This window comes from Daphnia pulicaria, chromosome 1 (genome assembly GCF_021234035.1).
Source record: "Daphnia pulicaria isolate SC F1-1A chromosome 1, SC_F0-13Bv2, whole genome shotgun sequence".
Classification (NCBI taxonomy): domain Eukaryota; kingdom Metazoa; phylum Arthropoda; class Branchiopoda; order Diplostraca; family Daphniidae; genus Daphnia; species Daphnia pulicaria.
In genome coordinates this window covers 1213545-1267614 of record NC_060913.1, presented here as the reverse complement: position 1 = coordinate 1267614, position 54070 = coordinate 1213545, and the positions used below count along the sequence as shown (strand labels likewise).

The window sequence follows — 54070 nt, the reverse complement described above, 5'->3', positions numbered from 1 at the left end:
GTCAAGGAAAATATAATAATAATAAGATGTACACAGTAGAGAGAGAGGGGGGAAGCTAGCTAAAAAACAGGGCTCAATTGGATAGCTGGAGAGAGAGTAGAGAGTAGTTCCAGTCGATTAAATCAAAGACATTCTTTCTTCTGTTTGAAGAGCAGGTGTGGTTTTCTGGTAGTTGTTGCTGTAGTTCTCCCCTCAAACATAGCCAAGTCCATCAAACGTTGGAGGCTGGGATTGTTTCCAGTCGAAAATATTTTCCCCTCTACTTCAATAGCCATCAAAAGGTAATTCATCTCTTAGAGAGAGTAGCCAAAAAAGGGAGAGAACAAGATAGAGAGGAAGAATAGAATAAGAAAAAGAAAAAACGGAAGAAGAAAAGATTTTTTCATTCTTTTTTTGGCTGATGGAATTCACAAGGGAAAGAAGAAGAAGAAGAAGAAAAAAGTTACTGTGACTGATGACGCGTTGAAAATCCCCTAGATCAGCTCTCATCTACTGTACACACTCATTCTCTCACCGGAAGAATATATACCTTTAGATCTATTTTTTCTTTTCTATAGTACCGGGGCCGGCCTCCCCCACCTTTCTATTTGTACGAAGAATAAAATCAAAAAAAGGAGCTCCCGGCAGGCCATCCAAACGTACATATACACAAGACATTTTTTGAAAAATAAAATAAAAAAAGAGCCTCTAGAGCATTGACACTTTGGCGGATTTCAATGGGGGGATTCAATCACAATGGCTATATAGAATGAACACAACAGAAAAAAAAAACGCGTAAAGATATATATTTTTCCCTCCGTTTTCAAGTTCTTGAACTCATTGTGACTATTTTTACGATATACTTTCTTCTTCCGTCCATTCAAAAAAGTAAAAAAAGAGTCTCCGTCAATTGTGTTTTTGGGACTCTCTACTATAAAGAATATACGCATACACACACAAGACAATATACACACACGTACACAAGGGGCAATGGGTGCACCTGGTCCCTGCGGAGGTGTTCAACATGGACATTGATCCAAATTCGACAATGGCCTCCGGTTTTTCCTTTTTCTACCTTTCAACCTTAAAGAAAAAAAATCTTCTTTTTCTCATAGAAATTTGAAATAAACAGAAAAATTGAAATATTGATTTCTGAATTGATTGTATTCTCAGTTACGTGATAGATATATATATGTGTGTATATATAGAGATGTAAAAAGACACTACGAAAACCAAAAAAAAAGAAAAAAAACATTGGCAGGGAGGAAAGGATAAACGAAAAAAGAAAAACAAAAACAAAAATTTAGTTGAAAAATGGGAAAAAGAGAAAGAAAGGTGAGAAGGAGCTAGTGCGAGCGGGAGCGTGAATCTCTCTTGGTGCCAATGGGGGTGAGATCGAATCGAGCACAAATGGACATCACAGACATTGGACACGAACGTACGCGAAAACGTCGGGCTCGACACTTTTATGGGGTTGACACACGTTTTCCCGCCACAAAAAAAAATTCAAATTTTTTGGTTAAAGAATTGTTCCTTATTTCCATCATCATATTTACACAAAAAGGTCTAATTTCAAAAGGGAAAAATAATCGGGGAAAACAACATGATCAAATAAAAAAGAAAAATGAAGAGACAACTTGGTGGTGGGGATATTTTTTTGAAAAAAACAATTTTTTCCCGCTTCGTTTTGAGCGCGCGCGATGGAGAGATCACATGACCTGGACGAAACGAATTTGAGATCAGGCCGAAAATTCTTCTTCTTGATTGTAAAGTTTCTTTCTTTTTTTGTTTTTCCTCATGGATCGTTGGCTTTTTTTCTCCCCCTCCTTCATCACACACACATATATAAATTTGCTATTTATATATACAGATAATTAGTTAATCCTCTTGATTTTTCGGATGTACACGGCATATGTACAAACAGCTCTCGTCGGGTCCAGGAGGTTTTCAAAACAACAAAACAGAAAAACAGCCGGTGGAAATTCACGTTCTTCGAGCCTGCGGCGATGATGTCGTCTGCATCCGCAGGCGTTTGTTGTTGATGGACGACAAGGCACCGGAAGACGTTCGTTTACGAGGCTGCAGAAATTCTGTTGAAATCAAAGAAAATAAAACAAACATTAATAAACGTGTGGCGATTGGCGCGTTTCGAAAAATGGCGCGAAAAATTCCCCAACCAATAGCAAGCGACTTAAACTCCGCCCCCTTTATCTAAAGCTTGTCCAGACACGCCAACTCTCTTCCTCCCCCCTTTTCGTGTACACATATTTTCCAAGACAAGATTTTTTGAAATTCTCATAAAATCAAAATGGAGAAGACGTGAATCATAATTCACCCCCTTCTTTATTATTGACGATAATATTTTATTTTTCGGGGCCTTAGATTTTTCGTGATCGTCCAAAGAAGATTAGGATAACATGTGTTTGGGGTGGGGAAACGGAAAAGAAAAAGAGAGAGAGAAGATAAAGATTTGAAAAAAGAAAAACCTCGTGTGTCTGTTGGAAAAAGAAAATGGAGGGGAGAAAAAAGAAAAAAAGGAAGGGGGGAAAGAAGTTAAGGGTTTGAGGGTGAACACCTGCAGCTCTCCCCCTCTCTCCTTGGAAGGGGTCCGAGTAGTCTTCCTCCTTTTTTTCCCATAAAAAGAAAAACGACGGGGTTTGTTGGAAAATATAAAAATATCCTAGAAAGTCTGTGAAATTTCCAGACAGTCTGAGTCACCCCACCACCTCCTTTTTTTCTTAACCATATTTTTAAATTTGAAAAAATAAAACCCGAATTGATTTTTAGCAGACAACAATTTTTTTTACCTGTGATTTGCGATTGACGTAAACTAGAAGATGGTGAAACGGGATCGGCGGTGGTGATGGTTTCCATGCGGTTGCTGTGCGGTTCGGCGGGTTGCCAGTCCAACGGGCCGTTGAGCGGTTCGTCCCGTACAAAGTCAAAGTTCCAACGCTTCGAGTCGGATTCGGTTTGGCGTTGGAGTTCATCGGCGGCCTGTTGCAGAGCTTCCTCCGGCGACGACGGCAAACCAAATAGGCAGCGCTTGACCCGCGACAAACAGCCCGTGCTGGGCACAATCCGCGGTCGTCCACCGCCGCCACCCAAACGGGAATAAGAAGGCAACATCATCCTCACGTCGAGCGAAACGGGAGCGGCGAGAACTCGGGTACTCATGATGATTACAAAAGTTGAGAACTAAATCCAAATCGTTGACGATACAATGGCGTTCGACACACAACAAAACCACTCAAAACTTGATTGTCGAATATCACACGATTTTTTGGGGTGACGAGAGTTTGTGTGCGTGAAAATTAACGGAGGAAAAATTGACACCGAGAGGCGAGAACGGAGTTTTGGGAGTTGCACTCTCGACGGTGGTCTGGCGTCTTCTGAAAACTTTTGGACCCTTACACACGCCGTTACTACGACAGTGCGACGCATTTTTACTACGAGACCTCCCGCCCGTGGCGTTCGATGCCAACGACCAATCAGAGCCCTCCTCTTTTGCCGCCTAGGCTTGAATTCCCTTGCATATCGATAGTCGAGTTGTAACTATCGATAAACTTTTGATAAAATAATGCATTTTGATGGTTGAAATGAGCTGAAATATGTATAAGAGTTAAAATAAGAATATTTGGTTGAAATTGAAATTATTTTTAACATTAAATATGTATTTTAAGATAAAAATAGAAATTGCTTTCGGTTTTCTGTCAACTCAAAGTTTTTCACCAACTCGGGATGTTTTTTTTTTTTTTAGAAAAAGTGTGGGGCCCCGAGGCTAAAATGCGGACGACTTTTTCGACCTTGGTCTTGGCTGTTGGGCACGCCACGCTCCCCTCTCCTTACCCAATTTCCCTCCCATAATAAATTTCCACAACGCCATCTAGTCGAGCTGTCTCGTACTAGGCGGTTGGTTCCGGGTTCAAAGTTTCCTTCGAACTTCCTCGAATTCGAAATCGGAAAAGTTCGTTAGAAAATACGTACAGAGTATTCTATCAATAATTTTTTACTATATACTACACACAATGTTTGTCAATTGATATTCCCGTATTTATCTTGTGATTCATTTTTCTGGTGAATCGACTACTTGCCCGAATAAACCCGATTGATTTATTTAAAATCCCGCACCGTGTACGTATACGAGGCAAAGTTCGAAGTTGATGATAATAAAAAAAAGAAAATCAAGTGGGGAAAAAAGTAAAAAGAAAAACCAACCAGTGAACAAGGATAACTGATGAGGTAAAAGATAACAAAACAATAAGGCTGTTCAAATATAAGCGAGTGGGAGTCTGTCTGTCTTTGTGTATGTTACTACTTTCTGATCGGTCAGTCTGCTGCTTGGGCGAGTGTCAAGTTTGGGGGGAAACAAATGGTTTCTTTTATGTTTTTTAAGGGGATAATGGAAGGGGGGCCGGGGCCCATACACAAAACATTAAGACAGAAGAGGTTACCCCAGGAAAAAAAAGGGTAGATATATACAATAGAGTATATTTTCACCCAAAAAACCCCCTTTTCTTTTTGACTTTTTTGTTTTAAAAATAAAGGTTGTATAGCTGGAAAAAAGAAAAAGAAAAGAAACGGCTGGGCGATGATTTGGAAACCTCCCTCCATCCAGCAGTCCATCTCGAGAACCCTCTCTTCCATCCCGTCTAGACGGAATCGAAATGAGTTAAGAGACTCCAAAACAAAAAGGTCCTATGCGCACGCACACACACACATGCGTAGATATACACTCTCGACATCCATCTCTCTCTCCACTACACACAAAAAAATAACCAATATAACCTTACGACCTTGTGTGTTGTAAAATTCAAATTTCTAATGAACGTTGTCTGTTTAGACACGGTGGCCTTTTTGAAAGAAAATAAAAAAACCTTTTTTTTTTCCAAATCAAAAGAGAATGTTTCTTATATTGCGTGTTTTTCTCTATTCATAGTTTTTATTTATTTATTTTTTCTATGTATGGAAGAAACAGGAGAGATTGCTGAGGCTGTGTAGAAAAGATGGTCGGATAGGAGAAGACAAAAGGGAAATGATTATCTGTACAGTATAGCGACGAGTGTTGGAGATGATAAAGAAACGATAGGCTGGAAAGAATCTACGGACAAGATTGGAACGAGCAGATATAGACTTATTTAACAGATGCACAGAGATGCTGGTAGTATAGGAACACAGTTGATAGATATTTTATCCTCCATCCATCAAAAACGTCCGTTTCCGTCCACTCGTCTTATATTCTCATCCGGCGAACAAACCAAATGTGTCAACTCTCGACAAGCTGAAGGGCGCGAGGAGGGCCACCAAAAACATCCGGAAGGTGTCCTCCGCCAGCTCTCGCGGATCAACTTACCCTCGCTCGCGCGTGTTCACTCCGCAAATAGAAACTCAACACAATCGTTTTTTGTTTTTTGTTTTCGACAGAAGGAGAAACAGACACAAAAAAACATGGACATAAAAATTGCCTGCCAAAAAATCCGCACCCGCTGTTTTATGAGCCGGAATTAGCGGCAGCAGCGCGAGCCTATAGCCACTACTTCCGCATGACCAGCTGACCGACGTTAGCGACGATGATTATCGTTTCGGTTCCAGTTACTTTTTTATATATATACATTCGTGTGAATTGTATCAGATTTTACCTATCTCCGCTCTCTCTGTAAAGGTTAAATGATCTAATCTTTTCTCCCCCCTCATTTTTTGTTTGTGAGGAAATGGCGCCTACTTAGTAGGGGGTCGGAGCTTTTAAATCGACCCCCTGACACGAAGGGGGTACACAAGGGGGTAAAAAAAATATAAAAAATCTCTGGTTGATGCCAACCCCGAAAATAATCAATAAATAATGTGTTATTTATTCAAGTATTTTTTTTTTAGGCTGAGGTACCCTTTCGAGTTCTTTTTTCTTTCGATGATGATGAAACTCGGATTGCATTCTAATGGCGTTATAGGATGGATCGTTTGCAGGCTAGACAACATTTGCATGGGTATCTCTGCGCTGGTAATAGACGAAATGGTAATGAACATCTGCACTAATGACGATCTCATGAATAAATCGGAGCACGCCCAACACATTACATAAGTGACGGTAGTGTTCCAGTTTGCGTAATCCACAAAAAACGGTTGCGCTGAATATTCATCAGCTGGAAGAAAAGAAAAAGAAACAAATTTAATGACATGAATGTCAATGAAGCGTTATTAGACAAACTGTTATCGCATTCCTGTCATGCTCTACATTACCAAATCATTTTCTTTCTTAAATAGAATTTATCCGTGTCCATCTTTTTAGGTCTAGATGTCACCGCGGTGATAGATATAATAATTCCACAGACAGCAGCACTCTGGAGAGAATTGAACTGAATAGAGTTGATAATCTTTTCTCGTATTGTCGGAGAGCCCATTTGGAATATTTAAGGCGATTCTCTCCGCCGCATTGGTTTTTCCTAGGATGTGGATGCAGATAAGTTTAACGAATACCCTCCATTAGACTCTCGCCCAGCAGAGAGAGAGTGAGTCTATATCGACTTTGAAAAGCGCCAAAGAACCGAGGACTCAACAGTCAGTCATCAGTCTCTCCTCTCTCTCTTCTTCTTGTATTGTTTTTCCTTTTTTTCTTATTTCCAAAGAAACGCCGATTTAAAGAAGAAGAAGAAAAACCGAACAGATTATAATCACGATGTGCGCGGACTCGCGGTGAACAATGAAACTTTGATTTTACGACGAGACAAGAGCCGAGCGCTCTCTCTTTCTTCTTTCTTCTCCTTTGATGGCTTTTCTAAGTTGTACACACAAAAAAAACCCACAAAAGCCTTATTAACCCGAGGACAAAAGGGTCGCCTTTTTGGACTGAAATTTTTTCCAGGGACGGACTTTTTTTTTTAGTTTTTTGCCTGGACATTTAACAGAAAAGCCTAAAAATCTCACCAAGGCTTGTCAAAACATCAGGCTTGAACAAACCTATACTCTGAGATTCCTCGGAGATATTCAAGCAGGGAATTCCCTATTCTATACGCGTATAATCGCGTAGCCTATAATATTCAAACGTTTTATTTTGAGCTCTTTGCGCGCGAAATTTGTACGTGTTAGTTTTCGTTACGTCATTTCGACTGACAGCGAAGCTTTATCTCCAGGAAGGAATATAAGACAACGCCCTACTAGCACTCTCCCAGAAGTGAGAGACTTTTCGGATGGATTGCGCATACACGTTTTTGGGGCTTTTTTTTCAATTGAGATGGATTTGATTGATCCGGCTTTTTCATCATCCGGATGAAGTGGAAGAAAAAGATTCTTGGTGGGGGCCTGGCTGCTGCTGGCGGCAGGTCACCTGCTGACATGCCAAGTCGTGCGCCATTCTAGTCTTTTTTTTTCAATCTGATCCTGGTTTGGTTGTTGGTGCCTGGAATTTTTTGTTTGAGAAGTGATGGATCGCTTATCCACGCTGGTGGGGTTTTTTGGCCGCTCAGCATCTCCGGCTAAAACGTTTTTGGGGGCCGCGCGAAAAGGTCCAGTGTGTTATTTACTCCTTCTTCCCTGTATCTCTTTAACCATTTTGGCAATAACATAATATGCTGCTTTGGAATGCTGTGTGCATCTCTCGACCCTTTTGTTGTTATTGTACAACAACATTTATCCTTGCAAGGGTTTTTACTCCGCACTGTGTGGTGTTTTTGTCGAGAGAGTTCAATAACCTGAATTATATTAATATTACCTGGATAATAACAACCTTTTGGCTTTTTCTTGGAAATTCTATGTGATTTTTGTTTTGTGTTTTTGCAACGTTTCATTTGAGGTCGTTTTTACATGATGCGAAAATCACCATAATCCTATATAGCGGACCGAGTTTGGAGGCGAAACTAATAAACATATAAAAGAATGGGTGGGCTGTAAAATAAAAAGAAGAAGAAAAAAAATTATAGTTATATGTCTACGGCCAGTTTCGACTTTACGATCATAGCTGCACCATAGCCGCGACTATCATGAAATTTGCATTTTTATTCATTTTCATCGTCTTGCGTAATAAATTCGAGACGTCACAAAAAAATAACTGAAGATGCTGCCAAGCTCTTTCTCTCGTTTACGGATGTGTGCGCCAGCAGACAGTTTATGGATATTAACATTCCGCAATTTCCTTAAAAAGATTTTTAACCAAATTAAATTGCTTAACGAGATTAGACACAAGGGCGTTATATTTTTTCCCAAAAATTCCCAGACAGATGGTGTGGAGTTAAAAAGAGTCATTTTAACACTTGAAGAAAAACTCTTTTTTCTAGTGGATGATAATGTTGTTGGGGTCCCCAAAATGCTGGCGAAAAATGTACATATCCTCAAGATAGTTTAGATGAAGTGATTTGGAGAACCCCCCCACTTCTATTCAAAAAAATGTTGTATGGATCTCGTTGAAATATTTGGGGGCATAGGGGGCCCATCAGAATAAAGGATACTATCTAACTCTAAGCGATTTTGTTGTTGTGTGTATTGTTCACATGGACCCAGAGCTCATAGACATGGGCGGTATATAGCTATAGGTATTTTAATCAACTGTTGTTACAGAGTTAACGCCATCCAAACAAAGCCTATAGTTGCTTTTTGTTTGCTAAAAGGCAATCGAATAATTATTGAGTTTGCCAACCCCGCCCACCAGTAAGAAAAAACATCAATAACAAAAGAGTGCACACACACAGCACAGACACACAGAGAAAAAAAAGAGCCTGGACGTGTATTGGTTTCGACGTTTTATCCAGAAATGTCAATACATTAAGCCAACCCCAGTCTGATGGATGGGGGCCAAAAGAAAAAAAAGGGCCCACAACTGCATGGGCTCCAAGCAAGCACACAGTGAGTGATCTCACCTCTCAGGTGCGATTATAACCCACAAGTCTCTCTCTCTCTCTCAGGCTCTCCACGGGTATAGGTCAGAGTTCAAAACTCGCCCAAAATCCATACTACTCTGATCCTCTCTTTTCACCTGGGAATTTGCTTTTCCCACACAGCCCGAACAACTTGTATACAAGAGCTGCTCACCACCACCACCACCTCTATTGGATATAATATAATATCCAATCCATAAACACGCCGCGCACGTCTGCGATATATCCTCTCTGCTGTAACAAAAAGGTCGAATCAATTAGCCCAGCGAAAGAATAGTACTATGGGGCTGTTCTTTATCAACTGAATATAACACGGGTAATACACAGGTTATTAATCGATGTTTTTTTCTTGGAACGTTTGAGACGAGAAAAATGGTGTGGGCCTGTTATACTTGACGTCGATTTCATGTCGGACGGATGTTCAAGCGGAACAATTGGAAAACATGTTTTATGACTTCTTTAACGGCTTTTCCTCAGGCGAGAGAGGCCCGCATCCGTTGCCAATAGGCTTATGTATTTATCTTTAATGACTGTTACAAACGTAATGGAGATACTCTTAGCCTTTAGCTGTTGTACAACCCTCGCGTGAAGAACAGAGTTTTGACTTTTTCCCACCGTCGAGTCGAGTCGAGTCGAATTGGCGGCCGCGTTCGTCTATGGTCCCCAGCACGGCATCAGCTGATTTGCATGTGAATGGCGTGACGGGTGACTTGGTCGACCTCCAATTAAATGAAGAGGACGACCGACATGATTTTTCGATGGGGGTTATTCTCACATCTCTTATCAGAATAAAAGAAATGTGTCGCATTCAATAAGCGAAAATCAGAGAGAGACCACCTACCGTGAAGAATTTGAATAGACGCGGGAACATTTCGTTTCGTGTGAGAGTTGTCACCCCATTGGGAACCATTTGAAAAGAGAAAAACGAAACTGTATAACTTTATAACGTTGCGGAGAGTATTAAAAAAAAGATATTCAAGCGATTTCTCTGCGCAGTCTATAATAATATAATAGCGCCGGCGGTTGACATATCCAAGCCAAGTGACACACACACCTGTGTGCGACATTTCGCGCCGGTGATCGATCAGACGCCATCGATATCTATCTCGTCGTGCCAATCGATCATTCCGTGAAAGCCTCAAAAGAAGAAAAAAAAAGTCACCGTGGGAATGATTTCCATATCTACTACACCCCCACACACAGCACATAATATCAGAGAGAAAACACTTGGCTCTCTCACTCAATCGCCAACGTTGTGCGCATTGAAAACATCAGCGAAAAAATGTGCCGCCGCGTATAACAGATTCCCGAGCCAAACTATTTCTCTTCTTCTTCTTTCTTCTTCCAATTTTGGCTGTTTCGCTATCACGGAATTTCATCATCCGCATCCCTGCTGATCTATCCTCCGCTTCTTGGCCGGTCTCTGATCTGATCCGCGCGGCTCCGAAACAAAATTTTTCTTTTCCCGAGACAATGCCAAAAAAGTCACAGCGGCCAATGGCGCACAAGAGAAAAAAGGACAATACAGCCAAACCGCTGACTGTGCGCGATCGCAAGACAACTGATATACCCAGCGTGAGGAATCGATTTTTATCGCATCAACAATCACGATTTATGGTCCGCATTCAAAGAGATGTTCTTCTATCCAATCGTTTTTTTCACGATTCTCTACTATCCATGTTCGTCGGTCGCAAAAGATATTCGACATTTTTTTACCTACAAGTCGGGAGAACGAAAAAATCTGGTCGCAACGTCTAACGCAAGATTATAAATGGATAACAAATCTAAAAGATTTCCCCAATGGTCTTACACATTGTGTGCGGTAGCTCGCAAAAAATATGTCGGGATTTTTTTATTTTATCTTTTATACCGAGAATGAAGAAAAAGAAGATTTGGAAAGTTTGTATACATAATTGTGCCCGCTTTTGTTGACCTTATTTGATTATCTTATGGGAAATAGTCAAACAAGTGAATCGATAAAATCTCTATATCTATCCTTGGAAATGATTTTATTTTGCTTTGATTTTAGTTGATGTGAAAAATTGGGACAACGTCACTATGGAGAAACCGGAATTGTGTCACGAAATTCAGTTAAGGGTAACCTTCGTCGCCACGCGTCTTACCTAATTCAGCCATGTAGCGTTTGCTGTGTTATGCAAACTTTAATTTATACTAGTACTACACACAATTATTATGCATGACCAACATCATATAACCTGTGGTGAGAGCCACAAGACGATAGTCGACTTGTTTTTCTACTCTCATCTGACAGCGTCTCATTTATCTATTTCGGGATATATAAGAAAACTTTGGCAACTTTTGTTCAGAACTCGGAAAAAACAGGTGTTTGGAATTCAGCAAAACATGCTCACACGTTTTGATTGCGAATAAATCAACTTTTTATTCACCCCCTCTTGAGATTTGGTTGTTATTTTATTTTCGATGTAAGCGGCCTTGGCTGATGGCCGCCGGAAGTGGCAACTGCCAATCACCGCAACGATTGAAAACGGCAATCGGCCCAAAAAGAAAAGTTGTGTCTTTGTTGGGCGCACGTCAGATTTGCCCTGCGAAAGAAGAAGAAGTGATCTCATCAGCGAAACTTCATAAACAGCAAAGATCAGAGATGCAAAGTGGCTGTGCTGCTGCTGCATGTGAATAATAATAATAATAATACAAAAAGGAATATATACAAGATAACCTTCGCGGCCGCTGGATGGACACTGCAAGCGAGGCCTTGGCGGAAAAACGACCATACCCGGTCAAAGAATGTTGAATATCTGCCAAAGGTGCAGCGGGGGGCGTTTGGTTGCTGAGCAGAGAGGTACTAGACGCTGAATTTGCAAATCAAATGGCGAAAAAGGGATGGACGACTCTGGAGCCCAACAAATCCTATGGGAACTGGGCTGCTGGCCAAACAATAAGAAACGAACTTTCAGGTGTGTGTGTGAGAGTCTCAGGTAAGTACCTAACACACACACACCCAATCCGTGTAAGAAGAAGAAAAAGTCCATTGACACAATAACAAAGAGCCAGGCACTCTCTGTGCCGTTTAGTCTGTCCATCTCCGCGTTTGAGCATTTGCAATTGTAATGCCGACAGATATCTCAACGGGACGGACGGACGGACGGACGGAACAAAAAAAATTGGCAAATTCCTCGGTGCATCAGCAATCGATCCATCTTTTTTTCCCACCATCTTCTTCGCGTCTCTATTCGGTCTCGCTGTTCAATACGCCGGCCGGGCGACCCAGCACAGCTGAGAGTGATGCATCGGCGCTATTACTTATTTTTATTATGATTATTTGCAGGTGTCTACTTTGGCTAAGGCTGGAAATCGGGACATGTTATTTCATATTTCTGCTGCTGGGTCTCTCTCTCTCTTTGGCGCGGTCAATAACATTTCAAAATGCGACTGGGATTAACATAAAATAACATAAAACGAAACGTAATATCTTTTTTGCTATGCAACTTATTAGAAGAAAAATAAAATAACTACATGGCGGAATGTTATTACACAATAGAAGGCGTCACAAACAGATGGTATTCAGGCTCAATTGGATTATGAGATGAATGGGATAGATATAAATATTTGTGTCTAAATCGATAAAGGATTTTCAAAGAAATCTATCGGAAGCGTGCCCGGTATAATTTTCGAAAATCTCCGGGTTTATATACTTATATATTAAAAAAAAGGGAATAGAATAATAATAAAAAAAAGAAGCGCCGAATATAAACCAGCCTTTGTCATCTGTCGCCAAGTTTCGAATTTCCAAACTGCGCGGGTCTCCAACAGCCAAACAGGAAGTCGATCAGCATTATAATAAAGGCCCTTGTTGCTGATGCTCGGCCGTGTCCTGTGTCCTGTTCCAGAGGAAATGAGTCGGTAACACAAGACGCTAGCGCTGCTGAGAGCAGTTTCGACACACAACAACAGACGTTTAGCATATGTACAGCCATACGTGACAGCCCATCCAAACAACACACTTTTACACCGGCCACAGCAGTTTGGTGGATGGCCGGTGCATCTGATAAAAGCCCATCCATTAAGCTGCTGCTGCTATACTATAGTTTAGCTTCCTTCCATATTTTTTTGAATGAGAAGCCAACCAAGATCTTGATAGTTGCGTACGACGGTTAGAAAAAACCCAAGGAAATCTTAGACACATTTCGAACCGTTGGAAATTTTATTTTTTGGTGGGGGAAGAAGAATTAAAGGGCTGATGATGATAAATATATATCTGCTGGTTTATTGTGTTGTATAAGCGACGATTATAATATCGTCGATGCAATCAAATTGTGTCTCTTCGTCACTCGGCATGACTTCTCCATTGTGTTTCTATAATGCGGGAGGAATGCGGCGACTTTCCCCCACTAAAGAAAAAGTGATTGATTCTTCATAAAGACTTTGGCTGGGTATTTCATCGACGCACACACGGAGAATAGAATACAGGGAGGAGTTGCGTGTGTGCGTTAGTGGCTTAAAAGGTGTCAACTCGATATTCCGGACCAGACAAAAATGTTTGTGATCCATCCGGAGGACCACAGGCCACACACTTGACATTACCATTTGAATGGAACTATGGGGTTGCTGTGGGGAAAAGAAAAGGGAAAAAATAACACCACCAGCAACAAACTATGTTTCAGGTATTCGATGTGACCTCTGACACGTTACACAGACTGACACACCCAGGTAACAAAAAAAAATAAAAATAAAAATATTTTTTTAACAATTTTAAGAAATGCATTTTTTTGAATCAATGTGTGCGCGTGTTGCTAGAGGTTAAGAATCTCACCCCTACTAAAGGTGGGGGAGCTGGGGGGGATTTATGGGACGGTGAGGATTTTCCATGAGCACCACCACCGGGGTGGCCATTTGCATAATCAAGGTCAAGGTTCTCCAACGGCTCGTCATCCTCCTCCCCCCTCTCTCTCTCTTCCGATTCGATGCGACAGTCACACAATATAAAAAAAACGGTCGTAGAGACTCTCTCGATCATCTTCTTGGGAAAATAAATATAATAACCATGAAAAAGGGAAAAACTCTCTCTTTCTCATGCGTCACGTGAGCAGCAACAGTTTAATGAACTGCTGGCGTTTTATATGTATGTATAATGTATCCTCCACGTACGTTCAATATATAATAAGATCGGGTGTAATAAACCGTATCGGATGTCGCCAGACACAAAATACATATATGAAAAGTCAAACGAATTTGAGAGTCGGCGGCCGGATAATTTTTCGCATTGTCATGATGCTGTACATTTCCGAGTGAAAGTGAACAATTTTTCTTTTTTCCATTGCGGTTTAATGTTATCTCTCTCTAATACGAATATAGCTAGCAGATGGAATGTACAGTTATCTTTACGGTTTAATTGACTCAAAAGAAAGAAGAGGCTGACGATGATCAACGAACCAGTGATTCGTCTATAGCGAAAAGCTATTGTACTATGCACATTGTTTCTCTTTTAAAATTTGACAAAAGGGAATATAAGAACTATAGGGACTGGGATACACATTACAGTCCATCATTCCTTTATTTATAGCCTCTTTTTTCTGACAGGAGTTTTGAAAATAATGGTCGACAATGAAGTGGGGCCAGCCATCAGACCACTGCTGCTGCTGCGCTGGACACCCAGAGCAGCTCAACGCACAAAAAGGTCGAAACTTTGGCGACCGTGACGATACCGTTGGGAACTGAACCCAAATTATTCACGGATGCTGCTTCCGTGTTTCGGATGGGGTACCTATATAGAGTGTTTGGGAGGGTGGGAAGGTGATAATGAGCAAATTAACCCGATTCAATAGAACTGTTCAACACCTGTGAGACAAACGCAACTGCTGCTGCTCATCTGGAAAAAAGAAAAATAAAAAGAATAAGGAAAGACCATCCATCACAACAGATGCCCTCATTGTCTATGTTGGGTTGTTTTAAAAAATTGTTCGTCTAGATTAATCATAACTTATTCCTTAAAAGGGCACCTCCGTTGCATACTCTAGCCTGGAGTTGATTGCACACGAATAATAATTTAAAAGAAAAAACCCGAAATTAATTTTTCAAAATGTGATGAACACACATATGTAATACTACTCTTTGTGTGCAGAAAAGACGCCAGCCGATGGCCTCAAAAGGGCATAGTCATGTCTCATGTGTTGCCACTGGAGAGAGGGGCGTGTGCTGGCCAAATTCCAGCCATCCAAAACTTCATACATGCGCGCCGACACCCAACCGATTTGGAAAAAAAAAAAAAAAAAAATGAAAAAATAAGAGACGTCGCACCCACAGAGGAATGAAATTACAATCTTTTTTAAGAGTAGAATTCGTTGTTTTAATTTTATTTGCATCATAAATACAGATACGAACGAGAGAGACGAGACAAATAGGCGATCTGCGCGTGCTTTCTTAAATACATTTTCCATATATATTATGTATATAAGAAGATAGAGTGTCTCTATATAAAGGAATACTATATAGAGAACTATGCGGGATTGGGCTGGTGTGTAGATGGGTGGGGGGGAATCATGAGGAGGGGAATTAAATCGAAATTGTTTTACACACACACACTGGGGGCACACACACACAAACACACTATTGCATTGGCCGACGGATGACATTTTTGATTGCAATGACGGCCAAATTAATTTAGATTCATTCCATGTTGAGATCATTCACACACAGAGGCACACACGCGTCGAGACGGGGGATGGGAAATTTTGTTATTTAAAAAAAAAAGGAATTTTTTTGTTTTAGTTTATAAAAAAGATGGGGAGAAAAAACGAAAAATCTTGCCCGACAATAAGGCAAAGACTAGAGTGCAATCCGCACACGGCGATGCGGATAATTTTGATGGGAGAGGTGCGAGAGAGAGAGAGTGAGGGTGGTGGGGTAGGGATAGAAAAGTGTCGATTTTAATAAAGCTACTTTTCAGCCAACATTTTCTTGTTACTGGGGGAAGTCTGTTCTCGGTTCCAGTAGCAGTGGATATTCTTTTTTCTTGATTCGACGAAATAAGCATCCTCTCGTCCTTTGGTTTCGACTGCCATCTCGACGAAGTTGAGAATTGCTTGTTTGTTGTTTTTTTAGTGGCCCACTCCGTTGTTGTTGTTGTTGGATGTTGACGGACGCGATCCACCGTCGTGACGTTTGGTCTCGTTCAGCTTCGTGTTTTTCATAAAATCTGTAAATAAAGAAAAAGAAAACATGAGTCAACATATTCACATGTAAAAACAAAGCTCACGTCTTAAACAATATTCAGATTTTTAAAGGTTTTTTAAAAAATCCCTCTAGCAACTGATAAGCGTTCAATGTCGTCTTATCAGACGTGTGTTCCTCACTCCCAATATTTTTTGTTTCCTTAAAAAGATGATACACCTTCTCACGAGAGATAAGAGATAATGACATCATGCAGTCAATAGCCGAAATCAACAAAACACAACAAAAAAATGACGTCACGAGGAGTGACTACACTTTGGCCATTGTAGGAAAGAAAAAAGAAAAAAAAAACAGACAAGCATTAAATCACCAGACACACCAATGGCGGGGGCTCGTGATTCATCTACTTGGGGGGAAGAAAAAAAAAGAGGCGAGCCGGAGAGTCAAGCCATTTAAGGCTTTCTATTTCTCAAGTGGTTGTTTGCGAGACAAGATGAAGTAAGAAGGAAAAAAAGGAAGTTTTTAAGTTGATTGACTTTCTGTTTAAAAGCGTGCTGAATGCGGATCGTAGATCATGTTACAAACACACTCAAGTCTAGCTGCCAGAAACACGAAATATTTTTCTTTAATAGTTTCAAGTGAGTGAAAAACGAGGGTGGAAAAATTCGTATTCTTTTAAAAAATAGGGAAATTATTTTTATATATTTTCCACCCTCTTTTTAGAGAAAGAAAAAAAAAGGACTAGACGCGACCTCGGTGACCTGCTGGCTTTTTCCCTCTACAGACGCCAGCCATCTTATATTGCTTTTAACTCCACCCCCTTCACACAGACGCTAACACACACACGCGAGTTTCTAAATTTAGCCCTTGGGAGAAACGACAAACACAAATGGGAAATTTACTATTTTCAAAACTCAAATATTTACCTGTGATTTTAGTCTGGTTAGCGGAGCGATGATTGTTGTTGATGGAATCGTGCTTCATTTGTTTGAAGAGTGGTGCAGCCATGGCCGAGTCTTGATTATCGATCGGGCGTTTGATTCCAGTCAGCGGCGGCAGGGGGTGAGACGGGCGTCCATCGAATGGAAGCGTCGCCGACTGCCAGACGTAACGTCCACCCAGCGGCACTTCGTTCTTGAAATCAAAATTCCATTTGCGGCTGTTCTCTTGCTGGAGCTGATCCATCTGACGCTGGACCGATCGCCGGTGTTCCAACTCTTGGGCGTCTCCTTCAGGATCGGCGGCGAACAACTGGCGTCGTACAGGTGAGACGCGCCCACGCACGGTAACGGCCATCTGCGAGGACGGCGAGGAATGGCCACCACCACCGACAACTGGCAGGAATCCGTAAGACTGCACTTGAACGAGCTGCATTTTGTTTTTTTTAAATGACGAATGGCTTGGAAATAATAAACGACAAACAGCAGCAGCACACGAGAAAATTTCGGTGTGGTTGAAGAAAGTGGCGAGAGAGAATGCACGCGACGTTTGTTGGCAACCAAAAAAGAGTCTGGAGGAGGAACACGAACGTCTGAACCAGTCCAACGTTCGCTAGCAACTGACGGTTAGAAATCAAACCTCTTGGGGAAGAGGAAAGAAAAAAGCCGCGACCGTTGGAAAATTGCACCCCATCCCCCTTTTTTTCAAATTTTCGGCTATGGGCGGGACTTGGAAGAAATGGGCCAATGGGAGAAGAGTCACGTGATGTCTGCTGCGGGGCATTCCGAGCACTTCACAAACTTATCAAAGATGGCGCTGCCCACGCCACTACAGACTACACACACGAGCGCGACTCTCGGCGCGGTCCCATTCGAACATCAACCGAGCCACAACAAAACATAAAAATATCGTAAAAAATAAAATAAAAATAAAGAAAAAAAAAAGCACAATGACATTCAAATTACTCGACCCTTATTTTTTTCTAATTGCTTTTTAAACAGCCCCGAGAGTAGATGTAAATCGCCCCTTTGGGCTTGGGGTTTTTAAAAAATATTACGTCAATCTTGGCTTCTTCTCTTTCCCTATACATATCAAAGTAGCAGCAGCAGCGGCAATTAAAAGGCTTCTTTAAAAAATAAAGTAGTCGGGAGAGATGAAAAAAGCTTTTTTCCCAACGAATAACAGAAAATACCATCAAATGTAAATGTGAGGCTGCACAGCTACTGGTTGCATGTTGGGCAGTAGCTGCTACCGACTCATTTGTCACTGCCCCCCTTGAGATGAGAACGAGATGGACATGATGGCGCATCCATCACGTGGAATTCTCACCATTTTCCTCTTCATCTGCCACACTTTGTTTCGCTTATTTCTTCTATGTACCCCCGAAAGAAGAAAAAAAAAGTTTGACGGACACGTGGATATCTCACCTGACCATCGATGAGCTGCACATTTACAATCGTTAACGACTCTGTGGAGAAGAGCGCGCGCGAGAAAAATATATAAGAATCATCTCTCCCCAAAAAATAAAAGATGGCGAACCCCAACCCGTGAAATCTTTTTAGATTTTTTGGAAATTATATTTTATACTTTGCTGGCTGCTACTGCTGTCGTTTTGAGAGAGTTCACCATCTGTGGTTTTCTTCTGGGTTCACGAAACTCACCTCGAGGCCACGTAAAAATAAAATAAGAAAAATAGACACACACACACACACACAACCTGCTGTTGTGTGTGTGGAAAGCAGCTTATTATTATGTTTTTATAAATCATAGGGACGCGCGAATGGACGAACCAGGTTCGTACACACACTACACACAGTGTGCAGAGAAGAGAGGGGGGATGGGAAGTGCTACTGGTTGCGCGCATCAAAGATGGCGGCGGCTCCTGGGTGGAAAGTGGGTCGTGTCGAGGGGGAGTCAGCATAATCAAGGAGACTCCCCGAGGCTTCCTTCTTCTTCTTTCTTGGTTGCCAACAAGTTTCTTGTGCTGAGGATGAAGAAAAGAAATTAAAAACCCCCCCTACCAAACAACAAAAGCTACCGGATAATCGTCGTACGCGTGTGGACTGTCGAGAGTTTTTATATTATTATTTTTTTGTGTTTTGATCGTTTTCTTTTTTCCTTTTTTTTAGAGGAGCTCGGCTCAATTTGCCAAGCCACCTAGCGTGGCCAGTCGACATTCGCCGTTAATACAGTACAGCCTTGTGCCTTTTCTGACTGACTGACTTTGTGTTTTAAAAACTTACCGGTCGAAGGGTTTTTTCTGAAAATGACTTCCGTTGCGTCTACAGTCTGTGCTCTCCTTTTTCCCCCCATTTTTTCTTTCCTTCAACTGAAATCGAAGAGAAAAAAAGGATGAGCGTCTCCTTTTCGGTTTTTCACCCTTTTTTTTGTTTTAAGCTTCAACGAGGTTTCTATGGAAACCACATGTTCAAGACGTCATCGAGCTTCCGGTTTGGTTTACATTTTCTTTTTATTCCCATGGAAATACGTCATTTTCTGTATTTCCCCTCAAGTCGTGTTTTTTAAAAAGAATTGCCTAATAAGCAAAAGGGGGAAGTAAAAACTAAAAAATAATTCACGTTTTTTCTTTTCTTTCCCCATCGATTGGTGGTAAACAGCCATAAGAACCCCGGAGCATATGGGTGACATATGGCCGAAAAAAAAAGACCATACTGTCCTGGTGTATAAGCTGTTTGTGTGTGTCGGATATCGCGATCGATCGTCCATCCACCCTCGTCGTGTTCTTCCGCTTTTCCGGATGCTGATGTTCCCCCCTCTCATTTGCTTTCCCCCCTTAGTCATTTTTTGGTTAATTTTTTTTTTGTTTTCTGAAAACAGATCGGACGCCGTCTGTTTGGGTTTCCACCAAAGACACACTTGTAACTTTCTTCGAAAACGGACTGCTGCTGTTCTATATATAAGAGTCGTCTGCTGCTGGTCGCGCGTCTAGACTTCCCAGGAGAAGCCCAGTCAAGTTTTGGAAGACCACCCAGGTGAAAAAAAAACCACTTGATGAGAGACCATCACAGCAAAGGGGCCCCTTTTAAAACCTATACAGTTTGGCAAAATCCTTGCTGGAACATGATCATTAAAAAGCGGAGCAGAGCACATGAACACACAGCTCGTCGGCCTGAACACTATTTTAGTAAATAAGTAGTAGTGTATAAGGGACTTATGGAGACCGCTCCGTTGTTGTGCGGATATCTAATGCAGGTCCATCTTTGGTCATTACGCAGTCACCATATGGGGACCATCGTCGTGGCTGGTGTTGAGCCCCCCCAACAAACAAGATGCCGACAAAAAAGAAGAACCCAATTTGTCTCTCATCCAATTTTACCCACGGCTTGGCTGGCTGCTTTTTTACTTTTATTTTTTTTTTTCGTAGACTTGTACAGTGATGAGTGTATTATTTGCAGTGCAAACAAAGGCCATTGATTGTCTTGTCTATACGTTTAGCGGACAAGTTTCGGCAAGTTTTGTCGGTGACCACGTCACCGCAAACAGCCCACGTGATTGATAACAAACATGTGTGTTATACATTTTTTAGTTTATAAGGAGATAGTTGAGTTACCCTGGGAAAATAGTTTGGGAGATTCAATTGGAAATAAATAATCTCGTCTTGAGCTCCTCATCAATGTAGGATTTATATACTGTGCGAAATAAATCCAGCTATAGCTCTGTTTATAAAAATAAATCGAGAGAAAAAAAAATTACATTCCGGCCGGATTAGATAGTACACCCACCATCTGCCGCGTGTGTGGACGACATTCAAAAATGTTTTTTTTTAAATTTTATTCTTCGTCTTCTTCCCTTCTATTTTTATTTTTAAAAGGGGGGTCTGGGTGGGTGGGGGTTTCAAGCTGTTCTCAAGAAAAAACCCAGACTCTGTGCACTTGAATTATTGACTAGTTGTTTCTATCTACATTATATGTTGCACTTGTTTTTCGTCTGTTTTTTTCTAAATTGAAAAAAAGGTAAGAAAACGTTTAAAGGTGATTAAAAGGAAAAAAAAGGTTTTTTCTTTTGGTAGGAGGGTATATAGAGTATAGAAGAAGAAAAAAAGTGAATGTCAGAAAGTCTAATTATAAATCCCCTTAATTTGCCACTGAGCTGACGGTTTGTATCGACCAGGTGTGCCGCTCTCTCCTCCCATCCCCTTTTTTTAAACGGGCCGGCAACGGCTCTCGGTCGGTTGTGATCAATTAACCTACTTTGTACACCTTCGCCGGCTCTTTCTATATATCCTTTTCGTAAAGGGAGAAAAATAAAAAATTGATATTCCCTCAAGTTGGCTGATGGTAAATGCGCGCAGAGTGATTGAATCAGGCTTCCGCGCGGATCATTAAAAATTGTATAGAGAGACCGCGGTGATTGATGATCATCTTCGCACTGCACACGCTAAAGACTCGGTGGTACATATACACCTTTTTAAAGCGGATTAAAAGGTTTTTCTTGTTAAGAAGCAAAAAAAAAAAGGGCGCGGTTGTTCAAATGTGCCGAAAAATGGATGGGAAAAAGTTTGACAAATCCGCGGAACGAGAAGCTTTTAATTGGCGGAATGATAATCCTGTGAGAGCGAGATCTCTGAAAGTAAAAAAAAAATATCTAAACGAATGCTGGAGAGGGTGCTGTTTTGTGTGTATTCACAAGTGACAGCTCCATCGGATGTTATTTCCGTCCAACTCTCAAAATCTTTTTTTTTTTTTACATACAACAAAACAACAATGACTTTATCCTGTATGCTACGCATTCCGGAGGAGAGAGAAAAAAAAATATAGGGAGAGAGAGGATCATAGTCCATCGCAATGTGTAACTCGATGCGGATGTTGAAAAAGATCTTGGATTCGTCGGGTTGTTTATATAGAACTTCAACAAAAACAAAACGGACCCGCTTGTTTTTCTCTTTTGAACTGACCCCTATTGTCTTTCATTTGGTTAAGTTCCTCATCTTTTTGTACGTACGTAGTATATTATAAAAGCAAGTGATTGATTATCTAATGGTTGACCTCAGATGAATTTCTCCACGGCACCCGCACCCGCGCCAAAACAACAGCCTCCTGTTTTTCTATATATCCCCTTTCCATCAGCTTAGGATGTATAACATTCCGCACATTGAACACAAGAAGCTTATAACTTCTCCCCCTTCTCAAAACAAAAGATTTTCTCTGACTTCTTATCTTTTTAGTCCTACAGAAATGTTGGCATGCTGCAAAGTCTTAAAAACGATTAGCCAGATAGTCTCGTCCTATGGCCCTTTTTGCATTTTGTTTTTCTTCCAAAGCCAATTTAAGGCGACATTCCATCGATGGCGCAGACAGTTGTTTGCTGTGCGTAATCTGAACTTGTATATATAAGCCAAGGATATTTGGTAATGTCATATGCTATACTCATTGCCTCATCAAAAATCCTGAAATAGCGATGGCGACATCTCGCCGCTAAAGAGACTCACACACAAAGTCGAGACAACAATTCCGTTGGTTCTCGTCTCGGCTATCGGAAACGCGCCGGAAAGTGAAGAGGTCACGACGTCCCTCGGTGGACGCCAACTGTCTTTTTTTTTTCTTTCTTTTCTTTTCTCTCCCTTTTGCAACCTAATCCCTCGACTCATGTGGGTCGCCATCCGTATATGCAGATCGGTAGCCAAATGCACACATATGCGCATACGTGATGAGGGCGGATGCTTTTCTTTCACACAAATGAAATAGTTTGTGTGTGTGCTGTGCTGTCGTGTCTCCGGATGCATATATTAGCGTATATAGGGAGATGGAATACCCGCACATGTACACACCCTCAGCTATAGAGCACAGCAACAACCCTAATCGTGAAAAAAGATCAGAGAACTGCTCCTGTTCTGCTATGCTGGACGCGCGTCCATCACATGCAACAACAATCAACCTCCCCTTGTTCTTATATATTCCTCTGATGTGTACTACAACGTACATATTCAATAAATGGATAATCATATGTTATAGAAAAAAAGGGGGGAGGGAATAGAGTATATTTGGAACATGTCATTAATCAAAAGCAGGAGCTATATTATATATAGGGGGTTGGTACTGAACTGAACTGAACGTTGTTGTAATGGGCCCTATTTATTCACTGCCACGGCGCTGATAGGGAATGACACGCACGACATGCACCGCCGGGTGCACCGTCCAATTAGAGGGTCGATTGTCGACGTCGTGTTCTTATATTATTCAGAACCCCGCGTGATGGTGGCATATGGGGGCACAAAAACGACAAAAACAGGCCCACTAGTAGGCTATGTGTGATGGAACGAAGAGGGGGAGAATAACATGTATAAGAAACTAGAGTAACCAGCCAACATACAGGAGCGAGGAGAAGGTTATATTAAAAAAAGGCGAGCAGGGCAGAGCAAACTCTTGAGCAGCACCTCGCGCAAAAGGTCACTGGCCATCTGTCTGCTCTCGTTTCATGTTCTCCCGCCTTTTTTTTTCCTCTCCCTTTGACAGTTTGTTTATTCTTCTAGACACTCCACAAAACCACATTGCCAATATTTGCGGACAGCTCCAGAGAGAAAACGCAGAGGGTTAGAAAAATACAACATGCGACGCACGCCCTCCAGTCCATACAGCAGACTCCATAAATATATAAGACGCAGTGCTTATGCAATCGTAATAATAATAACAAATATACAGACAATATACCAGCATTTCTTGACAAAGATACATATTTCTTAAACAGATCATTCAGTCTGTAAAACAATTCTACGAACGAGCGAAAGCGCTATAAAGAACAATGTTTTAAAATATTCTGTATAATTGCCTCCACTCCTTGTAGGGATTTTCTTTATTTTAAAGAAAACGAAACGACGCGAAACAACTTTCGTGCCTAAACTTGTCCGGCCATTTCTCCATTTCTCTCTCCCGCGACCGATATTTCCAAACCTCGCGCGCGCTTTTATGATTCTATATGTCTGGACTTGTTCAGCAGGTTGAGGTGTGCTGTGTCTCAGCATGACGTAATTTTACTTCGCACCGTGCTCCGTGAGTCTATTATAATCTATTAGAATAAAAGTCGGGAACGGTCGTCTGATAGAGAGAAAAAAACGAGCGGGAAAACAAACAGCGCACTCACATATACCGATATAATCTCGGGGGGACAATAGTATAGGCTACAACAGCAGCACACCAAAGTCGAATAAATAGAACAAAGTACAAAATTTTATCTCAAACAAACCGGGTTCAAAATCCGATAACCTACATTTTCCCTACGTGTTTGGCTGCTGCGCTGCGCACAAGTGTAAACATGCGTGTGGTTTTTGGCCGGACGTCTTTATTATATCCGTATCCTATATAGTCGGATTATATCATGTATGATTTCCCGACTCTCTATTTAACTGTTGTGCAACTGCATTATTACGAATGTATAATGTAGTACGTATGTATAAGGAAGTCTATGGCATATGTCTGATGTTTGTATGCTTGTTTTTTTTAATCAGATTAGGCGTGTTGTTGGTATATCGTTTGCGATGTTATCCAACAAACAGAACACCCTAGAAATCTGGACTTTCTTTTCATAAGCGATTTAAAAAAATCATAATAGAAGAAAATCGGGGGGATCCCTGAGGAGACGAAAAAAAAAAAAAACAGAGAGGGGGGGGGGGGGAGAATAACTGCTGCTGTGTTTCTTTGAATGAAGGTGTTGGCCAGATGTTGACGCAATCATCAATAGATCGACGGGGAGCAATTGAACAAGAGCGCGAAAAAAAAGGTGCCCCCCTTGCGTCCCTTTTTTTTCAAAAGTAAAAAAGCGCGCCAAAAAATGGGGACCAGGTGAATTATATTTTGATAGACGCGTCAAGAAGAAACTGGTGAGAGGGGAGAGATGGTGTGTGTGTTCTTTTGTTCTCGATTGACATCATGAGGCCATCGAGGGGGGGGGGGGAGCGAGAGAAGTTAATAATAATAAGAATCTGGCACTCTATTATGTATACTACGTGATGCTGAGTTTGAATACACACAGCGCGGAACAAAAAAAAAATCAAAAGAAATATAAATAAAAAAAAAGTTGTTCGATCAAGCGTCTGACAGCGAGAGTCGGGACGCTCTGGCGTCGGAGCCCAGCACGTGCGCTGACATCAGGAGAAGGTCGACATTGACTTTTTTGGAACGCTCTATGTTTATAAAAAGTTATTGAGGGTGGGGCACGCCCTCGCTTTTGGGTGTAACCAACCGAGCGTGAACGGGTCGACAGATATATCCGAACTATATAGCTACTATAGATTCGATATATATATTTTTTGTTGCGTATTTTATTTTGAGAGGGGAGCTGCTGCTGATGGCCATCTGACTTCGAGTGCCATTTGTGATCGACACGGAGTGATGGATACAGTCGATCCTCCTCCCCCCCCCCCTCAATAATATATTCGGCACGCCCTTATTATTATGATTATATAATTTAAATAATTTAATTGGAGTTACAGAAGCCGCGACTAAAATTAGTATACTATAGGCCCATATGGAGATCACCAGGGTATGAATAATAATAAGGAATTACAGGCGAATGATTTTCCTTTTTTTTTGGGTATAAATTATATAAGAGGATAGAAAAGTGAAAGAAAAGACGAATTTAGGCATCGTGAGAGAAACTTGCCTAGCTACTAAATCCCGACGCGGCTTATTTATATACCCACTATACGTATCAATTTATTATATTCTGCTGTGTGTAGTAGGCTCTGTGCTGTGTGTGTGACCCCTGTGTGAACTCATAGAGGCGAGCGTATGAAGAAAAAGACCGGACGTGGTTTATTTCTTTTCTCAAGGTGCCATTTACTTGTGTGTGTGTGTGCTTCATGTTGTGCATGTTGTACACATCTATTTCTTTTCCAACTTCCTTTATTTTTTTCTTTCTTTCTTTTCCAAAAAGCTCAAGGTGGTTGAAAATAGAGGGGGTGATCTAGAGCCCCGGTGCTGTTGCTGTGATGGTGTATATAGGTGCTCTTCGTCGTGGGAAACGTGTGTCGGTGGAGGATTAAAAAAAAATATACCCACGAATATGTGTCGAGCTCTGAAATGAAGAAGAAGAAGAAGAGCCTCTCTTTTCTTCTCTGTTTTCTTCTCAGTTTCTTTTCAACGAGTTGTTATCTACCTGGGAGGATTTTAACCGAAGCCAAAAGAAGTGGACAAACATCTCTCTCTCTCCGCGCTAAAAATGTTAGCCGGGCTTATACACCATGCAGCATCGTATAACCGTTTTCGCTATAATACGGAACCCCTCCCTTATGCTGTTCTCCAAAAGTTTCTCTTCTTTTTTCGTCACCAGATTATAGGAAAAACCTTTTCAATGTATCTCTCTCTTTCTCTTTCCTGTTCTTAAAAACAAGAAAAGCTTTTTGGCAAAAGAGAGAAAAAAATAATACAAATATATCTTCTTCTTCTTGTAACAGAGACGAATAATATTCAAGCCGACAGATGTCTCCCAATTTGACCCCAAGACCCTGTGTAGAGCGATATCGATATACACTCTAGGAGAAAGCTATAGAGCTATGGAGAACATAGGGAGGGGGTTAAACGCTTTTCTCCGTCTGCTGTCTACGTATAAATAAATCAACATGAACACACACCAGGTGCTGCACTGGTTGCGTGACTGTACCATTACGCGTGTTTTTTATCTTTGAAAGCTCTCTTTTCCTATATATACTATTACTCCTTTTTTTACCGGAACACAGCACACACGCCGGATTGCAGCATAGACGATGATGACAATAACAAAACGGTAACAAAAGACACGCGCTGTATATACAGCACAAACGCGAGGAAATGATGGATGAATCGGCGGATGGATGGATCACAACCCTCTCTTAAATGCTGCAGACGGCTGCTGTTGGTGCTGTGCGTGGCCAGCAGTTGTTGATAGCTAAATGGAATGAACGGATTTATCAGAGAGTTCGACCTCCTTTTTTGTTAACGTAATTATTACTCTCCTTTTTTGCTTCGATTAAAAGCTATGCTGGGCTCATCCTATACAATATTCTTGGCTATTTGATTCTTATATTGAAAAGTATTTAATCGCCAGGTACAGCAGCAGCAGTTTAATATAATGAAGAAAAAAAAGGTTAAGTAACCGACAGTTGTCGAATCTCTCCGCCCCCCTTGCCATTCAAATAGTTAATTCAATGCATGCACGCGCACAGCACAGCCCTCCATCACACAATCGCCGGAGAAGAGTAGAGCAATAAGTAACTGGAAGAACTTATTATATATAGCAACAGCACTTTTCTTTTTCGTATATAGAGCTCTGCGTCTAGTATGTAATTAGTCCGACAAGGCATCTGGCTCAGCTCTCTGCTGCTGCTGTGTGTGTTCAAAGGTGACACAAAAGGCCGAGGTGATGTACTGGCACTCGCGCGCCGTCGTCTATTGCCATTATGGAGCTGTTGAATTGGAATGAATCAACACTGGATTAGACACAATGTCCATACAATTTCTAATATACCTTCAAGTCCTATTTTATAACTATAAAAAATGTATAGTACTATATTTGCATGTCAATGCGTGCCTTACGTAACTCTCTCTCTCTCTCGGCCCATATATATAATGGACGAGAGGGGAGACCCGCCAAGTTTTCAAGTGGCTATTGTCCACCGGGCGAGATTGACAGGCACGCAATATGTGCTGCTGCTGCTGCTGGGACGTGATGACATGTCATCGAGTTTGTGGAGTGGCGTCGTATGGGGACGCCGAAATATATAATAAATAATAATACATCAACAAAAAGAAAAAAGAAGAAAAAAAAAAAACCTCCTTCCAAAAACGACGCTGGGGTTGATATAGAAATGAATAATAATAGAGAATATAATATGTGAAAAGCTTCCAACCCCCCTGTGCCAACCCCCTCGGCCAACCCCTTTTCGATTCATCTCCAGTCAAGAGGGTTGGATCTACGGTTTTTTCTTGTCAAAATCTGCTGCCGTTGATCAATAGAAATCATAATAAATCTATGGAACATAACACACACAGGAGAGAGATGAGGAATGAAAAAAGGGAACGGATAAAAGGCTTGAGCTGGGGGAGTTGCACAAGGTGGGGCACTTGATGAGCCTGTATTATCGAAATACGACCGACCGACTCAAGAGGGACGTCGTCACCGAGTGGGTAATCAACGTGATTGACTCACTCCGCACGTTTTTACTGACAGACTTTATTCTTTCGTCGATCCAGCAGCTGCTGCTGCTGCTCCTCTCAGCGACAATAGAACTCGTGTCCTTTTTTTTAGAATTTTCAAGAGCTCATATTTATATTATTCGAAATTCCCGCGTTTTTTTACAGTGTTTGAAATGCTCCATAGTTGTTGGTGACAACTTGATGGCATACCACCCGACAGATTTTCGACAGAACTTTTTTAGATCTTTTCGACGACCCCTAACCAGCTCAGTAGGACTATAGGATTGAACTATTTGATTCCGGTATCGGGTGCGACCGCGTTGACGGATTTGTGTGTGCGGATCAGACACCAGAAACATATGACCCTTTTTTTTCTTCTTTTCTTTCCTTTTGACATGAGTAGGCCTTTTTTTTCCTGTTTAAAAAAAAGGAGAACATCGTAATAGGACACCGGTAGTAAGAATATAAGAAGGTGCTAGTCGTATGTTGAAGAAGCAACGGGGAACCCCGGAGGATTTCACAGAGTAATAGCTATAGCTGCTGGTGGATGGGAAAATCTTCGACTGGTCTTACACATGCACACACATTGAAGGGATTTAGTTGCACGAATATCCATCCCAAAAAGGAAACAATGTCTTTCCCTGTTATAAATATCTGACGTATAGTATTAACTGGATATAATTTCGTTCGTTTTCTGGCCATCATCTTCATCATCATCACGTCTGGTTTGATGTATAATACAACGAACGTTTGATTATATGGATCAAAGAACAAAGGGAGTATACGTGATTTCATGTGGGGCAGTTCAGATTTTTATTTTTTTAATTCTTCAAAATTGGAAGTTGTTACGCAGCTGTGTAGGCTAGAGTGTTTTCATATATAAGAGAGAGGTAGGTGATGACGGTGTGATGGGGTACACAACAGTTCCCATCACTAGTTGATTACCTTTGCTCGCCCTCCCCCTTGTACCTCACATAGAACGCTGCTCCCCTCCGTACGTCATCTCCCTTGTGCCTTTCTCCAGACAATTATCTCTAATAACCTCTCTCTTCCTTTCACACAGGTTGGTCTATTTATATGTTTCTTCTTCTTCTTTTTTTTTCCTTTCCTTTAAGAAAAAGATGAAAGAAATGGTTTTAACCTCTGCGTCTGCTGCTGGGCTGTGAGAACCGTAAAAGACCTCGATTACATCAATGTCTGAAGATGACGTCACTCTATCTGATGAGTCAATTGCTGTTACTCTATACCCTGCTGGGAATACTATATAGACCTCCGCTCATCGTCATGGCCTGTGGCGTGATAATATCCTATTTTACAAATCATTAAACCAATCAAGTCTGGAGATCGTCACACTACCATTTTAGGTGACCTGACGATCACAGGATAACAGCAACACCATTGTTTATAGTCCGGAGTGTGTCTGCTGCATATCCAGTGAAGCAGCATGGCCATTTCGCCTAAATAATGTCGCTTTTAGTTCTTTATAATCAAGATTATAGGAGATACATTCCCCTCTCCAATCCGGAAAGTCTAAAATGTATAGTCGCTTATATTTATCTGTTATTTTTATGTGTGATATTATGTTAGTGACGGGGAAAGAAGAAACCGGTTTCGAAAAAAGGTCTCACGGACTTTGGAAAATAAAAAGCAAGAAAGTAAGTGCTGGAGACGCGGTGAGGTGGGTATATGGTGGTCAGTTTAGTTGACTCCCAGGTGTAATCAATACACACCTACGTGGTGACCGGATGTCCGGAGATAATGGCGATGGTACCTTTTATTCTCCGGCCCCTGCGGCATCAATTAAGCAACACAGGACGTGCAGCGATAAAGAACAAGATGGCCAAAAAGTATTGCTTTATCCTACAGGCGCTTGACTCGGCGCTGTAGCTTTTCTTTTTTCAAAAAAAGAAAGATGAAAAGGTAAAGATAAAGAAAAATGGGAAAAAAGAGGGTGGAAAAAGAGAAGTCCTCCTCTCTCCCTATTTTGGCGCCCAAAAGTCCCTCCTGCTCACAATGTGTTCTCCAAAAAGCCCGCGCCCGAAACCCCTGGTTTCTTTGTTGTGGTTCGGGCTTATTTGGCTCGGAGCTACGAGTCCTCGGGCTTCAAACCAAACTGAAACAATCCCCTCAGGCTATATAGTATACTATACTCTACTTTTTCGAGTAGATGATACACCCAGACGAGTTATATATATGCGTAAGACTTTCCCTCTCTCTCTTATTTTTTCTTCTTCTATTTCTCGTATTTTATTATTCCCTTGCTTCTTTTTTGAAAAGAAAGAAGGGAAGAAAGATACTATAGACTATTATAATATATGTCTAACATGTGGCAGTATATCTGATCAATTATTCAGGCTCGGGGCCTTCAGGTATGGCAGTGGCACGTGAATTCGATCGCCGTATGTTGACAAAAATGGCCTTCGGGAATGCTGCCATCGGTCTTCTTATTTCCGATTGCTACCTGGCTTTAGCTTCTCTCTCTCTAAGACTCTTATATATACCTATATACCTGCTGGCTCACGTATCGCTCATTATACATGGAGGTGATGTTCTTATTATTGTTATATGAGCTAGCCGTCGATGATATGCAGGAAGGGGGGGGGGGGGTTGTTTCGTATAACCTATACACCAGCACGAAGAGAGGAGAGGGCGTTTTCTTTTTCTTTTTTCCCTTTTCCAGTTGTTTTCCCACGGCGTTTCGTTTTCTCTTTTTTTTTTCTCTCGGACGCATCATCGTGATGCATAATAAACTGAAATTTTTTTGTTTTTTTCAACCGTCGACTTTCCTGTGCATCGTGATCAAGCACCGCTACATTTTACGAGGGCGGAAGCTCAGTTATATACAGTTGCCTTCGTTGGTTTGACAGTTCCGCTCTGAACAACATCGTTACATCAATACCAACACCCGCAATAAATCAATCTAATAGGTTTATTGGCTGATGTTGAAGATATTACAAGAATAAATCAATTTAATTATATAATTTTGTTAATAAACCAAATGTGGAAACCGGTGGAAACTTGTATTTTTTTTTCGGGACGAAAATTTGTTTGGAATCTAAAGCAGCTGAGTAATTTAAATAAATTAAATCCTCATACCAACGCATTTGACGATAAAATACAAGTTAGCCTACGTATATTTTGTGTTTCAAACGGAATTCCGTTTTGACATTTGACAGTAACACCGTGCATCATGACAGGCTATCCGCTGTCCTCCTCCTTTTTTTCCTAGGAAATTTGAAAAAAGTAAAATAAAAAATAAATGTATGATACGTTTTTACGACACCAGGAACAGGATGTGCGCGCATTCAAAGAATCGGGGCCTGAAATTAAAAAAAAAAAAGAGAAGAGAACAAAACCGACGACGACATCGCTGCATGTTATATGGCTGGCTATAGTTGCACCTTCAACGACATGTATATAAGATACCTGCGATGCTGTGCTGTGTGTAGTACTATTCACTTTTCTCCCTTTTGCCGCGGTGTCAGCGCCCCGTGTAACAAACTTATTCTTCTCTTATATTTAGGGTACGTCACTCCGTTGTGTCCGATTCTTTGGGAGAAGAAAAAGTAGGAAAATATGACCAACTGGGCAGGTCCAGCCGTGTGTTTGGGGGGGGGGGGGGGGGTTGAAAGACGACCAAGAAGAAGAATAAGGGAGGAAGCACTTGTTAGACTAACAAACCATAGAGGAAATCCGGTCATTTTCCCTCTCAACTTATCCGGCGAGTTTTTTTCTTCTTCTTTTTTTTTCTGGGGAAAAAATAAGAGAGAGAGAGGGAAAAAACGGAGTGTAACTACAACCCTTGAAAGTCTGGAAACCACCCCGACCAGACAAATAATAGGCCCTCTCTTTTTATTTTTTGCCTCCATCCGCTGTGTGTTCAACTCCCCTCAAATCCGAAAAGTCACCGTACATAATCCACAGTTAAAATCTGTGTGTACGAAAGGGGCGAGGATGTCTTGAACTTGTTCATACAATAGGGGCCCTCCTAAGTTGATCCATATATTTATTACACCACAGGGCTAAGCGGGATCGGCTCAAAAGTCATTGGCTCCGATATAGATATGCCACCATGTAGGCTATATAGATGTACACCACTAGATTTGACTTGCTGCCTCGTCCTTCTACATCATCGGTTTTACGATGACCTTATCATTCGGAGACCGACTCTTCATGATTTCCCAGCTATAATATAGGCTATTTTATCTTTCCCACAACCCGCATTGGCGGATCGCAACAAGTTAGTTACCACGCGGTTCATTCAGTTGAATGACATCAAGTAGGACTCACATTATTATTCTTGTAAGAATTCAAAGAAGCTGATGCCTTTCACTAATCGCATTTGACAAGATTAACATTAAACTGCAAATATATTACACATAGCACGCTATAAATTAACCTACAGTATTTTCAGTGACATTTTGTTGTTTATGCTATATGTTCGGTGTTATAATAGGCTAACCTGTTGCATACGTTGCCAATAAGATTTTGTAATAGTTTTAGCTGACACTCAACATAGCTTCGCTCAACATAAAATAAATATTTTCAAGTATTAAAGTTGTGTAATAGACAACATTATTCTTTCAAAAAATTCAAACTGCATATCTAATAAATCTAAAGTAAAATAGTTATTAAAAAATGAAATCCTATTAAAACATTTATTTAGAGGGTATAGTATGGAACGCCGTTTGTGCCACTTCAAAAAAAAAAATAATGCAACGTTGTTTTGTAGGGGAGAGTAGTAGGGTTGGCCCCCTTTTTTTATTTTCTCTCCCATTTCCTTCCATCAACACCTTTTTGATATCTTTTGGTCTAAAAAAAGAGCAAAAATTCATTTATCTTGAACGTATTTTTTGAACATTTTATTAGTTACAATTCCAGCGTTATTAAAGTTATAAAACGAAAAAAATGACGCAACATGCCCCTACAACGGGGCCTTTTGGCTTTCCCCGTAATTCTAATGGGAAAACAGCCGAAACGGGGGTTGATTTGAAACCTCGATTTTGATAAAATAAATCATAATATCAGCGATTTATTTTTTCAGTGTGGTTTTTATATAATTGCCTTGGTTGGTTTTTAATATCCATAAGTAATTTGAGCTAATTCAAAAATTCAGTTATTCTCAGCAATGACAATTTTCCATAAGACAACTAGCCCTACGGTGAAAGGCAGAAATAGCCCCAACAAGGTCGTCTACACAAAATATATTTTATGCCACTATAATTTATTTTTCTGTTTACGCCTTTACATACAGTCGATAGAAGATAAAATTTTCTATTTCACTAGTATTTTTAAATATTTGTATTATTATTCCAAAAGAAATTATCTGAAAAAGCTTTTCGAAAAATATTACATCAGAAAAGTCAAAAATTATTTTTACTTTTATCTTCAGAACGACTAGTCACATATTATTCAAATTTCCAATATAAGTGCGCATGATAATGATGCCCACATGATTAAAAGCTAAATTTTTAAAATTGAATACATTACAATTTTTTTGTACGATGAAACCAATTTTAAAATATAACAAAATTCATTATTTTAAATATAACTTTTTTCCCCATCTAATACTGAAACAACTTTTTTAAAAAGAGGCTTGGCTCAGACTCGGTGTTCATTATAAACTTTATAGACAATCAGTACAGGTCTTCATCTCCCATTTGCTTCCAACAGATTATTCATTTAAACCAACCAAGGTAGCTTCAGAACGCAAATCTATCATCAAAATATAAGCAGCAATTTGGTAGCATTTGTTTGGATATTTTGAGATCCCACTGGTCACCTGAAATCACCATTTCTAAAGTGCTAGGTTGATTAGGTTAATTGCTTCATATTTATAATTATGGTAAAAAACAACTGCAACTCATGTTTCAACCACTTGAGGTCGCCACTTTATGGTGTTTTTTCATTAATTGTATTCGTACTTTTTGTTATTGCTAGATGGCATGCAACATCTGCTGCGGCATAACTGGACCTACCTGTACGCTTCCTGCATCCATTGTCATTAACGCACGAAAGCCACGCCAAGTCAGAAGCAACGAATTTGAAGTTATATCTTGTGTAAAGTAAAGTTTGACATTTTAACAAGCAAATTCTCACTCGAGTGGTCCAAAGACCCCTTTTTGTAGGAGGTGGTTTTTGCCGGGAAAAGGACTTGACACATCCGGAACAGGTCTGTTTTGTGTAGCATCGCAGTACCGCACTAACTTTGCAAATATCGGATTTGGATTTGTTATAGTTTAAAAGATAATCGGGAATTAATTTCCCCAAAAATCTGAAATTCCCCCTTGTCAGCATTACTTTTTGCCGTTCAAAGAGCGAGTTAAAAAATATTTATTGAAAATGTTAGTTAACTATAGCCTATTCCGGTTACGGCCACGGAGCACACATCCCTTCTGTGTATTCATCGAAATCGAATCACCCACCCACCTTCAGTTGCCGGAAGCAATCGTACCTAGGTGAATAGCATTGTGGATTGTGGGAAATGGAATAGAATCCCACAGTCCACAATCCACAATGCTTTCTAGGTACGATTGCCTCTGGCAGCTTCGAGTGGGTGGCTGATTCGATTTCGATGAATACACAGAAGGGATGTGTGCTCAGTGGCCGTAACTGGAGTAGGCTATGTGGTTAACTCTTCTAGAACGATTTCTAACTCAACGTCGCCACTTGTGTATTTTTCTTCCTTCCCTTTTTTCCCTCTTCTTGTTGCAACCGAAGCAAATTATTCAGTCACGCTTGAAAGTTTCTGGAGCAGGCAAATTGCTCTATATGTTTTTATTTCAAGTTGACGGAAGGTATACTGAGAATTCAACTACTCCCCCATTTTTTAATCCCTTTTTCACCTTTTAAAGAACAGAATGAGAGAAAGAAAAAGTGAAAAAGGGATTAAAAAATTGGGGAGTAGTTTGATTCTCAGTAGATACCTTCCGTCAACTTGAAATAAAAACATATAGATCAATTTGCCTGCTCCAGAAACTTTCAAGCGTGACTGTATCTATATTCTACGTTTAAAAAACGATAGGCTAAAAAAGGAGAATTTTGTATCAATATTTCCCCCCTGTAAATTTGCCCTTTGAATCACAAAAAGTGATGCGGACAATGGTTTTCTCGATGTTTTCCGATTTTATTCCCGAATAGCTCCTCCTATAAGAAATCTGAATCCGGTCTATGTATATAATTGGAATCTGCTTGCGATCCTGCTGCAAAAACAAACTCTTATCGGATAATTCAAGTCTCTTCCCGGATTCCATTTCAGGAACGGCCTCTACCAAAACGTGTTGGACTTTGGACAACTTTAAAAGGAGATTTATTGTCAAGCAAAACATTAAAATCGCATTTGATACCCAAACCAAAGTGACACATTACTGTAATCGGGATTAACATTTTTTAATTGGACAAAAAAGTATCAATTAAACTGTGTTGATTAACTTTTATTATTTTAGCGTGCCTGTGTGCGCGACCTGCGCTTGAGTACTGTACATACTGTGATGGTTCACAATAGAAATAATCTCAAGAAAGGCAAGGAGTTTTCTATAGCTTTGTATTACGATGGTTGCGGATTACAATGCCGGGTTTCGACTCTGCTGGATAAACAGAGTGTGGGGCTTTATATAGACGGGGAATCATGGTCTACGATTGGAAGCATTCGTATGCATCGTGTTTGATCGTAATCAAAAGTGGCGTTTTAAGACGGAAACGATTTTCAACGTCTTCAGGATGTCGATCTAGCCATCTAGCCAAGTCATTGCCGTCATCCATAAAAACAAGTTCATGTACCTTCGGAATTTCGCACTCGCGTAGACCGGACTTCTACTTAATGCATCTGCATTTTGGTGTAACTTTCCTGGTCTATAATGTTTTTCCATATCAAATTGTTGTAAGTAGAGTGATTAACGAGCTAGTCTTCCCGTTGGTTCTCTTTTACCCATTAGATATCTTAAAGAAGCGGGGTCAGTCACAATAGTGAAATTCGTTCCAAATAAATATGGAAAGAATGTCTTCACCGTGTGGTAAATGGCGAACGCTTCTTTTTCCGTCGTGCACCACTTGATTTGAAGATCGTTTAATTGTTTAGATTTATACGCTTTTGGTTGCTCTTAAGAGTCCATGATTGACTCCTGTTCAGATGCTGGTTCACTGCAAGCATTTGGCATTTGTGATAATATGCCACCGACGCTGTAGCCACACGCATCCGTGTGTATGATGAAAGGTTGCACAAAATCCGGATACGCGAGCACGGGCGCCGTGCATAGGAGCTCCTTTATCTTTTCAAATGCTGTTTGTGCTTCAAATCCCAGTGCCATTGCACTTTGCTGCGTGTGAGCTGGGTGAGTGCATGGACTATATCTGCGAATTGATCGATGACTTTCCTATAATATCCTGCAATCCCTAAGAACGATCTTAGGTGTTCCATCTTTTTGGGTATAGGAAAGTTGCGAAGGTTTGATCAAGGTTTGATTTTTGAATTTCTGATGTTCTAAATGCAGATCTGATGCTGCTACTTGGTATGTTTGTGAACGATACTCGAGGGGATTGATTTCTAATTCGGCTGTGTGTAGTTTTTAAGTTAGTTTCCTTTGTTCTTTTTCCTTTGATTTAATTTCGCTATTTAACTTTTTTCTGTACTTCTTTGAAGTAGTTTCGGCTGCTTTTAATTTAGTTTCTGCGAGAGTCGAGAGTGATTCTGCTAAGACTGATTGATATGCATTGAATTCTAGTATTAGACTATTTCTTTTTTTCGGTTGGTAAAAATTCTTGTGAATAATAGTGGGAGATTGTTGTTCGATCAGAGTCGGATTGAGGGCTATCTGCGCTACGGGAACATTTAGATGGTAGTGGGCTGGGTTGCTGATTTCTTAAAGGAGTTGGTGGTCTAATTATTCGAGCACGTACTGCAATAGGGAGATTGGATGTACGCACGATTGATAAATCTGGGTAGGTTGTTGGAATGGGGAAAGTTATGGCTGAGTATTGAGGGGGAGATTCGATAGAAAGTATTGGTTCGAAAGTAATTTCTTGTACATTTGGATATGCGGATGGTCTAATATTTGAGTTGGGATCGTGGTCAGGGTAAGTTATAGCCCTAATTTCGCTTTCTCGAAGAGCGGATGCTCCGTGAGGGTCAATAGGGTCAAAATTTGATTTTATATTTGACATTGACTTACTCCGAAATGAAGCCAATCCCGCTGTGGGAGCAGCTGTAACGTAGTTAGTGATGGATGTAGTGATGTATGGTTGTTCTGGAAGAGATGGTGGATCGTATGGCAAGGTCTTCAATTGTAACAGTTCGTTACGGGGGTTAAAGCTGATTAATTAAAGATGACGATTCGTTAGAAGTGTGATGATACTCACATACACAATAATAACACAATAACAATGAAAGACTTTTCAATAGTGTATTTACCACTTGTGGAGTACAGCTGCCGGTGACGATCTGCCGGGACTAGGCAGACGTCGGGCTTTTATAACAGGGTGTGATGTTTGTCACAATACCAATAAAGACAAGTACACTTAAAAGACTGTAGAAACGTTTATTTACCAAGATGTTAGGGTTGCAGTTGCCGGTGACGATCTGCCGGGATTAGGCAGACGTCGGGCTTTTATACTGGGGGAAGACAAAGAGAAACTCAGGGACACATGTGTTAGGAAAACCACAGAATAAGAAAGGGGGATGTTCGGTCCACTGGTTCGTCACGGCCAGCACCCACGAGTTGTTGGGGGACGTTGACCAGCTTTCCTTAATTAGAAAAGCGTGAAGAAAAGTCAAGCAACTTCACGGTTGCTTAGATAAAGAGAAATAGCATATGGAAGCTGGGCGAGTCGTTACACTCCTCCCCTTCACGGTGATTTTCTTAGTTAGCGGGGAAGGAAATAGGAGTAAATACACAATTTTGAAGTCAGTTTCTATTTTGCTGCTAATCTAATAACTTACATATTTTTTAAAGCATACTATCCACCACCTTTTACATACGATACTACAGATAATAGAAATGCATATAAATCAATAACCACAACCATTTGAATAATAGCGCATACTTCATATTATAGGCATTTCAACAACAGTTATTTAATAAAATTGCCGTCTGGCTCTTTTTAACTGTTGTGCCTGGTACTCATATTTTTAATATAAGTCCAAGCTATCCCTATTATACTATCGGATTAAAACACGACGATGACATCGATATTCCACCTCACTCCGAAGGAGTATTGGCGGGGAATACATATTTTGTAAATAATATGACGGGACATAACCTGGTGGTGATGGTGATCGTAGTTCTCCCCGTTGATCCAGAGGACTCCTGCGTCGCCGTGAAGATGTAGCCTCCGGCGAATACGGTGGTGGTGATGGTGGTGGCGAGTCCGGCCAGGCCCGGTCTTGGCTGTCTTCTGATGGGTGTTCCTCAGCCGCCAAGTGAGGGTTTTCCTCCGTCGCGTCGCTGTCCACCCCTTCGTCTTCGTCCTCCTCGTCGTTCGACTCGCTTAGATCCACGATTTCCTGGCGGACGTAGGCGATAGGGATCTCCGCCTCCTCTTCGGTTTGGGAAGAACTTTCGACTACGTTTGGGGGTTCTTCCAATTCCGTCAAGTTACCTTCGACCAGGATTTGCCCCTGGGCGAATCGTCGAGTTGTCGCGATAATGATGGGTTCGTAAGGTTGTTGCCTCTCGACCGTGGCTGGTATTTTTCTCACATCCACTGTCACGTCCAAAAGGGCGATCGTGCCCTCTTGTTGCTGACTCGTTAGTGCAAAAGTCTTCTCAAGGATCGCTCGGTTCTCAGACATTGTACTTCTTGAAGTAAGGTACATTACTGAAGAATTGATATCGCAGCGCACCGTATTTATAGGACAAATGTGGGGGCATTCAGTACAACTTTTTTTTTATAGGGTGTTAATGAATTGTCACTGATGTGTAAAGTTGGAGTTTAATGAAATAAAAATCTGTTATAACAATTTGTCCTTAATAATTTGGTTTGCTGTTACGCCTAAGAGTGCAAAACTATTATGGATTAGAGAGTAGAGAAAGTGCAAATTTGGAAATTACTGATACATATTAAAAAAAATGAATTAACTACTGCATTTAAATTGGGAAATTAATAGGTTTAGAAATTGTTTAATCTAATTGTGATGATAAACAATGATAACAATAATAACAAATAAGAGACTTTAACAATAGTGTATTTACCGATGTTGGGCTACAGCTGCCGGTGACGATCTGCCGGGACTAGGCAGACGTCGGGCTTTTATAGTGGGTGAAGACAAAGAGAAACTTGGGGAAACATACTGCACCATAACCAATGGTTATGGTCCAATAGACAAATACAAAGAAAGGAAAGTAGGAGATTTGGTCCAGTGATCAGTCACGGCCAATGAAGAGAAAGGCTAAGGCAGAATGCCTAATAGAGCGTCAAGCAGGTGTGAGTTACTTGGCCTCTACTAGAAGTGAAGAGGGTGGGGCGAGTTGTTACACTCCTCCCTTTCCCGGTGGTACTGTTTTGGTGGGGGGGGGGGAAGAATACACAAGTAAACACATTCTTCAAGTCAGTTTTGAATTTGCTGCTAGGCTAAGTAGTTGTATATTTAGTATATTAAAAGCAAAGAAACATACATGGATATTATGTAAGTAAGTAAATTATCAGAGTAAATAATCAGTATAAAAGTAAGTACATATTAGAATACATACGTAAACCATTACCAAATCAATATAATAATAATAATAAAAAATTTAATAGTACTGACGTCTGGCTCGCTTTAGTTGTTGCGAGTAAAACTCGTACTTGTAGTACAAGTCTAGACAATCGCGATTGTGTTGCTGAATGAGTTCGCGACGGTGATACCTATACTCCTCCTCACTACGAAGGAGTATAGGTGAGGAGTATAGATTTTGTAAGTAAAATGAGGGCACATACCCTGGCGGTGACGGCGATCGTATTCCGTCAATGTTCTACGTCGGTCTCGTTGTCGTGAAGAAGGTTCTGGTGAGTATGGTGGTGGTGATGGTGGTGGCGAGTCCGGCCAGGCGCGGTCTTGGCTGCTATCTGTTCCCGATGCTGTTTCCTCGTCCAACGGATGCGGGCCTGCTGAATCGCCATGTTCTTCCGAGCGCTCTTCTATGTTCTCCAGATCCGGATTCTCCACGGTTGTGTCGTCTTCTTCATCATCGTCTTCTTCATCGCTTTGCGTTAGGTCGACGAGCTCTTGACGAGCTACTGCAACTGGAACTGTTGGCCGGGTTTCGTTTACATCTGTAGCTCCGTTGACGTTGGCCCTTTCTTCAATCTCGTCCACTTCGACGATGTCTCGATCGATTAAAATTTGGTTTTGCGCGTATCGGCGAGTTGTTGCTAGGACGATTGGTCCATTGGGCTGATCGCTTTGGTGCTCCACTGTCGCCGGGATCTTGCGTAGCTCTACCGTCAAGTCCAAGAGTGAACTGTACCCTCTTGTCTTTGACTTGTTAGAGCAAAGGTTTTTTCAAGAATTGTTCTCGTGTTTTCTTGATTGTTTTCAGCCATGATGTGGATCTTAGACTACTGTTTCTTTTGACTTTGGAAGTCACCTCTTTATATACGGTAGTGTTTACCGTTGGATATTTAATTACTCGTTCCTTGTTTTCTTATTAATTAATGAAGTGTAAAGATGAGTAGGCTTAACGAAGTTTAAAGATGCTAAAATAGTTTTCCTGAACCATTTTGTTTAACGGTTGTGTGTCAAGAGTGCGAAGGTCTTGTGCAATACATGGATCATTATATGGGTGAAACTTGTTTACTTTTATTGGTTTGGAAATTTTTAGAGTAAATGAAAAAAAAAAAATAAAAAATAAATGAAAAGTCGGACAAAATGAATTAAGTACTATAGTTAAATTCGGAAATTAATAGTTAAAAAAAAAAAATGTTCAATTAGTGCAGTAAAGTTTTGAAATTAGTGATGTGTGGAAATGGATTAATTTGTTAGTTATTTTTTTTTTGAAATTAATTTTTTTTTCGTAGTGGATCAATTAGTTCAGTAAACTTTGGAAATTGGAAAAATTTATTCAGTGGTGAAACGATTAAGTGGTGTGTGAAAGAAGAAAATTTCTAAAGTGATCAATTTAGATGACATAGTTAGTTATCATCTCCAAATTCACTAAGGTCGTCTCCGGTGTACTTAGCAAATATACGATCTTTATCGAAAAGGATTTCTCTTTCAATATCGCTTTCTTCTGATCCACTTAACTCCATGGGTTCGGTAGTAATATACCGACAGCCAGGTGGGAGAGGCAAGCTTATACGCTTTTCTCCCTGCAAGCGTTTCAGGTTCCAAACTTTTAAAACCGGAGTCGTTTCGTCGTGACGACTCATTCCATCCTTGCTACTGGAAGCTGAAACAGTAGTCTCTAGTTCAGTAGTTTTTTGTTGGGTGGCTGTGGCTTCCACTGGATCCTCCCAGCCCTTGAAAGGTATCCCACAGAATTCAAATTTGGGTACATCTAGCTCTTCCAGAGGTGGCATCTCACACGATAATTCTGGTAAGTCTTCATAATCTGGTCTGAAGTTTGCCTTAGCCACAAGCATTTCATTGCTTTCGCGGATTCGTTCGCGGTAGTATTTTCCAAAACGGTCGTGGATGGTTGGTTTACTGACTGTTACTACTGGGTTTTGTTTTACTTGGGTTTTGATATTGTACAGGCGAAGGTATTGGTAAATGCTGTTGCGTTGTTCCTTTGCTGCGGTCGCAATGGGAGTGAGGTCAAACTTATTCACTACGTCTAGGCGGGCTTTGTTTGCTATCAGAATTTTTAGAGTTGGAACGTCACTTACATAGTGAGCTGGTGTATTTCCGTTGTTATCTAGTAGATTGACCATAGCTCCATTTTGAAGTAAGATTTTCACTATTTCTGGGCGTCCTTTTTCAACAGCTAGATGAATGTAGGAAACTGATTTGTGGATCCTCTTGTTCACAATGTATGGGAATTCTTCGAGGGTCACGAGTTGTTCCATGGTCCTTACATCATTTCTTCGAATTGCTGCTGATATCGGGCAGTTGTATTTTCTCCGGATTAGAAAAGATTGTGCTTTTGGTTTTAAACTGAGGATGTAGTCGATGCATTTTCGCGCTTGATGACTGATAGCCAATGTCAGTAAAATTCTTCGTTATGCAAGTCGTGGTCCAAGAGGTTTCCCCTTTGGATGTGGAGTAACTTCAATGTCTCCACGTCGTCTCTAGAAATTAGAATTTCGGTCACTGTCCTAGCCATCCTATCTTCTGGTAGGATGCTGGCATCCCGAGCAATTAGGTCGTCGACCATCCTTGTCCTATTCAGACGCACAGCTATCAGGAGTGCTGTTTCATTTTGTGGGTTGTATTCTTCTAAATTCGCGTCTCGTTGTAGAAGCACTTGGAAACACTCATATGCATCATGTTTAATTGCTATTAAAAGTGGCGTTTTTAGACGAAAACGATTTTCGATGTCCTCTGGGTGTCGGTCTAGCCACATAGATAAAGCATCGCCATCGTCCATTAAAACAAGTTCATGTACCTTGGGTATCTCGCGCTCAATTCCATGGCGAAAATAACCACTTCGTCTTCGGCTCATGTGCACGGTTGTGAAGCTCCAAATTTTCCGATGCTCGGACGGTTCTGCGGGAAAGTCTTCTTGATTCATTTCTATATGATGTAGACAAAGTTTAAATTGGTGCACTGTTAAACTAAAACTAACTACAGGTGCATGGTAAAATAGGTGAATATGTAGGGAGTGGTTTTAGAGCTGGATTCGGTTGAGAAAACTATTTGGTCTCGGCATTCTATCTATCGGTGCACTGGGGTTTACCACATAGGGGTACACGTCACCGGGAATAATCACTTGTGGTGCGGAAGCTATCATTGGTTGAAGCTGTTCTAGGGGCACTTCTTTGGTATCTAACTGATTCTTCCTTTCTAACCGCTTTCGTCGAAACGAGTCTTCTAGTGCGGGGAAAGGGTTTACGCGGGCGAATATATACATCACTAGGATAAGCATTACGAAACCGATTGTTGAAAATATGATTATTTTTAAATAGTCTGTCCAAGAAAACATTTCACCAATTCTGCTGTCTCGTTTCTCGGACATAATCATTCCGGACAAAGAGTTGTCGTGTGTCTCCTCTATTCGTCCAATAAGTTCAGTCAAAACATTAAGGTTTTTCATGTCAGCTGTCGAATGAGCAGGGTGTCCTTTTATTGCATAGTCAAAATCGTTTAATGGAAGTTCTTGAAATTCGGAAAAAAGGTTTAGATTAGGCGTGTGAATGGTTGGTATTTGTTCCACCCAACCACTATAGGTAACATTATGTTCCCAGTGGTATGTTTTTCCATTCAAGTTGATAAGGTTGGATTTCCAAAAACAGTCGGAGAACGGATAAATGGACCATCCATCGGTTCCTATTGTATAATTCTTGTTGTTGTACACTGTTAGCGGCTGATAACCACATTTTGTTTCTCTTGCTGTGACAAAAACTTGAACTCTTTCACATTCTTGCAAAAGCAACGATTGACCTAAACCTTGTAAACGTGAGCATGTTGGCAATTCTAACACTGAAGCGGCCAATAATCCGTTGGTTTGTGACAGGGTCACTGCTTGTAGTCTGCGTAGCACTGAAACTTGACAATAAATTTGGCGGATCTCTTTAGCGAGTTCATTTTCATGTTGGATTTCGATATGTCGTTTGTACTGTTCGTGAAAAGACTGCATGATCGGTGCTATAAATTCACTTATTGTCCTCCGGTCTATCGTCACCGGATTTTTAGTTGCGTTTTGCGGTGGATTATATCCAGAATAGTCGTCAACGGATGAGTTGATTGCTTTCGTTACAAGATGTATCGTTGTGGTTGGTTTAGTCATTTCTGGGTATGTGGCAGTCGAAGAGTCATAGTAGGCAACAGCATCGACTGCCTCTTCCACCCATATCGCGGCATCTAATGAAGACTTGTTCAAATATAAACTGGTAATTTCCGGTTGTTGTGGTTGTGGATGTATTGGTAGAACTGTTGAAAAAACGTCGGAATTATTTATAGGTATAGGTGTCTGTTGTTGAGTTGTCGGAGTGTTTGAAGAAATGTTCGTCTGTGCTGGTTCTGGAAACATTGGTGATTTTGTAGGTTGTAACCGGTTTTACCGTTGTAGAGTCTTCCCTTTTTATGGCGGTTGTAGTCGCTACGGTCGTTGTTGAAGTCGTTGTTGTGGGGGTTGTCGACGGCGTTGGCGTGGTCGTCGTTGGAGACGTATTAGATGTGGTTGCTGTAGACGTGGTTGTTGTAGACGTGGTTGTCGTTGGCGACGTAGCGGTTGTCTTAGACGTAGTTGTTGTAATTGTAGTCGTCGTCGGAGACGTAGTAAATGTGGTTGGATTTGGCGTAGTCGTCGTTGTAGTAGTTGACGTAGTGGGTTTCGGTGTATTCGTCGTAGTCGTAGTAGACGTAGTTGGCTTAATCGTAGTTGTCGTAGTTGGCGTAGTCGGCTTCGGCGTCCTTCTAGTTGTAGTACTTGTTGTCGGCTTAGGCGTTGTTCTAGTTGTAGTACTTGTAGTCGGCTTAGGCGTTGCTGTTATAGTACTTGTTGTCGGCTTAGGCGTTGTTGTAGTTGTAGTACTTGTAGTCGGCTTAGGCGTTGTAGTTGTGGTGTCTGATTCGTCTATCAGTGACTCGATGGTGTTTGCACGTTGAATATTGGAGGCATCGGTGGGAATAGTATCGCATAGAATGATAAATTTCTATACAATTCCAAAATTACAGATGGGGTAAGATGGGGAGAGTCCGTCAAATTCACTAACATTGGGCTGTGATACTCAAATTTCCATTTCTGATTTCGCGGCTTCTGATCTTTGTTGCAAAGCCCTAGATTTAGTCGTCCTTTGTCGTTTTCAATACACAGAAGAGAATTTAATTCCATAAACTGTCCTGTCAATTCATTTATTCCCCATCTCATACTATTTTTGTTGCAGGGCATCAATGTTGGTAGTGAGGTATGTTTAAAATTATCTATGTGGAGACACATATTAGAGGTGAATTTCCTCATAGTATAGTCTGTAGTATACTCGATTCTTTGATTTTGCTTGGAAAATTCTGTGTCTTGTTTGGTACACCGTTCTAATGTTACAGTTCGCATATTTCTCGCATGAGTCAAACAAGTTGAATTCATTTTATTTTCCTTCCTTTTTGTCTTCGGGATGAAACTTCTCCCATTAAACAAATCTTCTACTTCCGTAACACTTTCTGCTGGTCTACTCTGAAGTTCTTCTTGTACGAATTCCAATTCTTCTATTGTAATGTTTGGATACGCTCGTCGAAATGTCCCGTCCATGTTCTTAAATTCGAATTTCCACATTTGTCTGATTGAATGTGGTTCCATTTCACAAGGTAGAAGCTCTACTTTATCATTTAATGCTGTGAGACAACCTTTCTTCTCGGCTTCCATGAAATACATACGATATGCATCATAGATCCAAAGCGAATAGGATTTTGAGCAATCTTTGAAGAGCAAGTAGTCTGGTTTATTTACAGTAAGACAATAACAAATAAAAAGGAAGTTATACTATAGATGAATCTCGACAAGAGTACCAATTGGCACAAAAAAACGAAGAACAAGATGAAGATAAAGAAGAAAAAGAGAGACAAATAAAAGTGTATAGGGTTAGGAAAAAGAACGAGAAAAAAAGACAAGGATCCCGATCTCAAATGAAGTAGCAAATTAAAACTACGCGTTTTTTTGCGAGAATGTCAATACCGATCCTTTATAAGGATTTGCAACATGTGTCTTAAGCCGGGAAAGTTTCCCTACTTAAAAATTCTAATCAATATTTTTAAACAATGTTTTGTTTAAAATTTTGTGATTATCCTTATTATGAAATTGAAGAAGCGCATGAAAAAGATTACCAGGCTGATTACAAGAAAGAAGAAGTGACTGACAGACATAGTATTCATTAGTTTTCTCAATAAAGAATAGCCATTTAAATGCGTGTTTTTATCTCATTACGAAATTAAACACTACACTTATCAATCCTAGTAAATTCTTGATCTTGCAACCCAAGCTTAGCACAAAAACAATTCTTTTATATCTGGCTTGACCTTCTTTGTTTCTTGGTGTTAATTAAAATAGACTATCATATTGTTGAGCTCTTCTAAACGTATATGAATCTGTTCTGGATCAGCTCTGAACTCAAACAAACAAAAGAATCAACTTGGTTCTATTGCAGTTTGCAGAAGAAATATAACAGCCTGGTCGGGAGGCAATATGTACTAAGTAGTTTAATCGCGGCTGCACGTTCCATTCGCCCGCGTCTTACAGGTTCACCTTTTTTTACGTGCCTTTTAGGCCCAACTTTGGCGACATTCAGACCCAAGTTTTTTTTAGAAATAAAATGATGGTTAAATGTTAATTTGTTTGTATAAAAATTCATTTGTTAAAAAAATACGAAAGACGGGTTTTTTAGTGTTAACAAAAGATAATAATAGCCTAGAAATGTAAATGTTGGCCAAGTGATTATAGCATTCGTAATCTACACTGTAATCTAGTTCAATTTCTAGTTGAACCAAGTTTCGATTGAATGTTATACGTGTTTGAAGAGTGGCGGAGATATAGGATCGGTCGAAATAGGTCCGGCAGATAGGACCGGACGAAATAGGACCTTACGAAACAGGCCCACTTTAACATGAAATTTAAAGCGGTTCTATTTCTCCGTCAAAGTGAGACTATTTCCTCCCATCCCATAAGAAACTCTAAAATAAATTCCTAAAAATTTCAACCTCTTCTCCATGAGAGGCGGGTGATGTATGCCGCCGTTTATATTCTTTGCCGTAGCTCAAACCATGATGAGTGAAATTCACAGATTGCCGTTTCGTTTTTCACATTATAGCTAGCTGATTCCTGTCTTTATTTTTTCATGAAAGTATTCCCCTTGATGTTATCTGTAAAATTCATTTGTTACAAACGTCGTTTTCGCTTAATACCTATCGCTCATTTTAAAAATGAAAAAAATTCTGTGTTTTCTTCGCCATTTACTTGTTCCGTAGCTCGATCCCCCCTTCAGCGGCTCAGCCTTGAATGCGTCTCTCCCCTTAAGCGGCTCAGCCTTGAACGCGTTTCCCCCCTCTACCTATGCCAATGCCAGTGCTCGGGGGAAATAGGAAATGAAAAAATTTATGAAATAATTGGAATTTTTAAAACTTAAAAAGACAATAGCAGCGAGAGCTTCAAAATCAGTGTAATCTAACATTTTTTAAATGTTCTATCACCGATCTTCCTCTTCCATTAACTCCGGAAGCTTTTTATGGTAAATCGATTAAAGACATTGACTAATGTAATGCAACATGTGACCGCATGATATAGCAGTGACTGGTGCAGATGTCTTTATAAAATTAAAAAATTTCAATTATTGCCAAATTTCTATTTTGACTTTCCCGAGAATCGAAACTCGGACCATTGCCATTACAGCCCGGGCTACTGAACATTAGACCACCCTTGATATGGTGGCAAAGGGGAAACATGGCTTGGTATGGTATGGCCCAGGTATACCCCCCTTTCACTCACCCCTCTCCCAGGGGTGCGCGCCTCAACCTCAGCCGCTAAACACTATATTAAAAATGATCAGTGTAAAAAGATCTTCATCGCTGTATCAATCGTTTTTCGATAGCAGAAAACTTGTCTTGTTAGGGAACAGCCGCAATCCATTTTGAATTATTCAAAATGCACGTCTGCTAAACGCTGATTGGCTTTCGATATATTTATGTATTGTGTTATTATGTATTGCCTTTACTGATTGATCATTACTAATTGATCATTATTTAAAAAGGTTTAAATATTCTTAGGTATGAAATGTATTTCCGACATATTTAACTGTGAAAAACATAAAAAATTATATTGGGCCTGAATGACTTTCAAGTCAACCTTTCAGGCCCAATTTTTGCGACGTTCAGGCCCAATAAAAGTGGGCCTAAAAGACGCGGGCCTGAATGACCGGGCCTGAACGTCGCACTGTTGCCGAATGAATCCAGCCTTTCCCATCCCCTTTCTCTGACTCATCATAGCCAGTGCCGAAAGTAGTAAAATGTTCCACTTTCCAAAGCTTATTTCCACCGTTTGAAACTTACAATTCAGTCTAGTTACAATTGATTACTTAGCAAGTGACACCATCTATGTTTGAAATGTTTAAATGCTGAAATTTTTTTCAAAATGGCCGATTTTTAATTTTTTTAATGCAAATAATAGATATCAATGTCACATGGGTTCATGTTTAAAGCATTCAAAAGATGCGAACCATCATTAGTTACATTTGCCATAATATAAATCTACAAGTTTTAGCTTGGAAATATGATTATATCGTCATAACTGACCATTTTCATTTTCCACGATTCCTATTGGTTAAAAAAATTCCCAATAAAGATTTTCAGGTCGACCGATGGAGGAGGAGCCTATGCTGCTATAAAGACCTCTCATTTAGTGAACTAAATCCCCCAGGGATAAACGGCATTGTTGTGATGACGCCACATCTGGCAACACTGCTCAAATCCCTTCCCCAATCTAGACTAGCCCAAACAAGCCCGCACCAACTCAGTCTCGATTTGTCTCGCTTGTAGCGAAGGTCTTGTCTCTCTTTTTCTATTCAAATACAGATCTGATTCAACAAACCAAATCCGTTTATTTTACTCCATCACGATCGTAGCAAACCATGTTAAGCATGTTGGCTATATAAAAAAAATATATAAATATACAAAAACACAACAAAATGATGGTAGATCAACTAGTTTTTAAATCAGGAAATCGAGAGAGTGTTAATGCCAAGAAGACCAATTCCATATTCCTTAGCGATTTTGGTATTCCAGGCAACCTTTAAATAAGCAGTAGAAAGATGAAATTCAGAAGTTGAGAAAGCAAGAAATGGATTGCTTTGAAAAATGTGTATTGCAAAATATCGAGAGGTTTACCTATGAACGATAGCTTCGAAGGGAATGGTTCCGCGGCCACCGCACCCGATTTTGGTGTGCCGTATTCCACGCGTCGTGAAAAGCTACATGCAAGAGGTAAAAAAAAATTATTTTAATTGTAAATAAGAAAAATTCGAAAAATACGTACCGCTGGATTATAATATTTATCGGTCGCAGTTAAGTCGATAATCGAGCCAACGTTAGGCACCATCTCCATCAGTTTGTCGGGCGTGAACCTAAAAGCGGGTGTTAAATGTGTATAAGTATTAGTCATTTTGATTTCGAATTAAATTTGAAAATCCGAAAATCTTACCACAGCTCCCGCTCAAGTCCTTTGTTGATCAGGAAATGCTATAACGAGAAAAGAGAAAAAGCTTAAAAAATTACAATCAACTTTAAGTCCTACAACACAAGCACTTTTGCTAACGGAATGGGGTTTACCATGAAAAACACTGCTCAAATTTACTGCACTAATACTAGTAACCTGTTAAAAGAATTAATGAGTTCGTAGTTTGTGAGGTATACAAAAACAGAGAAGCTTTTGTTATGAGTGCCAACAGTGGCAAAAAATTCATGTAGAAGCATTATGGTTTTCACAGTTCAGTTACCAGAGAAAAAAATGAGAGACAAAGACACTGATGGTGGGTCTGGATAAAGCTGTTGGGAGCAAAGGGGGCAAGAGAGCAAATGTAAGGGACACTTTCTGAATTAGGTCCAGTAAGAATGAACAAATTTACCTTGTTCAGAGGAAGCTTGCAATGCATTGTGAAATTCCAGGAATTTGCCTTCCAATCATGAGATAATCCAACCACCTAGTCACAAAAAGAAGGAGTAAGCGAACAATTTTATTCACAACACTAATGTTCAAATACCGGTCTGGAAGACGATTTTTGTTTCATCCCATATTTTGCCAAAAATAATTATTAAGCCAAAGATTTGAGAACCACACGCAAAGAAAAACTAACTTTTGAATCAAAGAAAAAAACAGCAAAAAGGGAGTGGAGCTACAAGCGTGGATGAATTCAAAGCAGTAGCAAACACAAACCGTTCCTAAGCATGCCGACAACTTCCATGTCCTACTTAACTGTAAGGCCGATATATATCGGCTTGTATCACAATAAATAGATAAATCACGAGAAATCGAAAGCGCATTGCGGTATTTATACAACTTGCATCCTTTGTTTTTTTGCGAAGTGAAGATTAATTATCGAAGATTTTCCATATGATGGAGGAGTCGAAAAATGATTCCGAGCAATCAACTTAATTGGCCTCACTCACTTGATCAGCCGTGATAACGAAGGACGCGCCTCGAATATATCACCAACTATAAACAGATCTTGCCAAACTTATTTGAGCAGCTTCAATTTTCTTTCTAACCAGATTTTATTTCGACACGGCTGGAATTCGACAGGAAGTCATTGAAAGAGAAAACTACGTATCCCAGAATGAACATCGCAAGCAGACCATAGCAGATTTAAAAAAGGAGAAACAAATTCCAGAATACCTTTCCAAAAAAGAAACAGAATGGGAAGGAATGAAGGGCTCCATTTACAAACTACTTCTTAAAAATGAAAAACTTAAAATGAGCCTTTCAAAGATGGAAAGAAATGTAAGTATCTCTACTCCAAACAGCTCTGCCACTAAACCACATCGCTCTGAAGCCTCTGGTGCCAGTGCCACTAAACCTTGATCTATTGAAAATGGAAAAGAAAATACATCTGTCCTGTAACTGATTGTTGTTACTGCACCAAAATTGCAAAAGAGGGGGATATTGTTAGACATAATAAGGCTCAGTACACACCCACAAAGACAAAGGCGATTTTATGTGTGTTAAGCTAGACTGTAAGCAACCATTTAGAACCAAACATGAACTGGATCTTTATACACCCCCCACAATTTGTTTGCGATTACTGCACACAAAAGTTTCAGTCATCAAACAGCCGGTTTAAGCATCTAGATAATAGAAATTAAAAAAAAATGGTGTATGCCTAAAGCCAGTGCCCAAATCTACCGGGAAGAGAATGAAGAATCACTAGTATCTGTTGCATTAGAGATCAAACATTTCAAGCCTTTTACCATTTCGTTTATACTTTAACATTCAACCTTTCACCATTCAACAAACAAATTACCTAAAATCCGTCTATTTATGTCTATTTTTTCCCCCATTCTATTTTATTTTATCGGTGTCGATTTTCATTACGAATTTCAAAATGAATTCCAATAAACAGTACCTGAACCTGAAATCATCCTAGATAGGCTTCTTGATCCCTGGCACGTTCAGCAATTTGTGATAATTTGGGTTATCACAAGGATGAAGCAGTAAAAAACACGGGCGGCCGTTGGTTTCGATATTCCTCCTCGCTGCAAAGAAGAATGGACGGTGAGTACATAATCTGAAAATGTTGCAGGGGACAATAACGGGGTGAGGGGTGGGGACGAAGATGAGATTCTCTCTGTTTCGATAAAATGCAACTGTTCCTTTCCTGACGGCGGTGATGTCTTGGTTACTTCACTTGTTGGATTGATGAGTGGAACTGCACTTGGGACAACATGCACGATCAATTCTGTATTGCCGCTCTTTGCATCCTGTTCGTCCTTGATGGTAAGGTCGATGGTCAGGCTCGGTTGAATTTTGATCGTGTTAAGCTCCATTTTGCCGTCGTCATTGGAGTCATCTTTTAATTCTCGAGTTGGGATGTCGTCAAACTTGGTGACTTCAATGTTTTCTCTGTCGTTGCTGTTTGTAATTTATTTCCTCCTCCGGGCCCTTCTCTTACTCACACGGCTCTTTTTTGGGCTGTAGCACAAAACCAACCGAATAATGGTTTTCGAGGAGATACAGGGGATCTCTTGTAATTTGGGAGTGATGCTCGGTGTCTGAAATAACTGTCGTAGGAATTTTTTGGATCTTGGTCTGAACCTTCAAGAGAACTACGGTCGCTTCTTGGTGTTGAACCGTCAAGGAAAAAGTCCGTTTCAAAACTGACGCGTTCTCGGACACAACATACTGATGTACAAAATGTGTAGAAAAGGCCAAAAAGTTAAAGAACAGATGTATGAAAAGATGGTTGCATGTGCGTCTGTTACATGAACGTTGACAGGATCGTACCTTGGCTAGAAGAAGTTTTCTCTGTCCGTACCTGTTATATAGAGCAACAGTTTCTATGGATGATATATGGTAACGGGACATGTAAAACGATAGAATATACGTAGAATAGAAATATTGTTTGATTTTTTTTCTTCTTTACGAGCAACAACGGCTTTCAAACTTATGAATTTAGGCCCGGGCTTTAATTCACTGAAGATAGAATGCCCAATCACTGGAAAAGTTTGGTGCAAACACAGACATGAATGCACCATCACCACAGTGTGTTGGTGTAAGTAGAATTTTTTTTTTAGTTGAATGGGCTAGAATGTATTGCACCATCCAATGCAACCTACTACACTATTCTATACACTATCTTGTCTGGTGCTCCCGTTTCCACGGGACTTTGCTTTTTGTAAGTTGCTGGATAACTGCATGGATCTTGTCGCCAAAATTAACCAATAAATTGTGGTCAGTCACAAGTTCACTGAAACAGTTGGAAATGAATACACGCACATGATAAGTTTCGTTAGCAGATGCTGTAAGGTAAGGGCTGCGTTCCGTGGTGATTATTTTAAAATCAGTATGAGGTCTTGGCGACTAGGGTCATCCGATATCTTCTATGTTACAGTGTCGTAACCGGTGTCAGTACGACCGCCATTACAAGAATTTTAGACGATTTGATTGTCATCCCACGAGTTGTCTTCAGTTACCCAGTGTAGAATGTTAACGTTAATAATGAAAAAATCCCTTTTTTATCATCAATCAAGATCATTTTTGAGTAATATATGGACAGCATTTTGTGGAGTTGGAAAATCGTAGGATTCCGGAAGTCACTTTTACTATGGAGAGTTTACAGCGTGAAGACTACTTAGGGATCTCAACATAAGTGTCCGGAACACCCATAAAGGTAAATACAGAGGCTTTGATGCATTCAGTTGTTACATAGGTACGAAAAATTTGTTCTAATTGAGCATAACTTGGACTGGTTTGCTCCTTTTGGTATAATGCTTTGACTGGTAAGAGTGATCTGGTATGTGTGATGGTTATCAAGAGTAATGAAATAACTCTAAGGACTTCTAAGATGGTTTATTTCTACCTTGTTGGGACTACTGGTGCCGATGACGACTCTGTCGGTAAACAGACAGACGACAGCCTTTTATACCGAGGGAAAATGGTTGCATCATCATCAGCCGTGATGATGGGAGGACAAAGGAAATAGAAAGGGGACTTTATGGTCCAGTTGGTTTAACATCTGTATTGGAAGTAGACAATTACCGAATGTCATGGTCCAGTAACTTTCTAATTCAGAAATCGTGATAACCGAGATTGCGGCTAACGAGGCATTTCAATGATGTTTTTTGGTTGGGGGTGTACAACAGGTAATAAATAATGTCATTTCAAAATCAGTTTCTTGAATGTTTTTACTTGAAGGGTTTGTGCATAAAGTTGGTAGAGTTGAAATATGTTTTTTAAAGTAAACCATCGCCAATCTTTTGCATAATACTGGTGCGAATAGGGTAAGGTAAAGTGATAGCAAAATTGTGAGGTGAACCAACCTTTAATAATATATTGCTTTCTGGCACACCTCAGTTGCCTTACTGGATTTCCCAGGTGTTTTTCTTGTGATGTATATCTTCGCTCGAGGGAACCCTAGCGTTGGTTGGTTCATTCAAACCTAGTCGTTCCACAATACAACGAAACGTAGATTTAGCAGAGATAAAATTAGAACAGCTGCAACCCATGATAACAGCGACTCCACAAGTGAACATACCAGGAAATGCTTACCCTTTTGTCGGTGTCGCCAACTGCACCGTTATATTCAAGGCTTAAGTGTCGTGTCGCAAAACAACCGTAAAACCTCACTTACACCCTTTATCGACGTGAGCGAATAAAATTTTTTAACTTCTAGACGCCACGTCAACAAGGATTAAGAGAGGATTCCCTATAGGGCTTTGTCCCGACAGGCATTAGAACGATCCAGAGGATCTCG

At 40.4% G+C, this 54070-nt stretch overlaps 2 protein-coding genes and 1 long non-coding RNA gene across 3 annotated transcripts; 1 reads left to right on the top strand and 2 right to left on the bottom strand.

The window, feature by feature from the left end:
* Positions 1-1124: 1124 nt before the first annotated feature.
* LOC124328197 lies at positions 1125-3399 on the bottom strand. The gene is made up of 2 exons (XM_046786941.1): positions 2787-3399; positions 1125-2069 (listed from the first exon to the last, which is right to left on the bottom strand). Exons 1-2 carry the CDS (start codon positions 3154-3156, stop codon positions 1963-1965), a joined length of 477 nt encoding a protein of 158 aa, XP_046642897.1. The 5' UTR covers positions 3157-3399; the 3' UTR covers positions 1125-1962.
* An 11757-nt stretch (positions 3400-15156) lies between these two features.
* On the bottom strand, positions 15157-17567 carry LOC124327271 (cyclin-dependent kinase inhibitor 1B-like). Its single transcript, XM_046786267.1, has 2 exons — positions 16916-17567; positions 15157-16014 (listed from the first exon to the last, which is right to left on the bottom strand). The coding sequence occupies exons 1-2, from the start codon at positions 17361-17363 to the stop codon at positions 15917-15919; spliced, it is 546 nt and encodes a 181-aa protein (XP_046642223.1). The 5' UTR covers positions 17364-17567; the 3' UTR covers positions 15157-15916.
* A 16475-nt stretch (positions 17568-34042) lies between these two features.
* LOC124328847 lies at positions 34043-35574 on the top strand. Its single transcript, XR_006916516.1, has 2 exons — positions 34043-34226; positions 35313-35574. It is a non-coding gene; the product is annotated as an uncharacterized LOC124328847 (long non-coding RNA).
* The last annotated feature ends 18496 nt before the right edge of the window (positions 35575-54070 follow it).

What these genes read in the sequence shown, in the direction of transcription:
- LOC124328197 (XM_046786941.1), bottom strand. Translation starts at nt 3,156, where the DNA reads ATGAGTACCCGAGTTCTCGCCGCTCCCGTTTCGCTCGACGTGAGGATG. An exon ending in ACGTCAATCGCAAATCACAG is followed by an intron (nt 2,070 to 2,786) that starts GTAAAAAAAATT and finishes TGATTTCAACAG; the next exon opens with AATTTCTGCAGCCTCGTAAA.
- LOC124327271 (XM_046786267.1), bottom strand. Translation starts at nt 17,363, where the DNA reads ATGCAGCTCGTTCAAGTGCAGTCTTACGGATTCCTGCCAGTTGTCGGT. An exon ending in TAACCAGACTAAAATCACAG is followed by an intron (nt 16,015 to 16,915) that starts GTAAATATTTGA and finishes CTTTATTTACAG; the next exon opens with ATTTTATGAAAAACACGAAG.